Source organism: Cynocephalus volans, chromosome 2, assembly GCF_027409185.1.
Source record: "Cynocephalus volans isolate mCynVol1 chromosome 2, mCynVol1.pri, whole genome shotgun sequence".
Taxonomy (NCBI): Eukaryota; Metazoa; Chordata; class Mammalia; order Dermoptera; family Cynocephalidae; genus Cynocephalus; species Cynocephalus volans.
This window is the reverse complement of record NC_084461.1, coordinates 19,454,382-19,526,470: the sequence shown is the minus strand read 5'-3', so window position 1 is coordinate 19,526,470 and position 72,089 is coordinate 19,454,382.

The following is a 72,089-nucleotide window of genomic DNA, read 5'->3' as shown; positions in this document are numbered from 1 at the left end:
TAAACCTAAAGAAAATTATGTTAAGTGAAATAAGCCAGGCACAGAAAGAGAAATACTGCATGACCTCCCTCATAAGTGGGAGCTAAAACAAAGTAAGAAAGAAAAGAAAAGAAAGAAGGCAGGCAGGCAGGCAGGCAGGCAGGAAGGAAGGAAGGAAAGAAAGAAACAATTGCAATAATACATTTAACAGTCAAAAAGTAAAAAGAGAGAGAACAGAACTGTGGTTATTAGAGGTAGGAAATGGGGAGGGGAAGAAGGGTTGACAAGAAACTAGTTAAGGGTCACAAAGATTGATGACATTTTGTAAACATGAGTACACTAATTATCCTGATTCAATCACAACATATTGTACACATATTTTGGTATTCAATTCAGTACCCCACAAATATATATAATCAACTACCTTTCAACAACAACAAAAAAAACTATAAAAAAAAGAAAAAGTAAATGAAAATAATAGAAATATTTCAAATAAACAAGCTAACACTACATCTCAAAGAACTAGAAAATCAAGGACAAAACAATCCCAAAATTAGTAGACTGTAAGACATAATTAAGATCAGAGGAGAAATATATGAAATAGAGACCCAAAAAATGATACAAGAGAACAATGAAGCAAAAAGTTGTTTTTTTTTTTTGAGAAGATAAACAAAATAGACAAATGGTTAACTAGGCTGAGTAAATAAAGAAGAGAGAAGACACAAATAACAAAATCAGAAATGAAAGAGGCATTACAACCAAAACCACAGAAACACAAAGAACCATTAGACACTATTATAAATAACTATATGGGAACAAATTTGAAAACCTGGAGGAAATGAATAAATTTCTGGAAACATAAAAACTACCAAGACTGAACCAAGAAGACACAGAAAACCTGAACAGACCAATAATAAGCAATAAGATTGAACAGTAATCAGCAGTATCCCAGCAACGAAAAGCCCAGGACCAGATGGCTTTACTATCAAATTTTACCAAACCTTTACAGAGGAATTAATACCAATTGTCTTCAAAATATTCCAAAAAAATTAAAAGAGAGGCCATTGTCACAAACTCATCCTATAATGCCAGCATCACTCTGATACTAACCACCAGAAAAATACACATCAAAACAAGAAAACTACAGATCAATATATTTGATAAACATAGACCAAAAAAAAAAAAAAAAATCCTCAACAAAATATTAGCAAACAGAATACAGCACACATAAAAAAAAAAAAAAATACACAGCATGATCAACTGGGATTAATCCCAGGGATGTAAGGAATGATTTAACATATGCAACTCAATAAATGTGATATGTCACCTCAACAAAATCAAGGACAAAACTATATGATTATGAGTATCTCAATAAATACAGAAAAAGAATTTGACAAAATTCAACATTCCTATGAGATGAAGACTCTCAGCAAATTAGGAAAGTATCTCATCACAATAAAAGCCATACATGACCAAACATCTGCCAATATTATATTGAACAGGGAAAAGCTGAAAGCCTTTCCCTTAAGGACAGGAAAAAGACAAGGTTGCCTACTCTCACCACTCCTGTTTAACATAGTATCAAAAGTACCAGCCAGAATAACTGGGCAAGGGAAAGAAATAAAGGGCATTCAAATTGTAAAAGAATTGTCAAATTGTCCCTGTTTAAACTGATATAACCCTACATACAGAAAAGCCTACAGACTCTACCAATAATCTCTTAGAGCTGGTAAATGATTTCACTAAATTGTAAGATACAAAATCAATATACAAAAATCAGTAGTGTTTTTATACTCCAACAAGGAACTAGCAAAAAAGAAATCAAGAAAGCTAGCCCATGTACAATACTCACCAAAAAAAAAAAAAAAAAAAATTAAAAAAGAAATACTTAGGAGTAAATCTAACTGAGGTAGTGAAAGATCTCTACAATGAAAACTACAAATCACTGCTGAAAGAAATTAAAGAGGACACAAAAAGATGAAAAGGCATTCATGTTCTTGTTTGGAAGAATCAACATTGTGAAAATGGCCAAAGTTATCTACAGATTCAATGAAATTCCCATCAAAATACCAATGACATTCTTCACAGAATAGAAATTTAAAAAATTCTAACATTCATATAGAACAACAAACGACCCTAAATAGCCAATGCAATCTTGAGCAAATAAATAAAGCTGAAAGCATTACATTACTTGACCTCAAATTATACTACAAAGCTATAGTAACCAAAACAGTATGGTACATGGATAAAAATAGACATTCAGACGAGTGGAATAGAATAGAGAAACCTGAAATGAACCCACGTACTTACAGCCAACTTATCTTTGACAACATCTCCAAGAACATAATTTCCATTTTAAATGCTCTAGTGCATTTATTACAGCATAATTTTAAAGAACTTCTAGTGTCATATTTTTGGGGGATTTTTTTGTTTGTTTTTTATCAATTACTAAAACATTGTCTAGAAGCTTTAACAATGTTAATATTATGTTAGGTTTAAGTATCTGTTTTTATTTTGGGAACATTTCATGTTTACATAATTCAATAACTATTTCTGGCTGTCAAAGTGTACACTTTGAGAACTGTGCTCTTTTTGCCTTTAAGCAAATCCTTCCTTTTCTATAATCCCCACTTCAATATACAGATATATATATTTTTGAATATATTATTTTAATCTAAAGGGATAATTAGCATTGTTAATGAAAGAATAATCAAAAAAATATTAAAAAAGAAAAATCCCACTCTCTGATAAATGATATTAGATATCTCAGGAATAATGAACATTAAATCACATAAAGTATAAATTTTCCATGTTCTGAATATGCAAGGACTGAGTTTATGTACTAAAATAAATCCTTGCCAGTAAATTAATAATGCTACAATTATTAAATCTGGAATAGGTAATTTTAATCTAAGCAAAGACTAATGAAAATATACCATTATCTTTCTACTGTTTTTTCTATATCATCTTTTCAAATAATGAGCTTTTCTTTACTTTGAATCAGGTTAAAAAAAAAAGAAACAAATCATTAATAAATGCATGCATACATACATGCAAGTATATAAAGCAAGAGAAACTTTATGAAATTCCTGGAGGAAGTTTAAATAGTGCAACTATTTTGCAAACATCTTTGGTAGTTTCTTAAAAAATTAAATACATCTATGAGGGGAGAGAGGTAGGTGGGAAGAGGAATGGGTAAAGGGTCATGAAAATTGACTACAATGTATATTGAGAAGTTAAAATAAAATAAAACAAAAAATAAATATAAATCTACCATATAACCCAATCATTTTACTCCTAGGTATTTACACAAGAGAAATAAATCCACATGCCAACACAAAGAGGTTTATACAAATATTCACAGAAACTTTATTCAGAATAGTAAAAAGTTGAAAATAGCTTAAGTCCTTTGTTAATCAGCGTTCTTCAGAGAAATAAAACCAATAGGATATATGTAGATATCTATATCTCTCTATATATATCCTATGATACATCCTATTCATATATCCTATAAATAAGTATAACCATGTAATGAAAGAGCAACAATAAATAGGAATATATATATATATATTCAATAAAAATAAAAGGAATACATATATATATATTCCTAGCTACAATGGAGCTAGCTACAATATGTGAAGCCCAATTTGCCTTCATTATTTACCTAACTTATTGTTACTTTTCTAATTATAATAACCCATTACAATTAGGAGGGATTATCAATTTATGTTGAGTAGGTGTTACAAATGCTTTATACACCACACATGTAAGATTCCAAGTGAGCTACTTTCATCCATTAAAATGTAAGCATACTCAACACTTCTCCCTATAATCTTGTTAAATAAGGAACTTGCTGCTCAATGAGATCATCTTCCCATCTTAACCAGACTTCTGAAGCAATAAACTTATAATTTTTGTGGGTCTACATTCACTTCAGGTATATTCCTACTATTCTAATACATTAGCTTGAAACCTAATTTTATCAGCTTCTATTGGAATCAAGTATAGATGATGAAATTATATGAGTGGTGAATATTGTAATTTTTATATTTTACTACTTTCCAAGCTGACTAAACATGAACATATTAATTTTATAATTATGGAAAATAATACATAATGGTTGACAACAGAAATATGAGCTACTTCTGAACTCTTTCAGTGTAAGCAGTGTAGGACCTTTCGCTTTAGCTACAGCTTACTTAGAATGGGTCATTAATGAGACTCTGGTTTCTGAATTTAAGGCTATGACACCATATTAGGCACACTGGATGAGGGCCTTTGGTTATTTGATAATATTGTCTGCATAATGTACATGTTGACTTGGCAGCAGTGGGTGTGTGTTTTCAGGTGGGTTGATTAGTAATCGAAGCTGTAGAGAACTTGGGAAAACATAGTCAGAGATAATAAAGCAGGATTCTATTTTGAGAATCCCAGGATAGCCACAGTAGCCTTTGGTGTTAGATTCAGGTGTATATGTGGTGTGAGTTTTTGCTTTATTACATCATCTTAGACTCAAATACCTACAGGGATCAAGCAGTAAAAGTAAATGTATGAATGAATTGGATATAACATAAAAGAGAGCTATGTGGCCTGTGGCAAACCATAGAATTAATACTTTTTAAAATGACATTCAAATTTATTGTTTCTATCAAGACTGTGTACATTGGATTCAGTCTACAGTATATCAGATTGCCAACCCTGTATCATTGCTGTTATGCCAACCAAAATAATGTAATTCTGTCACAAACATACAATGCATTATGCTAACAGTGCCTTCTCCTACAGTCCCACAAATTATTATAGTAAGCATCTGCTCTCTTTGTGTCCCCAGACTAAACGTCAGCATGATAATTTATTATTATTAAATTAATTTATTTAGTGTTTTCAATTTTTATTTGTCAATCTATCTATCATCTATTTATTTATTACAAAATAACAGTAATCTGGTAGGAAACCAAAGGGAAAAAAAGTGAGAGTGATTTTTATGTTTAGTTCACATTTCCTTACCTCCTGTCTACTTGATAATCGATTGCAATATATGCAACTCTGTGCCCATTGTTCCACTGAAACTACTCTTTCCAAAGGGTGAATAACTTTTTAATTGGAACATAATGCCTCTATGAATGCACTGAATTTCTAGACCTCTCTGATGCAAACGGAAATAATGATCACTTTCACTTTGAAATTCCCAACTTCTTGTCATTTAGATTTTGGTTCAGCCTCCAAATCCCAAAATGTATCCCATGTTCTCTGTTGTGGTTCTTCACCTATATATAAATTTGTAGATTTTGATCTTCTCTCATGCCAGCTACCAGCAATATCTACTGAACATATCCACAGTCATGTCCCTTAGCCACTTGCATCTTAATATGTCAAAAATTGAACTACCCTACTTCCACATTTCTCTTTACTTTTCTCCCTCTTGTTTCTGTATAAAGTGATAAAATACCATATAACATGACTCCTGAGTTATAAATAACAAGCTAAACCATGACCTCACCTAAGTAGACTCATTTTACTTCCTAATTTCATGTATATTTCTGTTGGTTAAATGCTCATATCTATGTTAGCATCTTATCTTGCAAAACAACATCTACATAACTACATTTGATATCTATGATTTAAAAAATAGTCAAAATATTTTATTATCCCATATGAATTTTTAAATCTCACATGTTTTTACTGCTAGCCTTAATGCAATATTTCTCAAATGTACAGAATTTTGTATCTCCAATGTATTGTTAAAAAGGTTTTTTCTTTCATTTAGTTGGTTGACTTACGTATTTTAATGAGAATTTTCTTAATAACTTAAAAGGTACTGATGGCACATTTCACCTTTAATTCTCTAATACATAAGCGCAAAACCAAAGAGTTTAAGGTAAATTTATTTATTTATTTTCTGACTGTGGAATCACTAACTGACATAGGAAAGAAAAAAGTTAAAAACAAAACAAACAAAAAAAACCACACTGGGTTAAAAAAGTACTATATGGCTGCTATCTTAAACCATCTGTGAAATATTCCTTTTCCTTTTTTCCTAAGAAATTGAGTAACCTCTTGGATTTCAAAGTAACCCTGTCAAAAAAGAAAACACTTCCACGGAAAATAAAAACTGCTCCTTACCTACCTTTAACCTCTATTCTCGCTGGTTGAATGTTAGAAATTACCCATCTAAAGATTCGTAAATGCAGATAAATTTGAAATCATACATCTTGCCAATTGCCTATAGTGAATGCCTGACTTGGAAATAAAATAAACTCTTTATGATATTCCCATATGTTATCTATTGTGAAACAATTCCATATAACAGAAAACTGACAACATTTACTGCTTCACTGCTTAGGAGGCATTTCTAAAATGGAAAATGAAAATCTGGAAATGTTTTAAAACCTTGTTGTTATGAATCCTACACTGAAAGGAATGAATATTAGGTATAAGACTCACATAGTTGATGATAAGGGGAATAGACCTTGGGGGATATTTTTTGCCTGAGGTCAGAGATCAGATCAATTGGGGAATGTAGAGCTAAGAAAAATTGTGATTCTGAGAGAAGAACCGTAAACTAGTTATGAAGCTTGAGTAGAAAATTACTCTCATTTCTCTGTGAAGCTGTTATGACACCAGTATACTGAAGATACAAGGGGATCTGCACTTTTGGGAACCTCAAATTTTTTAACATTTGGTAACATGAGATAACAGCCTACTTCAGATATGTTCTGGATTAGCAGAGAGGACTGGTGGAAAACACCGAAAAGCCAGTGAACCTGTCACTGAGAAAATGCCTTGTGCAGACACTAGATAACCAGTGAACATGGGAGGGATGGAGTAATCTCTAGTCGGTAAACTCTGGCCTTATCAGTGATGACCCAGGATAATACCTTTATGTCTGCCAGAAATAAGTAAATATATGATTCTACCAGATCGCTTACTTAGTCAACAAAATAAAGGGAAAGACTAGAAATCTAAAATTGGTTAAGGCCCATGAAATACTATTGCACTGTATAATGTTGAATATACTAATTATCACATGATTTGAGCATCACATATTGCACACAGATAATGATATTCAATGCTGTACCCCACAGAAATGTACAATCAACTATGTTACAATAAATTTTTTTAAAAAATAAAAAAAGATAAAATAAAATAAAAATAAAATTGTCATCAATAAAGGTGTAGTTAGGTTAATGATGAGCTAATGAGGAAAACATTCTCCTATGTAGTTAGTAAATGAATATGTATCCTGATCTAAAATACTCTGTAATATATATTTTCAAGTAAAAAACAATTCACAAAAACTATATATATATATAAAATACTGTTTATAAATATATACACATATATATGAATAAGATTTATAGCATATGTATATATTTTTTTAAGATGAAAACTGAATATTTTACGTGTGTGTAATTTTTAAAGATAAACTATTCAAAGTGAGCAAAAACTTGAACATACACTTTTTAGAAGAATATATCCAGATTGCGAACAAGTACATATAAAGGTAAACAACATCATTTCTTATTTAAATGTGAATTAAAGCCATAATAGAGCAATACTGCATAGCCAACAGCATGACTTGAATGAAAAAGAAAGACAATGTTAAATGTTAGGAAGAATGTGGAAGAAATCCATACTATAACAGATTGTTTGTGGGAGTGGAACTTTGTGCAATAGTTCAACCATTATTTAGAAAATTAAATGTACACCTACCAAATGGCATAGTAACTTCATTCCTAGTTACATAAAAATAAAAAAGCCTATGCCACACACACACACACACAAAAAGTTTACAAAATATTCAAATTAGTCTTAAAAATGTTTCCAAATGCTGGAAACATCACAGATATCCACAAAAGATGGTGATATATTCATAAAACAAAATACTATCAGCAATAAAAAGCCAAAATTTCTAGAGTTCTCATCAAGATGATGGAATAGACAGTCCGCAGTGTCACTCTCTCCCACAAATCAACCAATTTACAACTACAAAAGTGTAACATCAGCCAAGCTGGGGCCATTGGAGCTCGGGAAGAGGAGGAGAGACCTACAGAATTCATGAAGGTGGGAGAAACCATGATGAGAGAAAGAAAAAGCTGCTCTGAGTGTTTAGGTCCATGGCCACTTTCAGGCTCAAGTTGCTCAGGATATGGAGCAGGAGCAGGCAGAAGCCTCAGCTATGCCCTTCAGATGGAGTTATTTGGAGGCACCAGGGGAGAAGAGGGCCTTGGTGGCCCCCAGGACAGCAAGACCACTAATAGGGTTCCCATGGAATCAAGCAGGAGTGAGGAGCCAGAAAAATTGAAAAAGGGGAGCCACTCAAAGGCTGGTGAGTCATCACAGGGTACCAACACAGGGCCTGTCCAATGGGAAGTGTTTGGAGCACAGGAGGTTGGAGAGATGGGCCCACTGGGAGAACACTGGGACACAGCAAGGACAGCTGATCCAACCCTCAATCAGCACAGGACCACTCAGATGAGACTGTTCAGGAATGCAGAATTTCATGGGGTGCAGTTTGATGAAAAAACTCAGGCCCAGATCAGATTTTCTACACAACCCAGGTGCACTGGGTCTCTGGAGAGCTGGAGGTACCTATAAAGTCAACCATTAAACCCTGAGCTGCACCAAAAGCCTTCCCTAGGGAAGCAGCAGCAAAGCAGCAATTTAGCTCAACCACACAGCTCAAGTACTGGTTCCCACATGAAGTTTCCCTGTTTAAGTGTAGGGTCCGCCGCTGGCCGACCCGAACAGCCCTAGCCTCGTTCTTTCGGTGGGCAAGCAAATGGCCCGGGATTCCTCTTTCCCTCCTGCCCCCTTTGGAAGGAGACGGGGGAAGAGAGCCGTGAAGAGAGGTGAGCACAGCCGCCGGCCCCCCAAAATCAGCCTGCTTAAAAGACACTCAGACGCCGCAGCGGGTTCTGTCGAACAGTTCCGTTTATTACCGCACAAGCACTTGCTTTTATAGGCATATGGGAGGGGAGGTTTTAACATAATCCTATCAGCTTAAAGGTCAAGGGCATGCATCCTGTCTCAATGCCTAGCTATTGCAACCACGCAGTGTTCACAAGCACAGAAGCACGTATTTGGCCAATAAGGGCTAAGGCAAGGTTCCCGCAGACACTCCCACCCTACTTTCTCCCAGTACCACCTTAGGCTGCCACCTTAATATGCCCTTGTGGGCCTATAATGGCGTCGCTTGTAATGTCACTTAAGGTGGCATTAGTTTTTAAGGCCCAACATTTAAGAAGTAAGCAAAGGACAAAAATTAAGTTCCAGCCTAGGCACACCACAAGTGCCTTGGGGCCCACCAAGGGACATGAGGTATGGATCTGGGACCAGATCCCTGCCCACAACCATTCACACTGCCAGTGCCTCTGGGCCAGCCCAGGAAAACAAGACTTGGAACCAGGGACCAGAACTGACACACACAACTGACTGCAAGTGGCTCAGAGCTTGCCTGGGGGCATGGGACATGTAGTCAGGGACCGGACCCATGACCCACAAACAGAAACACTGGCAGCACCCCGGGGTGCCACCCAGGGCCCCAGAGCATGGAGCCAGGGACTGGACACCCCTCCCACAATAAGGCACACTGCACCAGTGCCTCAGAGCCCATCTAGGGACCTGAGTCCTGGAGAAGGGGACTGGACCCCCTCCCACAACTAGGCACACCATGCCAGAGCCTCGGGGCCCACCTGGGGACCAAAACAGGCACTGTGCCAGCACCTCAGGGCCCACCCAGGGATCCAAGGCAGGGAGATGGGGACTGGACCCCCTGCCCACAACCAGGCACACCATGCCAGTGCCATGGGGCCTTCCTGGGGACCTGAGGTTTGGAGTAGTGGACCAGACCCCCCCTCCCACAACCAAGCACACCACCCAGAACCTCAAGGCCCACCTGGGTTCCTGAGGCATGGAGAAGGGGACAAGACCCCCCACCCACAAGCAGGCAAACTGCCAGCCCCTTGGGGTCCTGCCTGGGGACCCTAGGTATGGAGCTGGGAACTGGGCCCCCCTCCAACAATCAGGCACACCACCCGGGCTTCAGGGGAACCAGAAGCATGGAGAAATGGACCAGACACCCCTCCCACAACCAGGCACACCACACTAGTGCCTTGGGTCCCACCCAGGGACCTGAGGCATAGATTCAGGGACCAGACAATCCCCACAGCCAGACACACCGTCAGCACAAAGGAGCATGTCTAAAACATCATTTCCATGTGGGTGACCCACCACAGCCACCGCTATAACCATGGCTGCCGCAAAAGCAGCTAGATGCCACAACCACCATGCAGATGGTCTGCCAGCCACTGGAGTGCATTGACATAAGGCGAGTCACTAGCAGAGATAAATAAAAGAAGAGAACATCTCTCTTCACAAAGCCTATTTCAGAATGACAGAAGAAGCATCGGCTCTATGATAATATTAGGGGACCTGACCTCACCTCTCAGCATTGGACAGATTATCTAGGCAACAAATCAACAGAGTAATCATTATTCTTTCAGAAGGAGGGAAGAAATCCAGGGTAATTAGAGGGGGAAGGTGGGAGGAAGTGGGGGATGGGGAGAGATTGGACAAGGAGCATAAAGAATAATTATGATTTGTAACAATATATATGCTAGTAATATTGATTTGATCAACGTATCTCAATGTTGAACCCCCAAAATTTGTATAATAATTTTGATTCAATAAAAATTTTTAAAAGAATAATAAATAAATAAATAAATATTCTGATACACACAACGTGGATAAATCTCAAAAGAATATGTAATAAAAGATGTTGTACATAAAAATGTCTATAGCCCATTTACATAAAGTTTTATTATAAGCATTTTTTTCTTTTTTTCTTTTTTTTTTTTTTGCACAAACAGAAAAGCAATTGACCTGCTGCTGGGAAAATATTCACTAATTAAGTGGGAAAGGAATTAGAGTTTTTTCAGGAGTAATGAAAATAATGAATATTTAATAGTTATGTTGGGTTACAAGGTATGTGCATGTGTCAAAACAGATAAAACTGTACACTTAAGGTCTTGTGTGTCATAACTATAAATCATAGCACAACTATATGTATGTCTCTGTGTGTGTTTGTGTGTGTTTTAAAAAGGTGTAAAGACATGATAGATTCCTTCCAAAAATACAATACGCAAAGGCTACCAAACAGAAAACAGTCCATTTACTATTTTCACATTTTATTATATATTCAAATGCAAATAAACAATTTTGACCCTTCATTAATTATACGCATGCTGCACTATTTGAAGAGATGTGTCCTCCTGTCTCCAACTTCCTTACAAAAATAGAAGATAGATAGATGGAGTGATGTGTGACAAGGTTTATGTCATTGGTAGAATCTATGTGGTGAGTATGCTGGTGCTCGTTGCATACTTTTTGGAACTTTTTTGCATGCTTTAATAATTTCATAATAATATATTTAGGTAACAAATGCTTACATTTAGCAGAACTTGAGGGGTTTGTGTCAGTTTTCCTCCCTTCCCCGTGATAGACTGCCACTTGTTAGTACTCCGGGTAAGACTCTCAGGTACCTGAAGGGCTTCTTTCTGTCCTTCCCCCATCAGAAAGAAGCAGGACTCACCCACGTTTCCTTTATAGGTGTCACTCTCAGCTCCCCTTACCTCTTCCAGCTAATAGCTGCCACAAGGGAGTGGTGTGCATGGGAGATTTCTGTCAGAGTTCAGCAACAAAAAAGCAGAAATGAAAACCATCATTTATATCGTGTGTGAGTCATAGTCAAGGTGAAAATGTATGTAACAAACGAGAATGTGATTATATGCTACTTGAGGCTAAGTGGAAATAATTGAGGTTGGTTCTTGGGTATATCTTTTGTCCATTCCTTTTTTTTCCTCTGTGTAATCTATTAAAGTTTTATCTTTCTCAAACATACGGTTTGTGCACATTGAGAGTACTCGAATGACAAAGGCTTGCTAGGCTGAAACAGACTCTAGATTTCCAATGTTAGAGTAAAACCCAGTCTGAAATACCAACCTAGTCAAATTTCACTTCATACTTTTCTCACTGAATATATAATCCAAAGATATCTTATTTTTTGATAATTCAGATTGAATAAAAGAGCTTGCTGTAGCCTATAGACACCTTTAAATCTGTATGAAGTTCTATTTTTCTTCTTTGAGAATAAATGTTACTTTTGAGAAAAAGGAAATTTGAATTATAATCATCAGTCCCCATTAATATTCAACTCCACCTTCTACAAACAACTAAACTTTCCTTCAGGACCAATAATCTCTACTTCTCAGAAATATGAGGTTATCTCATTTTTAGTTGTGATAAAATGGCTTTGTTTAATTGCCTCAAGCTTTATAAATTTCAAGAAAAATATTGTCATTCATGCTGTGTTCTTTCTTTTAAAATAATTCAAAATTGACAGGGTATTTTGGCAATCTATTCATTATATTGGACAATAAAGCACATGGGTTAACATTTTAAAATGTCAGACACTTTTGTTTAGTTGAACTTGTTTCTTTCAAGATGTTAGTATGCAATACCAATAAATAGAAAATACAATTTTGACCTTCCAAATGGTCAAATTAACATTTAAAATCTGTACATATTAAGACATGTCTTATTTTTTTTTGGAAACATTACATTACTTACCAGTCCATGGAAAATTAATTAATGATTGTGAAAGGATAAAATGAAAATTAAACAGATAATTCATTTCTTACTTTAATATTGAAAGAGCCATTTCTAGACTACTTTTCAACATACAATCATATTCTTCAGATGCAAAATAAGTTTGAGAAATATTTCATTTACAAATGGTCACTAATTTGTTAATAGTAATGTCAGATGACATTTATCATTGCCAGTCACTAAGTATTTAAATATTAAATACAATGATTTCATTTTCTCCTGCACTGCAGGCACCCAAGGATGCAGGCACAACAACGACTTCTTCATCACTTCTAAGAGGCTAGATCTCAAAATTCATATATTCTGACCCCCTTTTCTTTAAGTAAATCCCCAAATGTTTTCCCTTTCACTGGAACTTTTTTTCTTTTCTTTTCTTTTTTTCTTGAAGTTCCTTTAACTTGTTTGTAATAGAGAAGCAGGGGCTAATGCCTAAAGCTTGGTATGATATAGGATCTTCTATCAAAGGAAGAGAGGGAAAATAGGAGGAAAAAAATAATGGGAGGGAGAAGAGAAAATGAGAAAGGTAAGGAATTTAGAGCCCATGATCTTGGCTTTTCCCTTAAGTGGAAACCCCTGAGTTGGAAAACAATAAGTGGCAATTATGTTCTATATTATTTGCACGGATTCTCAATTATTTGGCCTTCTTTCTTCATTTTCTAAGAACAATCTGGAGTTACTATATGCTCTAAGGCAGAGACCTTATCAAAGCTACAAGATGCTTCATGGCTGGTATTAAGAGATGATTAACAAAAGTATATCGTCTAATACTTGACATAAAAGTGATGCAACAATCATAGAGGGTTGTATGAAATTCAAGAAGTTTAAGGGAACCAGAAAAGTATGGTGAGGCACCAGGAACTAATAACAAAAAGAAATTATTACTACCACTGGGTTTAAGGGTCAAGGAAATAAAACTTGTGACAAAAGCCAGGGGATAGCTGGAAGTAGAAAACTGGAGCTTTCCAAGAGGGGCTGTCGCTATAGAAGAATGTGACAATTGGCCAAACTTTGCCTAAGCAGGGAAAGGAGAGGAGAATAAATATACACCCCTTGCCTCTTACATTCTGATTTCTTGCTGGCACTTTTCATTGGGTGATCATTTCTTCAAAATAACAAGAAAGGTAACCTAGAGGATACAATACATAGAGGGCAGACTCTATGGGAACAGATTGCGGGCAAATGAGTAAAGAATCTAGCCTGGGGTTGACAGAAGACGGACTGAAAGTAATGGCCTCACTCACACAGGAGGCATATGAAATAGGTGCCTCAATCTAAGGATGTATAATAGTGAAGCAATCAAGTCCTAGGGTAAGAACAAGGAAATCACAGTTGTCCATTGCATGGAGGTAGGAAGAGAACTCAGATATCATCCTTTGGGTAGAGAAATAAAAAAGGACCGAGTAAAAGAAATCCTATCTCAGTGGGCATAGATCCTGGACATCTAGGGACAAGATCACAGTGTCATCTTAAACCTGAGTGTACTGGAGTGCCACTATGTAGTTATGTACCCAGATGCTTTCTTAGGGAGATAAATGAGTAGGATTTACTTCAACAGGCAATTTTTTTTTTTTTTTTTAAAGATGACCAGTAAGGGGATCTTAACCCTTGACTTGGTGTTGTCAGCACCACGCTCAGCCAGTGAGCGAACCGGCCATCCGTATATGGGATCCGAACCCGGGGCCTTGGTGTTATCAGCACCGCACTCTCCCGAGTGAGCCACGGGCCGGCCCTTCAACAGGCATTTTGAGTTGTGACTCACTAAATGTTTACTTATGCAAAATTAAATTAAATGGAGATTATTTTAAACCAAAATACATTTTAAATCCATTTCTTCTGTTTTCAGAGGGAATAAGGCCTCTGCACAAGAGGAAATCAGATACAAACAATTTAAGTACGCTTTGTGGCACCTGAGTTTCTCCATTTCAATGACTTAATGCTTAAATTTTCTCTATCATACACTGCTGTCGGTCTATTTACTCTTCAAGAAACTTCCATTTTTATCAGCTGAATTTCCTTCTTTCAACTAATTAGTCATACCTGTTTTCATTTGGACTTGTTACCAAGTCCTGCATCACCTACTGCATTCACTGCCTCCAGTGTCTTCTCTTTTTTCTCTTCCTTCCTTTCTTCCACCCTTCCTTGCTTCCACCCTTCCTTGCTTCCTGTTTTTACTATTTGTCTATGCTCTTCCGTGCTTTTAACTTTCTGAGTTCTAACAGTTGGTGACAATACTAATCCAAAGTGTTGTCTTCCCCAGATGGTTCCTGGCATTCAGTGGGCCCATATACCTTGCCTTTTGATGATATCATTTTTTTAAACTTTAAATCTCTCAAATATTTTCTGTTAAATATAAGTCTGTGAATCATCTGACTGGATGTTTTCATAGTGGGAGTCGAGTCACATAGAGGTTCCAGCCTGGGTGAATTGTTCAAACTGATAACCTAGTTAGTGGCAGAGCAAGAAATGCCATCTGGCAACATGGGAAAACCATCCCAGTGTTTTCCATTAGGCAACCCTATGTGTGTAAGCATTATGCATAACACATACATATTTAATTCAATTACTTTCTTAACTAATTTTCAACTTTTTAAAATAAGTATGAAAGCTTCTACTATATTCCACAATTTTCAGTGTTGCACTTGAATATACAAAGATTAAAAACATAATTTTGATACGTGAATCTATCACAAAATTATTTTATTGTCATCAATATCTCAAGTTCCCTTTTATTTTAGAGAAAAAAATGATTTTGATGTTGTTTTCAATATATCTAAGAATATGATATGGGTGGGTCTACATCACTATATGTAACCATTGTATTAGTGAGGTGGACGAAATAACACTTTGTTTCTGTGAAATTCATTTTTTGATATAGGTTGAATTTCTCTCCATAATAAAAATTTTATTCATTTACTCTTTTATTTGAAATTGTACAGAAGTGGTTCTCACAACATATTCGGTATCTGAGTCACCAGGTTGCTTGACTCAGAGTTTCTCATTCAGTACGTTTGGGATGTATTTCTAATTAGTTCCAAGGCATAGCTAATGCTGCTGGTTCAGGCACCACACTCTGTTCCATGAACCACTACTCCAGGTATACCATAAATCACTTTATCACTCCCCTAAATAAAAAATGCAGTTGTGCTAATTCTTTGTATTGATTGTGCTAAATAACAACTTCCTGTATTGATTCATGTAATGTAGAAATATTTAGAATTTCTCAAATTTTATTCTTGAATCAATCTTTCTTTTAGATGGATTTATAACTAAAGCTATAAATACTAGGGTACTTCAAAAAGTTCATGGAAGATTAGACTATAAAGAAATAAAAAAATCTGTAACTAGTGAGGGAATTGAATCAGCAATACAACATTTTCAATTAAAGAAAAGTCCAGGATCTGATAGCTTCACTACTGAATTATACCAAACAACAACAAATAAAGAAGCAATACTAGTCCTGTTTAGATTATTTCAAAGAACTGAGGAGGAGGGAATATTTTCCAACTAATTTTATAAGGCTGGCATTACTCTGATTCCAAAACCAGATAAGGATGCAACAACAACAAAATTACGGACCAATATCCCTGATGAACATAGATGCAAAAATTCTCAACAGGATACTAGCAAACAGAATCCGACAGCACATTAAAAGGATCATTCATTATTGTCAAGTGGTATCTATCTCAGGGATGTAAAGATGGTTTCAAACATGCAAATCAATAGATATGATATACCACATTAACAGAAAGACAAAAAAAAATGATCATTTCAATTGACAAAGAAAAAGCATTTGACAAAATTCAACATTCCTTCATGATAAAAACTCTTATCAAAATATGTAAGGAAGATATATACCTCAATACAACATAGGCCATATATGACAAACCCATAGCTAACATCATATTGAATGCAGAAAAGCTGAATGTTTTTCCTTTTAGATCAGGAACAAGACAAGGATGCCCATTTTCGCCACTTCTATTCTAGACGTCCTAGCCAGAGAAATTAGACAAGAGAAAGAAATAAAAGACATACAAATTGAAAATGAGGAAGTCAAACTGTGCTTGTTTGCTGACATGATCTTATGTATAAAAAAAACCCCACAGACTCCACCAAAAAACTGATAGAAATTAATAAACAAATTCAGTAAATTGCAGGATACAAAACCAACATACAAAATTCAGTAGCATTTCTATATACTAAAAGCAAACTATCAACTGTCTGAAAAAGAGATCAAGAAAATTTATTTTACAAGAAGTACAAAATAAAAAAAAGCTATCTAAGAATAAACTAATCAAGGAGGTGAAAGACTTCTACAATGAAAACTATAAAACTCTGAAGAAAGAAACTGAAGAGGATATAAATAAATGGAAAGATATCCCATGTTCATGGATTAGAAGGATTAATATTGTTAAAACAGTTATTACAACTTTTTCAATCTACAGATTTAACATAATCCCCACCAAAATACCAATGAAATTCTTCACTGAAATAGAAAAAGCAATCCTAAAATTCATATGGAACCAAAAAAAGATCCTGAATAGCTAAAGCAATGCTGGGAAAAGTGAATAAAGCTGGAGGCATCACACTGCTTGACTTCATATTATACTGCAAAGCTATAGTAATCAATCCTGTATGGTGCTGGCATAAAACAAACACATAGACCAGTGCGACAGAATAGAGAGCCCATAAATAAATTCACACACCTACACCCAACTGATATTTGACAAAGGTGCCAAGAATACGTATTGGGGAAAAGACAGTCATTTCAGTAAATTGTGCTGGGAAAACTTGATATCCACATGCAGAAAAATGAGATCCTTACCTCTCACCATATACAAAAATCAACTAAAAATGGATTAAAGATGTAAATGTAAACCTCCGAACTATGAAACTAGTACACAAAAACATAGGGGAAATGATACATGACATGGGGCTGCACAAGAAGTTTTTTAAATGAGACTTTAAAAGCACACATAATAAAAGCAATAATCGACAAGGGGGATTAAGTCGAACTGAAAAGCCTTTGCACATCAAAAGAAACTGTTAACAGAGTGAAGAGACAACTCACAGAATGGGAGAAAATATTTACAAACTATACCTCTGACAAGGGGTTGAAATCAAAAATATGTATACAATATATTATTATCATATATTATACATAATATATATTCTATATATAGAATATAGCAATAATACATATCAAGACTATATTAATAGAATATATACTATAAAAATATATATTTTATATATATCATAAAAAACAGTATGAAGATCCTTCAAAAAATTAAAATTAGAACTACTGTATGATCTAGCAATCCCATTACTGGATATATACCCAGAAGAAATAAAGTCAGTATGCTGAAGAAATACATGCACTCCCATGTTTATCGCAGCACAATTTACAATAGCCAAAACATGAAATCAGTGTAAGTGTCCAAAAATAGATGAATAAAAAAAAAATGGTGTGTGTGTGTGTGTGTGTGTGTGTGTGTGTGCATATGCAATGTAATAGTATTCACTCATAAAAAGAATATAATACTGTCATTTATGGCAACTTGGATGGACTTGGAGGTCATTATGTTAAGTGAAGTAAGCTAGGCACAGAAAGACAAATACTACATGACCTTATTCACTTATGGAATCTTTAAAAAAGTAAATAAGTCAATATTATAGATACAGAGAGTAGAAGAGTGGTTACTAGAAACTGGGGAGGGAAGGGGAAAGGAAAACAGGGAAAGGAAACCTGGGAAAGGCTGGCCAACGTGTACAAAATTACAGTTAGAAAGGGGGAATTAGTTCTGTTCTATTGCACAGGAGGGTGACTATGGTTAACAGTTAAGTTTTGTATATTCCATAGTAACTAGAGACTTTTGAATGTTTTTGCCACAAAGAAATGATGAATGCATGAGGTTATGGATACATTAACTACCCTGACCCAATCATTATACAACATATATATGTATCATAATATCATATTGTATCCCCAAAATATGTACAATTACAATGTGTTAATTAAAATAAATATATCATTTTTTTAAAAGTTCATGGAAAGATTAACATTGACTTTTATTTTTATTTTTCCATGAACTTTTTGAAGTACCCTCAAATGTCTATATGTATATGCATATATGTATGTGTGTGTGTATATATATATATATATAAATACACATACATAAACTCCCATATACACAAACACAACCATATATGTGTGTGTGCATGCGTGTGTATACCTACAACTATTTTTCTCTCTCTCTTACACATACTATACACACACACACACACACACACACACACACACATACACATGAGTGTACTTCAAAAAGTTCATGGAAAGTTTAATGTTATCTTTTATTCTATTTTTCTGTGAACTTTTTGAAGTACTAAGCACTCTCATACTTATATATTTTTAAAAAACTGAAAGTGTTATTGATGCTTTCAAGGAATACTTTTCAATACAGTGATATAATCTTAAGCAATACATATGGATTAAAGACAGATGCATTGGATATTGCACAAAATATCAGCTTGATGGTGAGGTCTTTGACGTCAGGGACATTGTATCTTTTTCTCATATCAAGGACACAATTCTGCCATTTTTAGTGGAAAAAGTTAAGTTCACTATTCTAATGGGACCAGTATATTTTATTTCCCTGTGAAACAAAATTATTCCTTACTATATACACACATTTTAGAACAATTAATTAAATTTCTATACTTCTCAGGCCACATGGGGGAGAAAAGAATTTTGTCTTGATTATTTTTTATTCTGGTAGAATGTACAAAACAAGAAATTTGCCATTTTAACCATTTTACATGTGCAAGTCAGGAGCATTAAGTACATTCACATTGTTGTGTATCCACCACCACTGTGTATCTCCAAAATTTTTCATCACCCCAAACTGAAACTCTATGTCCATTAAACAGTAACTCTCCATTTCTCACTTTTGCAATATCTGTGACCACTGCTCTACTTTCTTTCTCTATAATTTTAACTATTCTAGGTACCACATATAAGTGAAATCATACAATGTTTGTCCTTTTTTGTCTGGGTTATTTCACTTAGCACAATGTCTTCAAGCTTCATCCATGTTGTAGCATGTATCTGAATTACATTCCTTTTTAAAGACTGAATAGTATTCCAGAGCATGTAACAACCACATTGTTTATCTACTCATCAAATGATGAACATTTGCATTGCTTCCACTTTTTGGCTATTCTGACTAATACTGCTATGAACAATGTTGTACAAATATCTGTTTGAGTCTCTTTTTTCCATTCCTAAGTGGATAATGAGAACAAAATAATATGAATTATCTTTTCCTTTTCCTTTGTTGTAGTTGATCTGTGTGTGTATTTTAGAAATTCTAAAATAATATTTCTGAAGCATATGTTGCCCCACTAGGTTTATAGTGCTTCCAAAAATATATAGAGCCATTATATATTTTTTTCTCCTTGAACATCATGGAAAATTCAAGACAAAGCAAGTTTAAAGTTCTTATTTTTTCAGGACATTGTTGCTTACAGATTTTCTTTATAAAAATGTCATAACATATTTATTAAAACTAAATGTATAGTATTTGTTCATGTAAAATAATGTGACAAAAATTTTTAAAACACTGGCCATGCATAATATTTCAATTTGCATTTGTTCATGCAATGTATATGTTGAATACAAAACATTATATTGGCCATCGTGCAGGAAATTATAATTAATATAAAAACAATGAACTGTGGCCACTCTTGAGAAACCACAAGTAAAATAGAATCTCAGTAAGTGTCCATGTCAAGTTATTTATATCAAAATTTGCCAAAAATCTTTGGGCCATCTTCTTAGAAAATAAAACATATTCTGAGATCTTAGCATAGCATTTAGAACCATTTTTCTTCAATGTGTATTTGCCTCTTGTGAGGGAGACAACGGAGAACATAAGATGTGCTTCTGAGAGCCTCCTGGGATTATGGGAACACAATTTAGAGACCAGACATGCCCATGAAGAGAGCCCTGCTAAGCAGCCTCCAATCCTGTTATTTTGTGACCCGAGTCAGCACTTAACCAAAAAGTAGGTTTTTATTATTCTAAGTGTTGAAGTTAAATATCATAACCTTGGTTTGTTAATATCCTGAGATGTCTAGAACAAGCAAAGAAAATGTATCAGAAGGAAAACAGAATCATCTCAGAACTTGATATTTTAAAACATGTTTTAAATATACTTTTGACACCCGATCAAAAGTGACTGGACCTATGAGGAGAAAAGACAATATGAATCACAGGCATCAAGATCAAAAGACACTAGAAGCACATGCGTAGAGATTTCAAATACTGGAGCTACCAAGGACATAAAATATGAGATGATTTTGTTAAATGACTGAAACATATGCAAAAGAGCATAGCAATATTTTAAAAGAAACATTCTTCATTTTAATAATAAAATATTCTTATCTTGAAATATAGACATCATACAGAAACAAAAACTATACAAAAGGTTGAGAGTAAACCAGCACCAGCAGAAATACTAAAGGCAGAAGGAATATAAGCAAAGATAGAAGGTGCTAGAGAAGGGGGAATAAAAACATAATGAAATAAGAGTAATAAAGATTGCAACTATGTCAGTAATTTAAATTATGACTATCTAATGAACACTTAATTAATTACGACTTCTGTACTAATCTGTTTCTATTGCTTATAACAAAATACCAGAAACTGGGTAATTTATAAAGAAAGAAATAAAATTTATCCCATGCAGTTCTGGAAGCTGGGAAGTCCAGAGTCCAGTGAACACATCTGGTGAGGGTTTTTGCCTAGTGGTGACTCTATAACAACACAGGGTTTCACATGGCAGATGGCTGAGCAAGAGGAACTAAGCTTCTTAACTGCTGTCTTTTAAAAGCCATCAGAACCGTGCCTATTACTCCATAAATGGATCAATCCATTCATGAGGACACAGTCCTTACAAGCTAATCACCTCTTTAAGGCTCCATTTTTCAATTACTTTAATAGGATCACCCTCTTATCACTGTCACAATAGAGATTAAGTTTCAGTGAGTTTGGGAGGACTTTGAATCCACATCAACTTTCTATAAAAATTAAATAAAATATTTAGTATTGAAATATAGAATGAAATAAAACATAATTTATATTTTATTATTAGCATAGTTAGTATTACAAATCATAATTTTTCCTTATGTCCTTTACACAATCTATCACTCCCCAACCCCTGCTTTGCTCCATCACTAGTATCCTTAGATTTGTTAGATTTGTTCTCTCCTTCTGAAAGTTCAATATATTATTGTCTCTCTCCCCCGCCCCGACACACACTTTCTTCCTACCTTCCTTCCTTCTTAGCATCCAGATATAAATGAAGAAATGTGCTATTTCTCTTCCTGTGTCTGGCTTATTTCACTTAATGTACTTTTCTATAGCCTCATCCATGTTGCTGCAAATGGCAGAATTTCATTCTTTTTTTATGGCTGAGTAGTATTCCATTGTGTATATATACCACATTTTCCTTATCTGGTGTACATTGATGGACACTTACATTGGTTCCATATTTTGGCTATTGTAAATAGAGCTGCAATGAACATGGGAATGCAGGTATCCCTTCAACATGATGATTTCCATTCATTTGGATATATACCCAGTACTGGAATTACCAGATCATATGTTTGTCCTATCTGTAGTTGTTTGAGAAGCCTCCATACTCTTTTCCACAATGGCTTTGCTAATTTACAGTCCCACTAACAGTGTAGAAGAGTTCCCATTTCCCTGTATCATCGTCAGCATTTGTTATCCTCAGTCTTTTTAATAATGGCCAGGCTAACTGGGGTGATATGATAACTCAATGTGGTTTTGGTTTGCATTTCTATGATGATTAGTGATGCTGGGCATTTTTTTTGTGTGTACCTGTTGTCTATTTGTATGCCTTCTTTTGAAAATGTCTGTTCAGCTCCTTCACCAATTTTTTAATTGGATTATTTGATTTTTTACTATATAGCTGTTTGAGTTCTTTATATATTATAGATATTAATCCCTTGTTAGATGTATAATTTTCATATATTTTCTCCAATTCCATAGGTTTCCACTCTGTTGATTGTTTCCTTTGTTGTGCAGAAGCTTTTTAGTTTGATAGAATCCTATTTATTTTCTTTTGTTCTTATGCTTTTGAGGTCTTATTCATAAAGTCTTTGCCTAGTCCTACTTTCTGGAATGTTTCCTCTGTGTTTTCTTAAAGTAATGTTATGGTTCTGGGCCTTATATTTAAATCCTTAATCCATTTGGAGTTGATTTTGGTCTATAGTGAGAGGTATAAGTCTGGTTTCATTCTTCTGCAGATGGATGTCCAATTTTCTCAGCACCATTTATTGAAGAGTCAGTCTTTTCCTCAACATATCTTCTTTGTGCCTTTATCAAAGATCGGTTGACTGTAATTATGTTGGATGATTCTAGGGTTTTCTATTCTGTTCCATTGATCTGAGTGTCTGCTTTTATGCTAGTACCATGCTGTTTTGGTTACAATAGCTTTGTAATATAATTTGAAGTTGGGAAGTGTTATGCCTCCAGCTTTATTTATTTTGTTCAAGACTGCATTGTTTATTGGGGGTCTTTTTTTGGTTTATATGAACATTAGGATTGCTTTTTCTATTTCTGTGAAGAATGTCACTGGTATTTTGATGGGCATTGCATTGAATCTGTAGATTGCTTTGTGTAGAATGGACATTTTCACAATGTTAATTCTTCCAATGCAAGAGCATGGTATGTCTTTCCACCCTTTTGTGTCCTTTTTAATTTCTCTCGATAGTGTTTTGTTGTTCTCATTGTAGATATCTTTCCCCTCTTCAGTTTAATTGATTCCTAGATATTTTATTTTATTGGTGACTATTACAAATAGGCTTTCTTTCTTGATTTTTTTTTTTCTGCTAGTTCATTATTGGAGTATAAAAATGACACTGAATTTTGAGTGTTGACTTTGGATCCTGCAACATTACTGAAATTATTAATCAGCTCTAAGAGTTTTTTGGTGAGTCTTTAGGTTTTTCTATATATTAGATCATGTTATCTGCAAATAGGGACAGTTTGACTTCATCCTTTCCAATCCAGGTGTCCTTCATTTCTTTCTCTTTCCTAATTGCTTTGGCTAGTATGATTTCCAATTCTACCATAATAGGAGTGGTGAGAGTGGACATCCTTGTCTTGTTCCCGTTTTTAAGGGAAAGTCTTTCAGCTTTTCCCCATTTAGGATGATACTGGTGATTAGTTTGTCATATACAGTTTTTGTTGTGTTGAGATAATTTCCTTCTGTACCTAATAGGCTGAGAGTCTTCATCATGAAGGGATGTTGAATTTGGTTGAATGCTTATCAATTGAGACAGTCGTATGGTTTTTTTGTCCTTGATTTTGTGGATGTGGTGTATCACATTTATTGACTTGAGTATGTTGAATCATCCTTGCATCCCTGGGATGAATCCCACTTGATTGTGGTGAATAATTTTTTGGATGTGTTGCTGTATTCTGGTTGTAATATTTTGTTGAGGATTTTTGTGTATGTTCATCAAGGTTATTGGCCTGTAATTTTCTTTTTTTGTTGTTTCTCTTTCTGATTTTGGTTTCAGGGTGATGCTGGCCTCATAGAATGAGTTTGGTGGAATGGCTTCTGTTTTTCTTTTTAAAGGTTTGATATAATTCAGCTGTAAAGCCATCCATTCCTGGGCTTTTCTTTGTTGGAAGATTGCTGACTTCTTGGTTGTCTTAGTTGTTTGTATGTGCCTAGAAATTTATTGATTTCCTCCATGTTTTCATATTTGTTGGTGTACAGTTGTTTATAATAGTCTCTAATGATTCTTTATAATTCTGTGGTATCAGTTGTAATGTCTCCCTATTCATTTTTAATTTTTATAGCTTGGGACTTCTCTCTTCTTTTTTTATTATTATTTTTTGTTAACCTAGATAATGGTTTGGCTATTTTGTTTATCTTCTCATAAAGCCAACTTTTTGTTTCACTGATCTTTTGTATCATTTTGGGGGCCTCTATTTCATTTAATTCTTCTCTGACCATAATAATTTCTTTCCATCTACTACTTTCAGAATTGGATTGTTGTTGTTTTTTTTAGTTCATTGAGGTATAGTGTTAGTTTATTTGAAGCATTTCTATTCTCTTGATGTAAGCATTTACCATAAGAAACTTCCCTCTTAGTACTGCTTTTGCAGTATCCCACAGGTTTTGGTATGATGTATCTTTATTTGTATTTGTTCCAAGAAATTTTTGGATTTCCTGTTTAATTTCTTCTTCACCCATAGGTCATTCACAAGCCATTTGCTTAGTTTCCATGCACTTGTATGGTTTCCTTGTTATTGATTTCCAGTTTTAATGCATTGTGGTCTGAAAAGATACTTGGAATGATTTTGCTTTTTCTAAATTTGCTGAGACTTGATTTGTGACCTGACATGTGGTCTATCCTGAAGAAGGTTCCATGTGCTGATGAGAAGAATATATATTCTGTAGTTGTTGGATTAAATGTTCTGTCTGTATCTCCCAGGTTCAATTGATCTAAGGTGTAGTTTAAACCCTGTGCTTCTTTGCTGATTTGTTGCCTGGAAGAGTTGTCCAATGCTGAGAGAGGGGTGTCAGGTCACTCACTATTATTGTATTAGTATCTCTTTTTTTTAGGTCTAAGAGTGTTTGCTTTATATACCTGTGTGCTCCAGTGCTGGGTGCACACATAATTGTGATTGTTACATCTTCTAATTTGAGAGATCCCTTTATCATTTATAGTAGCCATCTTTGTCTCTTTTTATGGTTTTGGTTAAAAGTCTATTTTATCCCATATAAGAATAGCTACTCTGGCCTTGTTTTGGTTTCCATTTGAATGGTTTATCTTTTGCAATTCCTTCAATTTTAGTCTCTGTGTATCTTTACAGGTGAGGTGAGTCTCTTGTAGACAGCATATAGTTGGTTCTAGCTTTCTAATGAAATCAGCCAGCCTGTGTATTTGGAATGGGCAGTTTAATCTGTTAATATTTAGGGTTGTTACTGACAAGTATTGCTTTACTCCTGTCATTTTATTGCTTTTTTTCTAGATGTTTTAAATACCTTTTGTTCCTTTTTTTCCCTTTTATATTCCATCTTCAATGTTGGATTTTTAAGGTGGCATGATTTAGCTTCTTTCTCTTTCTCATTTGCATTTTGCTTTTAATGGTAGCAATTTCTTGTGTATCCATGGTAGCAATTATCATTTTTCAGATCTGGATGCAGGACTCCTTTGAGAATTTCTTGCAGGGCTGGTCATGCAGTGGTAAATTCCCACAATTTTTGATTGTCTGAGAAATACACTATTTTTCCCTCATTTCTGAAGGATAGCCTTGCTGGGTATAGAATTCTTGGCTGGCAATTTTTTCATTTTAGTATTTTGAATATATCATCCCATTTTCTGCTGGTCTGTAAGGTTTCAGTTGAGAAGTTTGCTGTTAGTCTTATGGGGGGGTTCACTTATTGGTGACTCGACACTTTTCTGTTGCTTCTTTTAGAATTATCTCTTTGTCTTTGAGTTTTACCAGCTTTACTATAATGTGTCTTTGAGAGGATCTTTTTGGATTGAATCTGTTTGGGGATATTTGGGCTTCCTGGATATGAAGATCTATGTCTCTCCCTTTACCTGGAAAGTTTTCTGTTATTATTTCCTTGAATTGGTTTTCAATGCTTTCCTTTCTTCTCCCCTTCTAAAATACCCATAATTCAGATGTTTGTGCAGTTGAGGTCATCTGCTAGCTCTCTTAGATTTGCTTAATTTTTTAAAATACTTTTTCCTTTTTTATTTCTGTCTGTTTTCTTTGAGATCTGATATTTTTTTCTTCTGCTTGCTCTAGCCTGCTGCTCAAGCTTTTGGTTGTGTGCTTTATTTCACTGACTGAATCTTTCAGTTCTAAGAGTTCTGCTACATTATTTTAAGGTATTGATCTCAGTAAATTTTCTCCTTCATATTCTGGATATTTTTTCTTGGTTTACTGTGTTCTCTAATTGAATCATATTTCTTGGCGTTTTCTTTAAGATCATGACATTTCATGGGGTTCCTTCTCAAAGGGGTCTGGTACTTGATAATTACTCCTTTTCTTCAGTGGTGTCATATCATCTTGTTTATTTGTAGTTCTAGTGCTTTTTCATTGATGTTTGGCCATCTGATATGGCATTTGTTTCTTCTATTACTCTGGAGTGCACTATGAGGAGAAAAACTTCCTCTTCTATTTGTATGCTTCCCTGGTGACTCTTCTTGTATCAGTGCAGTCAAGTGTGTGGTAGGCAGCCTGTAGGATGGCCCTTGCTGATACTATGGTGGTGAGCCTTCCCTGAGGTGGCAGTAGGCATGGCGGTGGCTGTGGCAGAACCCCTTGGTTCCTGCTTGGGCAGTGGGAGGGGCTTTCTGGGGCTATGGTCTGGAACCCTGGCAGTGTATGGAATGGCACTCACCTTGGTTCCTGCTCGGGCTGTGTGCAGGCCTTTATGGTGCTTGGGTCTGGTCCCCCGTCTGTGCCTGGGATGGAATTTAACTTGGCCCCCTGCTCAGGTGGTGGATGGTCCTTTCTGCAGGTTGGGTCTAGGCCTGCAGCATTGGTGCATGGGACAGCACTCACCTCAGCTCCTGCCTGGGCAGTAGGTGGGCCTTTCCAGGTTTTGGGTCCAATTACATTTAATTTAATACAGTGGAGTAGATATAGATTATTTTAAAGTCCTTGTATTGTCCTGGAAAAAAGTGAATGTACAAACTAATGTTAGACTTGGCAAACTATTAATACATATTTAATAACATGATAATAAGAATAAAATTATTATAAATGTTATTTAGCTTCCAAGCCAATTAAGGGGACACAATACAATGGAAAGTATTCATAATATCAACATGAACTATAAAAACAGGAGGATATTTATTGTATTGATATTTATATAACCTTATGCATTACAAAATGAAAATGAAAATCTGGGGTTGTAACTGCTTTTCCAGAACAAGTAATCAAATAATAAGCCAACTCAAAAACTTTTTATTAATCCCAATTTTAACTGCTTTAGGAAAAACATAGTTATAATCTTTACTAGTTAGAAATTACTTAATCAAGTCTAAGTGATTGTATTTTATATTTTCTTCACATAAGGTACATAGTTTACATAATATCTAATATATTATACTCGTTACATATAAAATAAATGTGTAATAACAGATATTTTCAGGTCATATATTAAAGATAATTTATATAATTAATATATTAATCTAATCATACATATTGTACAGCATATCTATTCATAATATTTTTTCCTTGAGAAAACCTGGTTCACAAAATAACTTTGGGACCTCCAGAAATACAAAAAAAATTTTTTTGTTTCTTTTAATTTTACTAGAAATAAGAATAAAAAGTATCAAGGAATCAATACAATGTTTAACATAATAAAACTTGAAAATGCTTTCTCAGTCTTGTACAAAATAAATGTTTACTCATTGATTAATAGCATAGAGTTCTTTGTCAATTCTTATGTAAAAGAGATGAACCTGAAGCACTAGATTAATAAAACCGTTGCTTAAAAGTAATTTTCAGGGAATACTGGGAAATTTTTCTCTTCTAGTACACTTTGTCCCAAACTGGGGCTAGTGTCAATTTAATCTAACATTTTAGAGACCAGCATCTTTGATCATTACACTGTGTAGATGGCTGTATATTGCATTGAATTTCCATGACAAAATTCAGTAGGTTTACTTCCTGTATCCACATATCAAATCCAACTGAAGAAAACAACAGGATGCTATAACCATGTCTCACTCCAACGCTAATACCTCTGTTTCCTTGACTAAGTAAATATTTTAATTTTCAATGGTGCAATTTACCAAAGCAAACTATGAATTATAGCTGTCAGTATAAAACCTTCACCCATCGACAATCTAGTCTCTGCCTTTATCTCTTATGCATATTGCAGTAGCCAAGATCAACAGTTACATCTATAGCAAAACTCAGTGGTGCTCTGGGGTTTCTATATTACCTGAACTTTCAGCACCAGTCAACAGTATTGACAACTTCCTTCATCTCAAAACATCCTTTTTCTTGTTTCTTTGACAAATTATTAAATATTAGTTTTTCTCTCTGGGTGGCAGTGATGTTTCTCTCTAGAGCAATTATCTCTCTAACTCCAGGGCTTAACACTGTGACCAAACATACCACACTCACACACACAAAAAGTTTTTGAACGAATGAATGAATAAATGAATATGAGTAACTATTGAGTATCTACGTTGGTATAAATAGTAAATATCCTCAATGCATATTCAAAAATATCCATTGATTATTTTTTGTAAACCAAGACTTGCCTTTTGTAGAATCACATCACTTATTGCCACAATACACCAAACTTCTTAATGAAGGTATGAAGGAGTCATCTTTTATTTTTCTCTGTTCTTCATGCCTCCATACTTTTCTGCTATATAAAATAGTGTACATATAATTTATTGTACATTATTTTATTTTTTTTAATTTTAGTATATTTCTTTAACTAACATTACTTAACATGTTTTTAAAATTTATTTGTTTGGCTTTTGTGTTTGAACTACATACTGTATTTTCAATATCTATATTATTTAGATTAAAACATTTTGTCTTCTGTTTTGTGGTAAAGGGAAAAATCCTTTCTAGATAATTTTATAGTGAGTGAAAGCTAAATCAAAACAGATATATGAATATTAGTGCTTAGAATATGTTCTACATTATTTACCCAGGCACATCAACTCTAATTTTTTTAAATAGAGAATGCTATGTTAATTTAGTAATTCATTCAATAATAGTTATCATGCATCAGATTCTCCTGTTAAACACAAGGGACACTGCAGTGAACTAAAATGATATGGTCTCTGCCATCTAAGTCCTTGTTTTCTGGACATGTTGAGCAATAAAATATATAATTAATGCTGCTGTCCAATTTTCACCAGAAACTCCCACTGGATAACTTTAGTTGTCATCTAGCCTTAAAACAAACTTGAAATGATGTGGCACAGTAGTGACAGCTCAGATATGGTTCCAATTCAAAAATTCATTATGTGATACAGAACTATCATTGCTGCCACAGGGCTTTATGTGCAACATCAGAGTCACTTTGTGAAGAACTAAATTACCTCTGCATGTTGTGGTCCCAAATAATTAATGTGCCCTCTAACCAGAGATTCTTGATTATTTTCCATGAAGAAAATTAGATGTTGTTTTTCAGGGTATGCTGCCTGTACTTTCTATTTTTCTTAGTTTATGGCTAATTTCCATTTTGCCAGGCTAGACATCTAGCCAATACTTTCAAGTGAAAAATTCCCTAACAGACTTCATGTGGTGTAGCCAAAATATTTTACAACTTTTCTAGCATAATAATGTTTGTTCCACAAAAACAACCCTATCTAGGAAAACTGTGAATATTGATGATATGTGAATAGCTTAACTACATCAGACAGTATTACTCCTGACCATTGCCCCAAACACCCAGTTTGAGACCAAGTACTCATGTCTATTACCTTTATTGAGTCACAGAGTTTATAACTCTGAAAAATGGATGAGATAACTTTTTAAAATAATTTTTAGTGTATTGGCACCAATACAAAAATATATGTTTTTGAACTCTTAACAAAAAAGCTAACACTGTCAAAAATGTGTCATTTCATTAACATGACATCTGGATGTTGGCTACGTTGTTGGTTCAGCCACTTCACAATGACAACACACAATCACATCCCTCTGATTCTTTTCGCCCTTTTCTCGGGATATACTGGCTTTAAACCTTCACTTTAGTGTATATTATAGTAAGCTAGGGCAGAGCATAAAGAAGGGTACCTTCAAAGCCCTGCCTTGCAAAGTATTTTTGCAGTACGTGATAAAGATTTTTCAAGAGATTTCTCCTCGTGACTAGCATGAAATTATAAGAACACCCTTAAATCAAGCACTGATGAAATGGATTATTATTACTTATTTAAATGAATCATAATTCATCCCCTGGGATTCTGGTGGGGTTTTATCTCTTCTAAGATCTAAGTTTCTCTTGTCTTTCTTGAATAAAATGAAATTCCATTGTCTTGGATCAAAGGGAGGGCAAGTTAGACTAATAGACACTGAATAGTATTTTCCACAAACATAAAATATAGAACTTAATCACAACTTTGAACATTTCTCCTCCAGATTTAGGAAACGTAAGGGTGATCATAATAAAAACAAAATAAAACTAAATTGCAGGACTGCTTAGGATATTATGTAATTAAGAGTATAACTTTTTCTCTGTAATGAAGTTTGAAATGAATATAGATATTAAAGCTAAAAGATAAAGACAGCTATGGAAATTTCTAATTTTTAAGATTAGTAAATAATACAATTTCTCAATTCTGAAAAGTTTTGTTTTATAGACTGCATATTTAAAAAGTAGTAAAGAATTGGCTTCTATTGACAACTCTCCATTTGTGTACTATAACAGCTAATCATAGCTGTTATAATATTATTTTTAATATATATTATGTATAACATTATTTTTAAGATAAAGTCATGTGTTTATCTTGATCTACTTAAGGTTTTTGAGATTTACTTTCTCTAACTGTCCAAAAGTGATCTGGTTTTATGTTTTTAAATATAGTTACTACTGAGCTTTACATTTCTATAATTGTTTTGCTTACACAAACTATATAATTTTTCATATACTCAAAAAATACACACAAAAAAGGTAAGTATGGTTACAATCTCTATCACCTGTTTATTGATGAGTGTAGAGCTAGGGCTAGGTCTCTGGTGCTCACAGACCCCTCGAGCCTGTTCACAAACCCTTCACACACAGGTCTGTGAGCTAGGTAACTGGACAAAATGGTCCTTGGAGCCTTGGCTGAAGTAGGAATGGTCTTTATTCAGCACACACAACACTACGAGCCAAGCGGTCCACATAGAAACTCAGAAACTCAACTGCTACTGGCAAAGTCCAAGAAAAACTGAACAGCTGCCAGCAGAGTAAACATGCTCTACTTCTAGAGGGAGCTCTGCTGGCCAGCTCTGCTTCACAAACTGAAGAACACGCAATAGCAGTTAACTAGAAAGACACATTGGTGCGCATGCCCACTAACTCCACCCACACATAACTTGTTTACAAGAAATGTCGAGGGAGCCTGACTAAATTTTCCTATTTTCCCCACAATGAGTTTCCTCTCAAATTATTTTCCCCAGTAAATAATAAAGATGATGAGTTTAGTTTTGGAGCAATGCTAAATGAGAAATTAGTTATTCAGTGAAATCTTGACACAATTGCTTGTTTTAAAATAAATATGCATTCTTCTGATTGAACATGTCCTTGCCTTATGACTTAGCTTTCTGCATCCCATATTTTAGCACGCAAAATTAAATGGGAAGATTATTAGAAATGAAATATCTAGACCTCCATTACCAGAGATTATGAGTTGGTAGACCCAGGATGTGGCTGTGAAATGTTCACATACTTTATATTATTCTGATGCACGCCCTCCATGGATAGTTTCAGAAAAAAAAAAAAAATAGCACTTAACTTGTTATTTTGAATTCTTGGTCAACTTCTGAATCAAAGCTATAGAGATTTCCTGAGGTTTTCAAGTTTATTTGTCGCCTCTCCCCCAGGGTGACAGAGACACAAAGGATTACTTAAAGCCCATTTCTTCTGAGCAGTGAGAGGCCTGATAGGGTTAATTCCAGATGAATCCTTCAAGGGAGAAGAATTCTTGGAAACTAATCCTGAGTCTGGTCTTCTCTCAGTATTTATTGAGTATTTGAGTATTTATTTATTGGGAAGAAAGTTGCAGAAAAAGAACATAGGTGGTTACAAAAAGAACAGTTCTATAGTTCAACACTCAGTTCCCTAAAGAAACTTAAAGAAACAAATGAAGACTTTGCCATCATTAGGTTTAGCTGCACCAAGGACATCTTCCCTTCGAGCCAGCATTTTTGCTGTGTTAAAATTCTTTATCTACAACAGAGTCTTTAGCCTGGGAAAAGTTTTCTATCTTTCCCAAGCTTAATATTTCTATGTGTTAGGACCTGTGAAATACATTTGCTTTATTAATGTTAGTGCCCTCCACATTTATTTTCTATTCTTTCTATTTATAGTATATCATTGAAATAAAACAATGTCATTGAAAGAGAAAAAATATTTTCACAATTACTGTACACTGAAGATTTCCTATCTAGTATTAACAGCCTTTTGCTCAGCCACACGTATCTACTACCCACCAACAGGACCTATGTAAGGTAGGGGAAGTTTTTTACTGTGCGTTATATCATCCCCTTTGCCAACCAGATAATCAAATCTGCATGTAACTTTCATAGGCAGCAAAACTGGTTAAAGGAAAGGGTCTGGAACCTCATTTGTTTTTTTCTAAACGAGGAAAATTTCAAAGGGTTTTGGAAAATGTCTTAATCTATTAAAAGAAAACCATAGAAAATAATAGCTGGGCCATCTCCTTTTCAGCCTGAGTATGCAGTAGGTACTCAAAGGATGGCAGAGAGGATGATCACAAAGAAGCAGAGCTAGATCCCAAAGTGAAGTAAGGCTGATCACCATCATAACTCTGCAGGTTTTCAATTACATAGACCAATAGATTGCCTTGTTGTTCAAATTCAGTAAATATCCTTATTGTCCCACTTTTTGTTACATGCAGTTGAAAGCATCTTGACTACCTGAACATCTGGAGGATTCTATGCAGTGTCCTCTGTGATAGTCCTTCAGAAGTCCAATCTTAGATATCTAACTTGATGCATAATACATATACATACACATATACATGTACATATACGTGTGTGTGTGTGTATGCTGCATGGCTCATCGGTATCTCAAAAACAATATGTCCAGAATTATTCTTACCTCCCACGCCTGCTCTTCCTTTGATATCTCTAAGATAGCAAATGCCACATGAATACTCTTAGGATAGGAGCTGTAAACCTGCAAGTCATCTTTGGCACTTCTTTGCTTTTTATTCCCTATGTGCCATGATGTTCTAGTAAATGTTTAACAACCAGTTATGCAGAAAAAAAAGAAAGTCCTTATTTGAATCTTTTCCCAATTTTCATGATATAAATACCCCCACAGTGGCTGATTTTAAGCAACCAACATTGTGAAATTTCTCTTCTGCCAAGTGTAACAAAAACACTTGTAGACTTAGGGTAGGGGTTCTCAAAGTTTAGTCTCTGGTCCTGCAATATCAGCATCATCAATGAACTTGTTAAAAATGAAAATTGTGCAACCTCAACCCAATCTACTAAAAATAAAAACAATAAGCACAAAGTGCTCTGTGACTGGGGCCTGATAATCTGTGCTTTAAGAGGCCCTCCTGATAACTCTGCCTTGTGAACTACTTTAGGGTATAATATTTCCACGCAATAAAAAAAGCCCGGGTACTGAAATGACACAGACAAGAAAACCACACTTGAGTCAAGAACACCTGCATTGGGTGATTACATAAGGAACAAATTTTTTGTTGTTGTTTATCTACCAGTAGTTTTAATTGTTACACACTGTATCGGTCAGAGTTCTTCAGAAAATTAGAACCAATAGGAGGTGTGTTTGTGTGTGTGTATGTGTGTGTATGTGAGATTTATTTCAAGGAATTGGCTGACATGATTGTGGGAATCAGCAAGACCAAAATCTATAGGGTAGGCCAGCAGGCTGGAAACTCAAACTTCAGGCTAAATTTCTTGTCCTCTGGGAAACCTCACCTGTTGCACTTAAGTCCTTTACTTGACCGAATGAGAGTTATATCCTCTACTTAAAGTCAACTGATTGCACATGTTAACCACATCTACAAAATACCTTTTCAGCAACATGTAAATTTGTTCTTTTTTATTAAATAAGTGGGTACTATAGCCTAGCCAAGTTGGCACATGAAATTAGCCATGAAAATAAACTGGTATTATCTTAACTAATAGAATCACTGTACTCTTGTGTTACTCAACTAATTGCATTTCCCCACGTAATTGCCAGAGTGCTACATGACCAAAAGTTTCTTCTCCCTTCTTAAAGATCTTCAGTGGAATTGCTCGTATTAAAGGAGTTTTAAATTATAAATTCAAGCTGAATTTCAAGGCCCAGTATTATCTGGTCTTTGTCTATTTCTCCAACATTATCCCAAGGTATTCTTCTCTCTTCTTTACCAGCATCTTTAAATGTAGTGTGTGTGTGTGTGTGTGTGTGTGTGTGTGTTTGTGTCCGGGTGTGTTTATGATCAGTTTCTAGAAGGTAATAAACATTTTCTGCAATAAGATTGTCTTACATATGGTTCACTTGACGTGTAATTGTTTCCTTCTTAACTCTTTACCTAATTCCCATTCAACTCCTATTTCATCTTAAGTGTTATTTGCTTAAAGCAGTTTCCCTAACTCTCCATTTAATTAGACACTTCATTTTACTTTTATTAAGAATACTTTAATTATGTAGTTGTATATATGTTTATGTGTTTAAAGTTTAATTTTACAATTACTCTAAAGGCTGAATGAGAGGAGAAAACACGTCTCTTTATATGGCTTATGTTCATTATCACTTTTAATTCTTATTAACAGAAATATATCATTTTTTCTCAGTGAGAGAATTGGCTTGTCTAGTGTTATTTTGCACAAGCTGAGGTACTTGCTGAGAGCAAAGGAACATAGAATGGAAAAGCGCATACAATAGTGGAAGAAAGTAGTTATAAATACCAGCTACAACTACATGAGCAGTTCCAGAAATGAGGACCATGATTATCATGAGTAATTTTTCCTTTGTTATAGATTTTGTGTGTACATATTAAGTAAATATCATTGTTTTCTTTCCTCTCTTATTCCCTTATCATGTAACACAAGATGTACTGATTTAAATGAAAGTATTTAAGTGTTGTTAGTACATTTTCAGTTATACCCAGGATAGCTGTATTATGTTAGGTGGAAGACTGACCTTGTCATTGCCTTAATCTCTTTCTATATTTAAACATATTGGTTCTGTTTCTCTGGAGAACTCTGACTAACATAATTTTTTAATGCAGAGTTTGTAAAACACCTGAAATAATATACATGCTCAGATGTATGAATGAATGCATTTAATAAGAAAAAGGGTCAATAGTCTACTCAGAAACTCAAAGTAGTCTGTGATCTAAATCAAGTGTAAGGACCTTGGCTAGAATACCTCTCCATTTAGCAACCTATTAATTATATCAGTAAACCCTGAAGGCAAGTTGTTAAGTGCTGAAATGATCTAGAAAGTACAATCTCCCATGTATGATTTATGTAACTGAAACTGCAGCTATGTCCAGGTAGTACTTTTCCAAGATGAATATAACTTTATTTTTGTCATGATTTTAAGAGAACTTTTAGCCACATCCTTTAGCCACAAGAAACCTTCACATCCTTTAACCACAGTCCACTATCGAATCTCAATTTCCTGGTGAGAAATGCTTAGGAAAGAACTAATCTACATACTCCTGCAGCTCCATTCACTTCTTAAGTATGAAAAATAATTTTCATGTATAGGGTGTTTGAAAGCTATGATTATTTTAAAAAATTCCAAATCTGCACAATTAGTGTGTGGGTGAATAGAATACAGGTTACAGGCAAATTATAGTATTTATCCATGCAAGATATGCATGCTGGTGAAATCACCATTTTTTTAATGTTTCCAAAAATTAAAAAAAAAAAAAAAAACTCTATAGGTACATAATTAAAGGTATGAGGAAAGGGAGAAATAAAAGAAGAAAATGGATAAATTTTACTATATACAACTATTTTACATACCTACTACCTAAAAGAGCTACAGAAGAGTAGCTACCAAATCCAGAAAGACTCAAGTTCTAGCAATCTGAAAACTGAAAAATCATTCTCCTAACACGTCCACACAGCTCTTTCAGAATATTTCCCAAAGCACTGCCTCAAGTGGGATACAGACTAAGCCCTGTGGTTTAGGTTCTTTCAGCCCAACCTCAGCATGCCCCATCTTGTACTGAACCACTTCATCCCTGTGAAGGTTAATTCTAGGTGTCAATTTGATTAGATTACAGAATGCCAAGAAACCTGGTAAAGCTATCTTTTTAGGTGTGTCCACAAGGGTGTTTCCAGAGGAGATTAGTATCAGCATCTGAGTGGACTGGGTGGGAAAGACCCATCCTCAATGTGGGCGGGAACCATACAATCTGCTGGGGGCCCAGAGAGAACAAAAGACAGAGAAAAAAGGTGAATCTCTCTCTCTATTCGCTGGAGCTGGGGTACGCTCTTCTCTTCTGTCTGTGGACATCAGAGTTTGAGACGCTTCAGTTTTGGGTTCCAAGGCTTACACCAAGGACACCATCGGCTTCCCTAGTTTTGTGGTCTCCGGACGTGGACTGAGCCACGCTACCGGCATCCAGTTTGCAGATGGCCTGTTGTGGGATTTTTCTTCAAAATCTCATGAGCTAATTCTCCTAATAAATCCCCTCTCGTATATTTATAAGATATCCTATTGATTCTGTCTCTCTGGAGAAACCTGACTAATACAATCCCCATTATATGCTGAAAAAAATTGTAACCTGTGATTTAGTAGAAACAAGTATGTGCGATTTATCTGTACCTTGGAGATAATTTAGAGTTGCCAGACAAATGCTGTTACCCTTTCTCACAATCATGTTTGTATAAATTCTGCACTCAAATTTTATCTCTTTGAAGAATTTCTAAGTTACGAAGGTGTTTTTGTTCTTCTCATATAGAAAGTAATGCATAAATGCAGGTAATAATGTATTCTACTTGCCTACATAAAGCACAAGTTAAAGAAGTTGCAGGATATTTCATTCCATGTCTTAAAAATAAACCATTTGTAAGAAATTCATCTTTCCTTTTTTCATATGCACAATTTAAATGAAAATTCAACTTTACAGGTATCTTCATTTCACTTGTTCACATAGACACTTCCACTAGTAATTTTTTTCTTTTATCTGTCACAAAATAATTAAGAAAAAATGTGACTATAGTATTATATTGCTCAGTGTTTCCTTGAATAGTGTTTTATAATATCAATCAAACTAAGGTTTCTATTTCTCCCAAAGTCAAAAGTCAAAATTTGTATTGAATTAAAAGACCAGAAGAGAAAAAAAGCTAACTATGGAATTACAAAAAGGAGTCTGATAATTTTTAAAAATGTTTTGAGTTTTTGCATCCGTGGACTTTCCTCTTGCCCAATATAAACACCACTTCAATTAAAACTTATTCTGTGAATAAAAGTAATAGTCTTGAATCAACTCAAAAGGTCTATTATTCATTTTTTGATGGGTCATTTTTTTAGTTATATATTTAGTTAAGTGGTTAGTAGTCCCCCAAAATTTGTTCCCTTACTATTCATAAAAAATATGACATTAAGGATAAAAATGTCTGTCTGTCCTTCAGTTTGTTTTTATTTCTGAACATTTCCCAAATATTCAAAATGTGAATCCTATCTATCAGAATAAAGTTTACAATTCTTGTTTATGAAGCAATTCTTACACATCTCTAATTTTTTGGATGGCAAAGTGATTATGATGTAAATGTTAATTATAGAAAACATTCAGAAGGGAGGACTTTTTCAATAATTTACATTTAAAATTCTGTAGTGTAACTTTAATAGAAATAAATTTCTATAGTAACCATCAGCTACAAAAAAAAAAGACTTTAATTAATGGACGTAGTATATAAATGTAATTAAAAAACAAGAATGAATGATCAGCTTTTAATCAAAGCAAGTGAATACAAGACAATATGGAAAAAAGCAAAAGCTTAATGATTTCCTGGTTCAACAGTCGGAATATCCTTCAAAATGGTAATAGTGAATTTAATAATATCTATAATAAACTACATGTATATACATTTCTATTTATTTCATTTTATCTTAAATTTTCTATCAAATTTTAATCTGACTACAAATTAAATAAAAACTTTAATTAGATACTTAAATATGCTCAAAGAATATACTCCATATAAAAGTTGTCTCATCAAATTTGAATTGTATACAGGAAAATAATTTTTAAAATGCTTTTTGTTTCTTATCTTACTCACTTTATTCTTTATTTCAGGTAAGTATTAAATTGAATAAAATATATATTTTCTAGTATAATTTTCATGAATACATATTTAGTCTTTTAACACTAGTGTTTCTTTTGTTGTTTTGTTGCTGCCTTTGTTGTCACTGCTATTGTTTAGTAAACATAATTCTTGAGCTCAATGATGTATTGTGATTCTATCCACCCAGAAAATCACCAGGCTCCTCAAAACACACACCCTTCCCATGACCCAAGGGCATGTGTTTTCACCATAGATTCATTTGCTTGTCTTTGAATTTCATATAAATTGTATCATGCAGTGTGTATTCTTTTGTGCCTTATTTCTTTTACTCAACATATTTAAATATCAGTAGCTTATCCATACTTTTTCTCTGAGTGGGATTCCTTCATATTAATGTACAGCACAATTTGTTTATCTATTCACTTGCTGATGAACATTTAATGCAATTTAGGGCAATTATGAGTAAAGTTGCTAGAACCATGCCTGTACGTGTCTTCTGGTGGACATAGGCGATCGTATCTCTTGAGTACACACTTCTTGTTTGAGCTGATGGGCCATAAGAATCCATAATTTAGGAGATACTGGAAAAGAGTTTTTCAAAATGGTTGTACAAGTTTTTACTGTCGTTAGAAATGTATAAGAGTTTCTGTTGGCCTACATCTTTTATAACACCAGGATTGACTGCCGAGAAAATTTAGACATTTCAATGGGAAGGTACAGTAGGATGATACTGTCATTGTTATTTGATTATTCTGGATAATTAATGATGCCAAGTATATTTCACCTATTTGGCATTTATTTACATGTTGGGTTGTTTTTATTTTTTATATATTTTTTAACAAATGCCCCTTAAAATAAATTATTTATTAGGTTAGCTATCTTTTTTTTTTTTTTTTACTGCTGTTATGGATGGCTTACCTATTCTTGATACATATGTTTGAATATGTGTTTCAGAGAAACTGAGCCAACAGGATACGTATGTGTGTGTGCGCATATATATGTATACACATATACACGCGCACACACACATACATGTATATATATATGTATGTATGTATAGAAAGAGATTATTGTAAAGGAATTGGTTCACGTGACTGCAGGGACTGGAAAGTTCAGCTCTGCAGTGTGGGCCAGCAGGCTTGAGACTTAGGAGAACTCATGGTACAGATGAAGTCCAAAGACATTCTGCTGAAAAATTCCTTCCTGCTCGAGGGGGCCCGTCTTTCTGTCCTATTTAGGCCTTCAGCTGACTGGATCCACATTGTGGAGGGTAAACTACTTCAAAGTTCACTGATTTAAATGTTAGTCTCATTAGAATCATCCTCAAATTAACACATGAAGTCAAACATCACAGCGTTCTGATACATGAAATCTATTTTATCAAGGATTTATCTCCTCCATGGGAAGAGCAGAATGTTCCAGCAGCAAACTAGAAAATCATTAAAGTTCACCAATCCCATTTTTTTTTCTGATGAAAAGTAAGGTTGTTAATACATTTAAGATACAAAATACTTTTGACCTGTAAGTCAAGTTACCAAACTGATTTTTGTAGTAAAACTAATAGTCATTCCAGTAGAGTGTTGAGTTTCTGGAAATTGAAAAGAAGTCATGTAATTATATCCTATATACATATATATATTTTATATTTATATAATATGTATGTATAATACGGGTGCTTTAGGAAATAACATGTATGAGGTTACTTCAAAAATTTCAAGGAAAAGTAGAATTGAAAGATGATCTGATTTTTTGTGAACTTTCTGAAGTACCCTCATATCAACCACGTATATGATGCATTTATTAGTTTAGATCAACCATTTATATATACATCCTAATTGCATAGCGCTTTTTTTTTTTGATGGAATAGATAGCAAAGGAATAAAATATTAATCATAAAAGAGAATATGGTTTCAGAGTCTGTGACTTTCCCTCTGGAACAGAAAGAATGATATTATTGAGACTCAATTGTAAAATAAAGAATGAGAACGTTTGAAGGTAGGCCCAAGGGATATAGCAGAGAAAGGTCTCATTTGCATAAACAGAGTTGTATTAGGAAATAGATATCAGAATGAGTGGCAATAAACAGTACTCATAAGCACTGTGACAAAATGACTAATCAAACCAGTGTACTAAAATGAAGCAATAAAAGGGATCGCATATAGTCTAGTTATAGAAAAAAATATTCAAAATTTATAGCCGTCATAATTTTTTATTTATACTTTTCCAACTTCCAAAAACGGTTTGGCATATTCTAAAGCTAGACATACATTATGTAAAATTTAAAATCCTTTTGTCCCATCTCTCTTTCTTGCTGTGTATGTATGTGTTTAAACACACACACACACACACACACACAGGTGTATATATACACACACAGAGCACACATATGTATGCCATATATATGCATATGTGCATCTAATAATTTTAGAGCTTAAACAAATATATAAAAAAGATAGAGAATTTACCAATATCTAATTATTTTATAGGTATCTATTTCTTAGTCATCTATTGCCAGATTCTTTTTGTCTACCTACAATTGACAGAGTAATTAAAAACAACATTGCAGTCAGCAAAAGTAGCAGTTTCATTAGACACTGTGCCAAAGAAATTATTTTTAAATCAACCATACAATGTTTTTTTACTAATTAATGAAGGAAGCATTATTCAAGAAAAAATGGATATATTAAGAAAGGCATCTATGAACAATGACAGTAAAGTAATAAATTATTTTAAGTTTAAGTAAGATTTTGAGAACTTAAAAAAGATTAAACATACAGTTGGAAATAAAATCAAACAGACATGTCACAAAGCTGAGACAGTAAAGAAGGGCACAAATCTCCCATCTGTAATATTGAATGATGGAAGAGTGTTTCAAATTGTAAAGGAAATGGATTTTAAAATAAACACCTGCACCCAACCAAACCACCAATCAAATATGAAGGTAGAGTAAAGACATTTTCAGACATCCAAACATTAGAAACTTATCTGTGTGATCTTGTTTTTGGCAGGTTAATTGAGATGAGTAGCAGGAAAATGAAATTAGTGAACCAACAAGTAGGAACATATGAGGCCCAGGAAGAAAACATTCAAACTACCCTGATAATTTTGGACTGGGGAGTCTAAATCATCAATATGTGAGGAAGAGTTCAAGAGAAGTCTTGAATGCCAGAACAGAAGGCTTGGATTTACCAGTTAGAATGCAGAGAAACTGAAAGAGTACATCAGACAAGACATTACAGAGTCATGATGCTAATCTTAGTGCTACCACAAACGGCCTGATTAAACTTTTAAAGTTATACCTATACTTAATCATCACAGTCAGAAGGGCTGGACCATGGAGCCCCAACAACCCTCAGAGGATAAAGGCAAGGCAGCCGACAGCATGTCTGTGCATGCTCGGGACAAGTAGAAGAGTTCAAACTCCAGGAAGATGTTTTCAAATATGCACAGCACATGGTCTGCTTTCAGTGTCCTGAGGAAACTCACAACAAAAGAGATAAATACCATGTAAAAATTATATTGTAACGTAGATTGCATTAAACATATATAAAGGAGTCTTTAGCTTATCATAATTAGTGTTATTCTTTGTATTATTATTATTATTATTTTAAGTTTAGGACAATTACATCATAGGTATGATAGTTAAATATACCGGTGCATTGAAATCAGTCAGTGAGCGGGAAAAGGCTGTGCCATAACATCAGCCTAGTTTGAGGGTATAGTCTTTTGGCTACTTTTGTTGACATGTCACCTCCTCCAGATAGTTCAGTCATCGGAGTATATCTCTGTATTAATCTGTTTTCTAAGGCTTATAATGAAATACCTGAAACTGTGTAATGTGTAAAGAAATGAAATTTATTTCTTACAGTTTGGAGGCTGGGCAGTCTATGATCTACAGGGCACATCTGCTGAGGGCCTTCTTCTGCATGGGAACTCTCTACAGGGTCTTGTGGCAATGCAGGATATCACATGGCAAGGATGGCATTAGCAAGAAAGCTAACCTTCTAGCTACCCTCCTTATAAAGCCATCAGAAACACACCATGATGACCCTTTAAACCATATTCCTCCAGGAATGGATCGATCTACTCATGATGGCACAGTTCTCATGATACAATCACCTCTTAAAGGTCCCACCATCCACCACCATATTGAGGGGTAAGTTCCATCATGAGCTTGTAGGGATATTCAAAGCACAGCATTCTGCTTCTGGCCCCCTAAAGCTCATGTCCTCCTCACATACAAATATATTCATTTAATCCTCATAGCCCAAAGTCTTATCTCATCTTAACACCAATTCAAAAAGGCCCAAAGATCCATCTGTGAATTTAAAACAAATCATTTACTTCCAAGATACAATGGGGAGCAAGAATATGGTACTTACTGCCCATTACTTCATGAATGGATCAATGTATTCATGAAAGCACAGTCCTTGAAATCCAATTACCTCTGACAGGCCTCACCTTCACCATACTGGGACATTCAAACCATAGCATTCTCTTTCTTTCTTTGGGTCCCCTGATGCTTGTCATATTGTCACAAATTGATTGTTTTTTAAACTTCATATATAAATTCAGAGTCAAAACTCCAATTATTTCTCCCTGATGTTCTTTTCTATCTTCTGTCACCAGATCTACCAAATATTATTGGTGATATTTGTGAAAACATGATTTGTTCACATATTCTAACCTCAGATAGACCTGCCTTGCTGCTTAGCAACACTTTATTAATTCATATTGTATCTTCCAGAGCAGTGCTATTACTTGAACTAAGGAGTAAACTAATTATTTTTTTCTCTTTTCTGCCATATTTGAGGATAACAGAAAAGAAAGGCCTTCACTTCTCTGCTTTCCTCTTTTCTAATTTTCATTTTCTACTCTCTAATAGAAAAAGAGAGAGAGGGAGAGAGAGGAAGAGAGAGAAAAGAGAATCTCCTCTTGTCTAATTTAAATATGTACATTCTGAGACAATCCGTAACTACCTTCTCTAAGAGCCTGGTCTATATATTATTCTCTACTTCCTAGAATACCTTTCATGGTTTTTGCATCACAGATGTACACAATTGCCATTAAACAAAAACCAAACTACGATTTTTTTTTTTTGTCATAATAACTTCTGTCTTTTTCCTCATATTTAATGAATGGCCGATGGGCCAATTTGCCCAACTTCTCCAGTCTTCCTTCACTAAACTCTTAAAAACTGTATTTGTTTCATGTCATGCCTTCACTACAACATGGATTCTTCCTTATTAATGATTACTTATGCTATTATTTTTTCAAAAGCAAGGACCTGTTCTAAACTTTTTATTCTTTTACAACTCTTTAGAATATTTAATTGCAAATCTCTCCTGCTTGAAAAGTGTTTTCAAAATTTCATTCTTTGTTGATTCTTCTCTTTCTTTCCAAATTCAGATTTTTTAAATTTTGTCTTAAATTTCCAGTTTTCTCTATATTGATTATCTCCTTCCCATAATCCAGATTTAATGTTGTCAACTACCCATTGGACTTCTACTTTCATTCACCCATTCATTGAGCAATTACTGTGCTTTAGACACAGGACTCTGCAAAATAATGAAAGGAGTAGACAAAATAGAATAATCCCTACCATAATAGTGTTTTCATTTTACTCTTCACAGATCCAGATGATAGCCACTGACCATACTGTTCAAATTAAAAATTAAAATAAGTTAAATGGAATTAAAAATTCATTTCCCAATCACTCAAACCATATTGTATGTGATCAATATCCACATATGATAGCAGCTACCAAATTGAAAAGTCCAGAGATAGGCCATTTTCATCATGTAGAGAATCCCATTGAAATTATACTGTTTTAATCAGAGGGAATAGATAAATAAATAGCATACAATACATTGCATTGTTTACTACCATGAAGGAAAAAATAAAGCTTTGAAAAGTTGTAGAAATGTGAGAATGAGGCATAATTTTTTTATAATGGTATTCTAGGAGAACTTTGTTTAAAATGTGGTATTTGTGTAGAGACTTAAAGAGCAAGCTATTAAGATCTGATGAAAAAAAGGGTATTTAGCAGGTGCAAAGGTTCTGTGGTAGGAACATGTTCAGAATATAACACGAAGAGCATGAAGGCCTGCATGTCTGAAGAGCAGCAAGAGTGAGAGAAGGAAGAAGGGGATTTTGTAGCAATAGCAGCAGTGAGAAATGTTCAGATATAGCATATACTCTGAAGGAAGAGCCAACAACATATGCTGATGGAAAGGAGGTGAGGTGTGATAGAAAAAGAAAGAGTGACTGATGACCTCAAGATCATTACCTGGAGAAAAAGAATGGTGAGGTACTCATTAGTTTAAGAATGAAAGACTACAAGATCAGCAGGTTCTTACTGTGTAATACCAATTAGGAGCTAGGTTTGGATCACTTTAATTCTAAAAAAACTATATGATATCCAACCAAAGAAGTCAAAAAGTGTTAAAGATACATATACATATATGTATATATGTATATATGTATATATGTATATATGTATATGTATGTAAATATATATATGTACATATATATATATATATATTTTTTTTTTGAGTTTAGGATTGAGATAAAAATGTAGGACTTTCTAGTCTGTAGATACTATCTCAAGCTGTAGAACAGAAAATATCACCCAGGAAATCACCAAAATGGTGATGTTCGGGACCTGAGCCCTGAATCGCTCCAACTTTTTGTCAAGAAATCAGTAAACAATTCCAATATTTTTGGACAAAATCAGGAGGGTGTGCTTTTCTAAAACCAGGTTGAGAAATGGTTTCAAGAAAGGCCTTATCACTTGTACCAAACTCTGCCAACAGGTCTAGCAAAAAGAAGTTGGCAAACTTATCAGTGGACTCAGAAATGCGGAGATCATTCATGAACTTCATAAGAACAGATTTCCTGAAGTGAGGGTGAGGATAAAATCCTAATTGCAGTTATTCAACAAATCTCTAAAGAAATAACTCACCTGCCCTACAAGTCATTTTATCTTCTACATTCAGACACTAATGATTATATACTTGACATTTGCCTTTGCTTTATATAAGCCTCTCCAATTTCCAGGTGAAATAATTTACCAGTTTCAATAGATTCTTCTTCCTGTGTATAGCTATCACATCAGTTTTCTCATTTTCCTATTTCCATCTCTCTACCATCAATGCACATAAGTTCCAAAAGTCCCCATATACAAGGGCATTTCAAAAAGTTCATGAAAATATTTGTATTATCTTTTAATTTTATTTTTGCAGGAACTTTTTGAAGTACCCTCGTACACATGATTGCATCAGCCTCTGTATTTTTTTTTTTTTTTTTGCTTGTTTCAATAAGGGCTTAGCTCCAAGCCCACCTTAGCTGTATTAATTTTCAAAGTTTCCTATTTTGTCATTTTTGTTTAGAAAAGTTAATTGCTTATGCGATGTCCCAGTTTTATTCAACTGTACTGTTCCATTATACTCAACAGTCCAGATTTTAAAACTTTTCCATTTAGATTATATGCTTCTCAATTGTAGCCATCTCCTCCTCTCCAAACCACTTCTTGAAATAGTTACCTATAAATTCTAGCTCCATTTCCTTGCCTCTCTCTCTCTCTAACTCCGAACAATCTGTTTTCTACACCATCACTTCTCTGAAATAGCATTTCTAACATCCTCATTGATTTCTCCATCTCAAAAGTCAGTGGTCAATATCCTCGTACTTGACATCTCAGCACTTACTGACCTCGTTGACTCTTTCTTGAAACAGTTGTATGACATCACAATCTTGGCTTTCGCTTTACATTCTGATTTATTCTTTCTTTATCTCCTTATAGCCTTATCCTATATTCTTAGTCAAAATTTGAGGGTTTCTTTTCACTTTTTCAGTGCTCCCTAGCACAACTCCTTTACTGCTCCAACTCCAATAACTACTGGTGCACAGATCATGCACAGACTTCTACATTCAGTCCAGACTCACTCTTTTAAATTTGCAAATCCACATCTTTGCTTGGATGTCTATCTTAAAAGAACCTTATAGGTACATAAGCTGGATTTATGGTCCTCTCCCTTAAAGGATTTATTTTTCAGTCTTGCCTTAGTTCTCTACCACAGTTAACAGAACCATCATTCTCCTAAATATCACAACCAGAGACCAAAGAGTAATCTCAGATAACTCTGCCTCTATAATTTTAAATATCCAATATGTAATTTTGATTTTAAGTCTTAATTATTTCTTAAATTTGTACACAACTATCTATCTCCAAACCACTTTTTGGAGCAACCATTAGTTCTCAACTGGTCCACTATAGCAGCATTATAATCTGCTTTCCTCTAACCCTTTTGTCCCAACAAACACTTCTTCACTCCACAGCAAAATGCTTTATTTTAAAACTGTAGTTCTGATGCTAATATATTTTCTCTTATTATTGATTTAATTAATACCATTACATTAAGGTAAAGAACAAAATAATTGAAAACATTCTACAGTATCAGAGACTGGCTTATTTTTCCTGTCTCCCCTTACAACAGGGTAATACTTTATCTGTGAGCCAGATACAGTGTCTTTCCATTCCACATGTACTCTCTTATCTACATCTAGTACTCTTTTGTCCTCTTCTCACTTCTATCCTTCTGAACTAAAATTTATTTTCTTCAGGGAATTCTTCTTTGACCCAACTGATGTAGTCAGATTTCCTATTGTCTGTTCTCTAGCATTGTGTCTCCTGAGAATTGTCTAATTGTAGTTTTAGAAATATCCATGTAAATATGTCATCCATGCAAATATGAAACAATAAATCTATCTTGTTTCTAGACTATACATTCCCAAGGGATGGTGTTTCTTGTAAGGTGAAGTATGGATTACTAGTATATGATGTGGTTACTAGAATCATAGTATAAAATAAATTACATGTTGAGTTGACTGATGAACTTCTAACAATTAAATTTCTCTACATGATTCTAAACTACTTTTCTGACTTTATGTACTATTATTCCTCTGTAGATCCTCACCATAGCATATATCTTTATGACTTGCTGTTTCTGACCATGTTTCTTGTTTTATGCATTTTCCCAGACATTCCATTCTTTTTTCCTCCCAACAATTCTTCATTTTTATATTTTGTTATACCTTTTGAAATCCTACTTAGGTTTGAAAGTCCACCTTGAACACTTTCTCATCATTACAATATTTATTCATTTCAGTTTACTTATTTTTAAATTCTCTTCAAAGACCCTTACAGTCTATCCTGTATTACGGCAACTTGTATGCTTTTCTCATTTTCTTGTATACCCAGGTTAATTCTAAACTTCTTGAATGCAAGAACTGTGTTTCCTTTTGCTTTCTATTCTTGCGACATCTGGCTCAGTTCTTTGATGGCAAATATCAATGATTTTGTTGTTGTTGTTGTTGTTGTTGTTGTTGTTGAGTTGAAGTGGTCAAGGTCACACAGGAAAGAAAAGCATCAGAACCCTGCTCACCTCTCACCATTATATGAAGTAGTTAAGCACTGCATGAAAATTGTGGCCAATATAATGAGCAGATTATTACTTAAAACCCAATTTCAAGTAGACATGAAAATTATTGGTGTCCTATGGTCTGAATGGTTGAGTCCTTGCAAACTTCATATGTTGAAATTCAACCCCTAAGGTAATGGTATTGGGACATGGAGGACTTTGGTAGGTGATTAGGTCATGAAGACAAAGGCCTCATGATTGGGATTAGCTTTATTACAAAATAGACCCCAGGGAGCTAGCTAGCTTCTTCTATAATATGAGCACACAGCAAAAAGTATGAACCAAGAAGTGGGCCCTGACAAGACACTGAATCTGTGGCATGTTGATCTGGACTTTACAGCCTCCAGAACTGTGAAAAATAAGTTTCTTTTGTTTATAAACTACCCAGTTTATGGTATTTTATTATAGCAGGCCAAACACACTGAGACAGGATACATGAAAATTATAATTTGTTAGCTGTTAAAATTTGCTTTTCGATTAAGTGAAAAAAAATTAATCTAAGCGCATTATCACCTATTAGGCTTTGGTTTGTCCGGTTGCCTATTAATGTTCAACACTGCTGTAATCTTGGGAGATTACATAAGACACAAGTCAGGCTAAATAATTTTTAGTGATGCTATGCTCTGAAATCAGACTCAAAGTATATGTTTAAGATATCAAAGCAATTTATAAAACTGCAGCATTAACGATTCTCACATTTTGCTTACAGTTCCTAACAATACAGAATGATGCATTTATGGATTTTAATTTTCTATGAATATCAATATTAATTATTTCTCAAGTTGCTTGGATAAAGATATACAGTGTAGTCAGTAAATTTTGATATCTATTTTGGAAAGTCAATATCTACTTATAAATTATGTAATTTTCATATTTATGGCTGAGAAAGTAATTCCTCCCTTCAACTGAAAGTATAATTTTAAAAATCATTGTCCTGGAAAAAGATAGCTTAGAAAAGATAACTGTAAGTTTCTAAAATGAATATAAACTGATTTAAAAAAATATTATTGATGTTTAACCCTAATACTCCCATTTGAATCTGCTAAATTGTTATTATTGGAGAAACACATAGTTATGGGTAGAAATGATTCAGATGTTTATACAGATTAACCAAATTAAACATCTAGTAGCTCACATGTATAAGGCAACATGTCATCAGCACATTCAAAGGGTGAGGAAGAAGCTGCAAGAAGACAATACACACTACATGAAAGTTGTGTTCTTTTTATAACACTTAACTTCCCAGTAGACAGAGAGACACGCACATTCATTCATCAGACGTATTTCCCAGGAAGGGTAGGAAGATTCTCTGAGGTGAAAAAAAAATTGAATGTGCATGAAATGTGAACATAAAATGATAGGACAACTACTGCTATGGTCTGACTTGTATCCCACCCACCTCCATATTTATATGTTCATGTTCTAGCCCCCAGTGTGATTGTATTTGTAAATGGGGCCTTTGGGAAGGTAATTAGGCTTAGATGAGGTCACGAGGATGGCGTCCTCATGATGGGATAAATGCCCTTAAGAGAGAAACCAGAGATCTTGCTCTCTCTCTCCACCATGAGGGTGAAGCCAGAAGGAGGCTATTTGCAAGGCCAGAAGAGGGCCCTCGCCAGAAAGTGGACCTGCCGGAATATTGATTTAAACTTCTAGTGTCCAGAACTGTAAGAAAATACTTTTCTATTGTTTAAGCCAATCAATCTATAGTATTTTCTTAAGACAGCATGAACTGACTAATGAAACTACCAAGAGTCACAAAAAAAGAAAAAAGAAAAAAGAAAAAAGAAAAAAAAAAAGACATTATACCACCAAAGTAGGTTTAGAAACTGGGTACTGCTGGAATTTGATAGTAAAAGATGCTTACCGATAGATAAATAATTTAAACTGCATTATCGATATTATTAGTAAATTTATTGTCTTCAGATAAAGGATGAGAAATACAAAAGCTAATGTGAATAATGCACATAAAAGGGTATTAAGCAGACAGGAAAAAATGTCAGAGGAATTATAAAAACAATGATACTAATAATGACATTGGTAATGATGTGCTATGATGACGATGAGTTATGAAACAGTTATTTTAAAAGACCATCAATGACTTTAGAATGAAAATACTTAATTTAAACTTTTTAAAAAAGACTAATGGACTGACCAGCTGATTAAATATACCTCCACAGGGAATTACTGAGCTGGAAGGACACATTAAGGTATAATTTTAAAGAACATAGCACAAGCAAATATTTTAAAAATATAAAATAACTAGTTTAAAAATCAATATGTAAAGTTGAGCTCCTTTAGAAGTAGGAGTAGAAACATAATTAATATGAATTAAATAAAAGCTCATTTATTTTTAATTACTGTTAAAACTTAATTTTAACAGAATGACTTATTTGTTTATTCATTTAAAAATATTGTTAAATTAATGTATAAATCAATTCTTAGGTAAAGAATAATTTTAAAAATTAGGAAAACAGAAAAGAACACATTTGTTATATTTTCTCAGACATTTTTTAAGAAAATAACATCGCTATAGAATTTTTAAAAGTAGTGTTTAAAATTAAATGGCAAATTTAAAAAGTAAACACATGCACAAACACACACACACATACTTCTCTTTTCTTTCAGGTGGTATTTGGAAGCAGAAGGAAACATGCAACATAGGAAAAAATCCCAATGTTGTCCTCGGGGTTAGAGACTTTTCAGGTCTCTCTTGTTGTTTGGAAATTAGAAGACCATTCTAGATGTTGGTATGCTCTCTTGGCTCCTGAGAAATAGCCTTTGCCTTCTCTGCAGTGTATAAGGCTCTGGAAAGCTACGGGCATATCCGTCTAATTGCCACATCAGCCATAGCCAATTTACTTCCTAGGCACTGGGTTCTCCAGGACCTTGATAAATATGAAAGTTCTCTAAAAAGGATGGTATTCCTGGATTATATCTTAACAATCATAGAGCAAGGCCCATGCTCTGAATTCCAGTGCATTACTGAGGATTCTAGATAAATCTCTATTTACTTCTCCAACACATCTCTTGATGTCTATCTTCTGCCTCCTCCCCAGTGGGCCTGAACATGTTTATCATGAAAGTTTCCTGAGAAAATTTACTTATGTTTATCCTATAACCTCTTTACTTAAGGGAAATGTGTTTACTTTTTATTAACAAAAGCTCTTTTGGAATTAATAAGAACGCCAAACATCATTTTTTAGAATTGTTCTATTATAAACTAAAATTATTTTTTCTATGCCTGTTATTTAGCTATGAGCTCTCATCCACAAGTTCACTCTTTAATACTGCACTTTTTAATTTTTTTTTTTGGTTTTGGATATTAATGGGGTATAAAGCTGTCTGTCACCACTTGTACCCAAGATGTAATAGCCAGATCAATAATATCAGCATGCACATTACCAAAATTGCAATTATTCTCTGTGTCTCCCACCCAATTAATCCCCAACCTCCACCCCCCCCCACCTTCCCCACCCCACTCTGAAATCCTAGGTCTGGCTCTCTCCCTCTGAAAGTCCAACACACCACTGTGGTCTTTCTTTCCTTCCTTCTTTCTCTCTTAGCTCCCACGTATGAGTGAGCACATGTGGTATTTATCTCTCTGTGCTTTACTTATTTCAATCAACATAATTTTCTCCAATCTCATCCATGTTGCTGTGAATGGCAGAATTTCATTATTTTTTATGGCAGAGTGGTATTCCATGTTGTATATATACCACAGTTTCCTTATCCACTCATCTATTAATGGACTTTTAGGTTGGTTCCATATCTTGGCTATTGTAAATAGAGCTGTGATAAACATGGGAGTGCAAGTATTCCTTCAACATGATGATTTCCAGTCCTTTGTGTTTATATCCAGCAGTGGGATTGCTAGATCTTATGGCAGTTCTATCTGTAGTTGTTTGAGAAATCTCCATATTGTTTTCCATAATGGTTGCACTAACTTAGAATACCACCAACAGTTTAGGAGGGTCTCATTTTTCCTGCATCCTTGCCAGCATTTGTCATTCTCTATCTTTTTTATAATAACCAGTCTAACAGGGTGAGGTGATATCTCAGTGTGGTTTTAATTTGTGTTTCCTTGATGATTAGTGATGATGAGCACTCTTTAAGTGCCCGTTGGTCATTTGTATGTCTTCCTTAGAAAACTGACTATTAAGCTCCTTTACCCATTTTTTACTTAGGTTATTTGGTGTTTTACTGTGCAATTGCTTGAGTTCCTTGTATATTCTGGATATTAATCCCCTGTCAGATATATCAGAGCACCAGATTTTTGTGGAAGACTCCTAAATCTCCTTAGTTGTTGTAACACCATTTTTACAATGTTGCACTGGATAATTCAAAGGCAGTTCAAAGTGGGGAAAGAGAATCTTTTCAGAAATGCCCCTGTTATAAACTGAAATTCATTACATTGGGAGATTACTGTACCTTCTGTTCAATTTTGCTGTAAATGGAAATCTGCCCTAAAATAATCACATCTATTGAGCTTTTGTGAAAAAAGAGAATATATGCTTCCCATCATACATAGAAATTAATTAAATATAGATGATAGACCTAAATTTGAGTTATAGAACTCAAATTAAAACTTAAAGTAAACTTCTAAAAATGAACATTAGTGGAAAATATTTATGAATATTGGTTAGACAAAGATCTTTTAGGTATTACATGAAAGCACGGATCTTATAGAAAAAAATTGAAAATTTGACTCTTTGTAAGAAAAAAATAAAATTTTTGATCACCATAAGACACTTCAAAATTTTAAAAAGTGAAACAAGTTTTACATGCCAAAAATACTTAAAAATTATATATCTAGTAAAGGTCTTTAATCCAACAAATTATTTATCTGATAAAGGTCTTTAATCCAAAATATATAAAGAATGCTTACAGATCAAAAATAAGCACACAATCTGATAAAATTAATAAACACAGCTGTAAACAATTACTTCACCAAAGAAAATATACACATTACAAAGAATTACATGAAAAGATGTTCAACATAATTTTCACAGGGAAATGGAAATTAAAACCATAGTGAGAAATTGCTATAAATTCAACAAAATGACTCCACTTAAAAAGACTGAAAGTAGCAAGATTTGGAGAATATATGGAACAACTGGAACTCCCATTATTACTGGTGGAAATATAAGATAATAGATATTTTGGAAAAATTAGTTGGTAGTTTCTTCTTACATAGTTAAAAATTCACTTATCATGTTATTCACCAGTTCCACTCCTAGGTGTTTACCCAAAACAAATGAAAGTTTGTGTTCCCATAAAGTCTTATCCACAGATTTAGTCATAATAATTTCTGTTTTCAAAAATACAATCCATATCTCCATCAACAGGAGAATTCATAAAACCACTTACAGTGCATTCCTCAAGTAGAATATTACTTAGCAATAAAAATGGCTACTCATGAATTCAACAAATCTTAAACCTCAAAATCACCATAAAAACAAGAAGAACCAGTCATAAAAGACTATACGCTTTATAATTATACTTATGTGAAACTCTAGAAGTGGAAAAGAATGGAGACAGAATTCAGATTAATGGTTTCTAGGGGCAGGAATTGGGGAGAAAATTGACTGCAACGTGGCACTTGTGACTTTGAAAGTTGGTGGAAATGTTGTGTACCATGAATTTGGTTGCGGTTAAATGACTGTGCATTTGTCAAAACTTGTCAAAGTGTATAACTAAAACTGGTGGAGTTTATTTTATGTTAATTATACTGCAATAAATCTGATTTTAAAAAATGCATATGGAACATAGGATCTGTGTAATTATATATTGACTATGGTAAAATAGTCTATTATGAAGTTTAATACTGTACATGTACACTTTCTCTGTTTGCATTTTTGCAGTATTTTCAATTCCAGAAGGAAAACAAGAAACATTTTAAATTTTCATGGAGTAAGAATATCATTAGCTATTCACAAAAATATTTATAAATAACTGCCATAGCTATGTAAGTATAATATGAATTAATAAACTTATGGAAATACCACACCTACATCTTTCTGAAGAAAAGGGAAAAAATCATTTTTTTTTTAACCTGAGGCAATAGTACACATGTAATCCTAAATTCAGGTAAAAAACTCAAATAGTTACAAAAGTAAATATAAGATAAAAATGCACTAAGTTACACTGTGGAAAAGACAAATATTATTAATAAATAATAGGGGAATGGGGAATTTCATGTAGTTGCAGAAGCCATAGAACTTTAAACATTTAGAGAGACATTTTCCAAAATAGAAAAGAAGCATAAGATTGCAATAGAAAATAAAGGGATGAATGAGATTATAAAATAAGAAAAAAATGGAAAGAAAAGTAAAAGAAATCCTGAGTGAAAAATATTAAGAATTCAGGGGATTAAAACAAGGCCAATGGCAGGTTGAGTATTGAGAATAAGGTAGACATATGAAAGATTTTGGTATTTGGTATAAGATAAAAATATATACATGAATTTTGTGTGTTTGTGTATATCTTTATGTATGTGATGAATTTTTAATCTGAAGTGTTCTGTAATAAACCAAATATTGCTTATTTTGTAAGGCAGTTTGTTGATGATATAACATAAAGAACTATATTTTCATTTTCCTTCCAGTGTTTATCAGAGTGACCAGCATAGCTCGAATACAGATTTATGTCTTGTTTCAGGCACTTTAATCATTTAGTCCAATGGAAACTTCTGCCTTTTCCCACATGTAAATGCATCCTCAAAGCTGAGTCCTCACAACTACAGTCTTACATAGACATCAGGTCCCAAAACTGAACTAAAAAAACCCTTACTTTTACTTACATTAAATTGTTTTATTCTCATTAAATTTTAACATAACATATGTGCATATCTTTGCTTTGTTTTATATTGGGTTTTTAACCTGAAGTCCCTAAATAAGTTGATAATTTCTTTTGTGGCATTTATAAAGCTTATTTGAAATATATGTAATCCACTGAATAGATCTTGAAAGTAAATAAATTTAATTAAATATGAATTTAAATGTAAATTTGAATATAAAATTATATAATATTTAATTGTCAGTTCCTTAGAGTCAGTAAACAATTACAGCAGCATTCTATGGAAGAATATATACATACCCAAAATGTGCTAAGAATAATTATTAACATACTGAATTGTGCATGCTTCAATTGGGTGACTTCAGTAATGTTGACCTTGCTGCACATTCCACTAAACACTCAGGTCCAACTTACTATGGCAGTTTATTAATGCACAGGCTGTAAAATTAACTAATTGCAAATCATGGTATATATTATTTCAAGATTTTTATTCTCAAAAATCTAACATATCTTTGAAATGTTAATTGAGTTCTGTACCTAAAAAGGGATATTATACACTGTTGTGAGTTCAATTGCGCCTTCTCAAAATATTAAATGTGCCTCCCTAAAATGACAAACTCAAGGACTATCTCCTGGAACTTGTGAGTACCTTATTTGGAAATAGGGATTTTGCAGATGTAATCAAATCAGATAAGGTCATACTGCATTAGTGTGGGCCCTATCCAATGACTGGTGTCCTTAAACAAGGTAATTTGGACACAGACACACACAGGGTGAAGACGTGGTGATGGAGACAAAGATTGGAGTGATACAGCTGCAAGCCAAGGGATGCCAGTGATTGTTGGCCACCGCCAGAAGCTATGAGAAACACATACAACAAATTATCTTTGACAGCCTGAAGGAAAAAAAACAACCATGCTTTGAATTTAGACTTTTAGCCTCCTGAACTGGGAGAAAATAAATTTGTTATTTTAAGCCACCCAGTTGATGGTAATTTATGTTAGCTCTAGAAACTATTACATACAATTATTACAATACTGTTGCCATTATTCAAAACAATTTTGGTACTTCTCATAGAAATTGCTTTAGGCAGCATTGGGTTCTCAGTAATGTTCTCTATATTAGGAAAGTCTTTGTGTTTTCATGTGGATTTGACATATTAAATAGCCAAAACTTACTATAATAACTTATACTATTTAAGATTATTCTTTTATTAAAAATATATTTTTTAAATTTAAAAAATATGTTTAATTAAAAATAAGGAAAGCTGACACTTATTTGGAAGTTTATAATTGCTGAGTACTCTATATCACTTTATGTTCAATATTTCATTTAATCTTAATAACAATCCTGTGTACTACATACTTTATTATTGATATTTTACAGGTAAGGGCCAAGGAAATGAAAAGTTAGATATTGTTTTCAATGGTATATAGCTATTCACAGTGTACCTGGTAATCCAATCAAAACAATATTTGTTAATTACCTGGTCTATGCCGGGTAATCATTTTACAACTAAAATAGTGAATAGTATGAACAAAAATGGTATATAAAAATAAATATGGTATGTACAATGTTCTATACAATTAAAAGTGACTTGAAGTAGACTTTGATTCACATGAAGAACTTTATTACAGAGGCAAAAACATCCTGAAATTTTCTTAGCTGAAATTTACTATAAAAATATTTTCCTTTGAAATAGAATAACTATCTTTCCTTTAGATCTGAGTTTTATAAATGAAATGAAACCATTTCAATTTCCACACTAGATAACACAAGATAAATCAAAGAGAAATAAGTCCAAGATTTTCTTGAATTTCCTAGGGTCTTACCATACTAATATTTACCTGACTTAAGCAGGATTTTTCTCTACCACCATAGGGATATTATATAATTCATGTCCCAACTCTCTCAACCTATCAAGGCACAAGTGAATAAAAGTCGCAGTTAGATTTTGTAAGGCTCTGTTTGCATGCTTATTCATGACTATCAAAGAATTCTAAGTGGGTTAACATGAAGAGATTTGTCTTTTTTAAAAACTCTGTTAGCCTTGTACAGGATGATTTAAAACGGAGATAGACTAAAGCCATGTGGATCATTAGTTGGAAGGTGTCTAAAATTGTGCAGGTGTGAGGGGATGAATGAAGTAAGAGAGCAAAGGTGAAAGGGGAAATAGGTAGCTTATGGTGCTATATCAGAGGTTAAGTTTGATGCTATTGTTTGGTGTTATACTAGGCAATAGAAAAAATAATAAAACACACAATTTCTATTAAGATATTTCTATTAAGATCCCAGAAGGCTGGAAGACAAATGAAACACTGGGGAGAGAAGACAATCATGAAGAGAATAAAACCTGAGTTTTAGAACATTTAATGAAAAAGACATAGACTTTAATGAGACAGATGTAAAAAATAGATTTGAGTGACTTTTGAAAATTAAAAGTTGAAATATAACGTAAGGAAAATAAGAGTGGAAGTTGTGTGTGTGTGTGTGTGTGTGTGTGTGTTAAAATGTTTCTCAACATGATAATTTGCGTGAATAACTTCAAATTAAGGTTGTATCTTCATGTCATAAGACAGATTTCAGAGAAATAGCCTCATGATGACCTACTAATTTGCAATAACTTTCTGTTTCTTCTATCATCCTTAGCATTTCTCTAGATTGACAGAAATGCATAACTAGTAGAGGAGTCACATTCTGGGCTACTTAATGAAGTGCATATAGAAAATATTTGCATATATATGCATACACACACACACACACACACACATACACACACACACACAGAAAGAGAGAGGAACATAGAGAGAGGGAGAGTCGTGTGTCCAGAATATATACAGAATGTTTACATATCGATAAAAAACCTGGCACTGTAATAAAAAAAATGGCAAATGATTCAAATAAGCTCTTCACAAAAGGTAATATCCGAATGAGCACAAAATATATATAAAAAGTATTTTGTTTCATTAGTCTAAAGTAGTAAATAAAATTGAAATAGGAATGTAATCTTACCAGAAAGAGCAAATAAAAATTACCAAGAATTTCACATGTGTAGAGGACATGGGACAATTGGAACTCTCCTAAACTATTGTTGGGAATGTGAACTGGTCACATCACTTTAGAAAGGTGGTTGGTAGTATCTGCTAAAGCTAATCTACTGACACTTGTGACCAAATAACTTCACTTCTTTGTATATCCTCACCATATATGTTCAACAAAAAACATTAATGAGACCATTTACAGCAGAATATTTGTAACAGTTAAAATCTGGAAACAAGCCAAATAACCACCTGCAGCAGAACCAATTAATAAATTATAATACATTTTTTTGCAATGGAACCCTATTCAGCATTGAGAATGATCAAACTCCAATGAAATGCAGCAACATAGACAAATGTCATATGCAAAATATTGAGCAAAAATGAGCCAAAAATAGTACCTCTTAGATGATGCCAGTTTAAAACTAGGCAAAAACAATATATGATTTTAGAAGTCAGGATTGTGATTACTCATTTTTTAGAGGTGGTGGATGTGCAGTTGTGGTTACCACCAGCAAGATTATATGAAGGAGGCTTTGGGAGATCTGAGAAATTCTGCTTCTTTCTGTGGGTGCCAGTCACATGGGTGTGTTTACTTTATGAAAATGCATCACCAGTGCAATTACGATTATGCACGGTTCTTGTTTTAGATTATGAATTTAACAAAAATTTTGGTATTGAAAATAACTTGATAAATACCCCGAAAAGTCCTGAGAAGCAATTTAGCATATAGTGGTAAGTCTGGAACTCTTAAGCATGGATTGAAAATATCCATGTCCCATTAAAATCCATGAGTAACTTGCTATTACTTCAGCATATCTAAGAAATGAAACTATAATTATTAGTTCTTCTTGAAAGAGCACTTACAAATCGCTATTATTTGAAATAAGCCTGTAGCTGAAGAGATTGTCATTTTCATTATTATGGGTAGCATGACTACTTTAGGGATTAGGCAAAAGTTATAAATATTCAGAGTCATCTTTTTATTATCCATTTAGTCAAGCATTTTGCCTCTGCAAAGTCAAAAAAGACACTTTCTTCTTCAGTGCCCTAGTACTCTTTCTTCCTTAATATCTAAGTTATTTTTTGGTCTTTAGTTTGAATGCAAAGTTTAATGATCCACACATTCTAGACATCTAATTCAATAAATTAAAGAAAGAAGACACAACAATCACAATTCCTTGAACTTGTTAAGACAAGTGAACAAATATGATGTTGATGGTTGGGGGGGGAATCAGTAAAGGGACACAAAAATCAACTACATTGTATATTGATAGAATAAAAAAAGTGCATTTGCTATGATAAAATACAGTGACCACTTGAAGTCTACAAACTTATATGGGGTCTGGATAAATCTAAGCAGCCTTCTTCTTTGTGCTCCAGGAACCTACAGCACTATATATTAAATAAAGCAAAAATATTTACACATAAAAAAATAAATAAAATCTTATATTTAAATATAGCACTTATTTTATTAGGAAACCCTGTACCATGATTGGTAATAAAATTAAGAATTTTAAGATTTTATTAATCAATTGCCTAATCCCACCTCTCTCAGGAAAATTTATATGTAAGTGTTCTATTTCCATTTCATTGATTTTCTTGCCATTCATTTATTCAACAGATTTTTGGAGCATCTTCTAAATATGATGCTTTTAATTGACGGCCTCAGTACATAGCATTAGTGTCAGATACTTGTAGATGGCTTCAGGATTGATCATGATTAAAATCTGTTTTCAAAAGGTCAATGAATTTTGGGAGGAGTTATAATAATGTAGCATAGCTTCAAGGTACAATAATATGAATATATAAGATCATGTCAATTCTGCTCAGAAATTCTACTCTAATGACTAAAATCTAATCAACCCACCATCCTAAATTAAAAATTAGTTTACTTTGGTAGTAGTCTGTGATATATTTAATATATTTCAATGGATCAGAAAGAAATAATGTTTATTAATAATTCCCACTGCAGGACAGTTTTACAGGTGACCTTGGAGTGACCCAGTTTCTCTCCCTTTTCTTGTTTGTGGTTCTCAAGAATAACTGTAGAATGTGCTGGGAATTCCACATCTTGAGATATGGAGGATCTGGCTGGAATTCTAATCCCCCGGCTCTATTCTAATCCCCCCCTAGAAACAAGATGCTCCTCAATGTCTTATTCCAGCACGTCCTGTAATCTCAGGGAATAAAACCCAGGACAAGCTTCTTTGCAGGGTCTCTCAACTGTGGTACAATTGGAGAACATGCAGACAAGAATGCTTTCATCCTCAGCAACTTCCCTGAGCCCTGGAGGAACGGCTCACAATGAATCTTAGACTTCTGTTGTTCCTTGCTCCTTCTCTGTAAGTAATAAAATGGCTTCATGTAACTTGTGCGTGGGAGGGTTCTGTCCCACTGAACTCCAACCAGTGCACAGTAAACCTGACCACTCCCAATTGGTCACAATGCTTTTAAAAAGGATTAATATATTAGAGTATTTTAATACAGCAGAAATATTACTCTCATATGAATATACTACTACTGCTATGTATACAGACACAAACAATAGCGACTATGTTCCAGTAAAATTCTATTTACAAAAACAGATCAGAAGCAGGCCACATTTGGCTGGTAGGCTGTAATTGGCAGGCCATTGATCTAGAGGATCTGATTTTCTTCACTCAGTTCTTTACAGATAGATATTTTATTGTTGGGTCCACCGCTGGCCAACCTGAACAGCCCTAGCCTCGTCTCCCTTGGTGGGCGAGCGGATTGCCCAGATTCCTCTTTCCCTCCTGTCCCCGTTAGGAGGAGATGGGAGAAGAGAGCCATGAAGAGAGGTGAGCACAGCCACCGGCCCCAACCAGCCCCTGAAAGGACACTCAGATGCTGCCGGGGTCTGTCGAGCAGTTCCGTTTATTATCACACAAGCACTTGCTTTTAAAGGCAAATGGGAAGGGGGGGTTTTTACATCCTCCAATCAGCTTAAAGGTTAAGAGAGCATGCATCCTGTCTCAATGCCTAGCAACTGCAATCATGCAGTGTTCCCGAGCACGGTAGTGTGTATTTGGCCAATAAGGGCTAAGGCAAGGTTCCCGCAGACACTCCCACCCTACTTCCTCCCTGCTCCCTCTTAGGCTGCCACGTTAATGGCGCTGCTTGTAATGTCACTTAAGGTGGTGTTAGTTTTTAAGGCCCAACATTTTATGTAACACAATTAAAGTGGATTACTGGGAAAATGGAATTAAAAATACCAATTACAAGAACAAATTTGCATTTTTAGGGTCATCAGAAAATAAATTACTTCTTCAAGTGATATTAACATGTGTAAATGCTCATTCTCTGTCTCTGTGTTATCAAAGCACAGAGCAGTGACAGTTCTTTCACCAACAATGGTCTGTAGACCCAATTTGAGAAATTATGCTCAAAACAAAAGGCAATGTTTTGCCTCTCTCTAGCAGAAGTTCATCATCTCTAGATAACATTGAATGAGCACTCATCACTCTTGGTTGTTAGTCTTCTGTCTCTCCAAATTTATTTTTATACAATATGCTCATAAACTTAGTACAGTAGCTCATTTTAAGGTATTGAGTATTCCATGATGCACTGATATGCATAGTTATTAAAACACAGCTTTGTCCAAAAATTGCAGTTTATCTCTATCATTCTTATATTAAGCACAAGCTATTGTGTTTTTTTTGCTTGCTTACTTAAAAGCTTAGACTGTTATTATCATTTATCTTGGTTCCCTCTGAAAATGGTATATGTACTTTGTGCTCATAGTTCAGCCTTTTTCCAGCCAGATTAGAAACACACAGAGAAACACATACACACAACTATTGTACACAACTGTTAAGCAATTGATCATTGCATTCTTTTTTGCTCCAATAGATACACTAATCTTACAGTGAATATACTTTTAAAAATATATTAAAGTATAAAATCAAACATTAAAATTCCACTTGGTAACCCATTTTATAAAATTTTATAAAATTATATTTGACCTTTGTCATTACCATTACTGAACTGACTGATTGGCTACCTTCTCTTCTATTACTTTCTTCCTTTTGACCTTCAAAAACTAGATAGCCTGATTAGAGATAGCTGGAAAAAAGCTTTCTCTGCAATTATTTTTTTTGTTAATCAAATCTTGAGCAATAAGCCATTTCTTCTTATGCTAATGTCTGGTTCCTTGTTGGAACTGAGTAATTATGTTATGAAATATGTTATTTTCTAGGCAAAATAAATGCAAATAATTTGTGTTGTGATGACATAAGAATGAGAAAAGGACATTAAAAGAAAAATGAACTCATAAAATTAAATTATCTGAAAAAATGAAGACTTTTTATTTAACTTTGACATCATTTGCTGTTTTTTTATGTAAATCTTTAGTTAGATTATAAGAAATAAGAAATTCATAACACTTTACAAACTGTTTTAAACAATAACTAGACTAAACAATAGTTTTACTGAAAACCTTTGAGGTCAATAAAATGGCTAAAAAATGGTAGCCAGTGAGTTGTATAAAGCTTATAAAAAAAGAAGAGGATAAAATTGCAGGAGACTGAGAATAGAAAGCTTTTCATAAACATATTGCAGAAAAAAACACTAAGCAATTTACATTAGAATAAAATTAAAGTAAAAGACTTTATATAATTAAATGTAAGAAGGAATTGCTGATGTGAACTCATTCTATTAACAGTGATATATTTTTGGCTTTGTAAGTAACTACAGTGTCTTAAACATTGGGCCAATTTACCTACTAACAGTATAGTGGAATGATATAAACACATTCTATGCCAACATTTTGATCAATAATACTAATTTCCTTTAAAAGTATCTAGATCTCCTTTGATAGTGCTGCTTCTATGAATTCGGATGCAAAATAATCACAGTATCTCTTACACCTTGCCCTACAGAAATAATTATATGTATACTTTTTTTATTAGACCATAGTTGGTTGCACATATCTGTGGGGTAACACATTGAATATCAGTACTAGTGTGCAATATGTGATGTTCAAATCAGAATAATTAGTATATTCCTCATTATACAATGTAATCGATTTTTGTGGCCCTTTACCAATTCCTCTCTTTCTCTCCAGCTTATTCACCTTTCCCACCCCCACCAACCTCAGTTAATATCTTTTAAACACATAGAACTCCTGCTAAGAAGATGTGATAATGTGACTATCAAAAAGAGACTAATTATAGTAAGCTTTGAAAATTGAGTCTATGAAAAGCCTTGAGAACATATTCACAAGAATGTTAATATTAACCTAAAACTTGCAAAAATTATATATAGATAATTTCAGTAGTAAAGAAGGTTGTCAAAACTAATATAGCTTACAAGTTTATTAAGTGTAATAAATCAGAAAGTGTTGAAATATGTGGGTCTTCAAATTCATCTGCTACCTAAACATCTGTTTATGAAACAAAGGATGTGATTTTCATTATCAGAGTAGAGACAGATGGATCGAGAGAACTTCAAGTAAGCCAAGCTGTTAATAAGTTGCACTAGGCACTTATCTTTTGTTTCCAAACCAGAAACTGAGTACAGCACTAGAAAGAATTGAATTGTTTATCCAAAATTATCATAAAAGAAAATTAATTAGCTGTATATTTTCCAACTTCTTGTAAAACCACACAGTTCTAACATTTTTACCATTGAATTAAGGTTGGTACCTGGAGTCAAGCTTTGCAATATTTCTTTGGAGTCTCTGAAAGGTAGTTTGAAAATAGCAATTTTAGAATATTAGCAAACTAGTCTTGTGGCCCCAAGGTTTTTGTCAGGGCAGAGTGCTTGATCATTATCAATACTTATTTTTATCCTCCAGACTTACATTGTCCATGGTTTTTGGATGGTTCCTTAGGAGTTTGAAGCATTAGCACTCAAAAATATCTTTGATGTCACCTACTCTAAATAAAGAAAACAAATCATAGAAGTGAACTAGTGGGAAAGTAATTCTCTGAGCTGTAATCTTCAAATAGCAATATTACTTCAAAGAGCATGTAGCATGTAAAATTATATTCAGAGACAGCTACAGGGCCATGGAGGAAAGTCTTCAACTTTGACCAGAACTCTCAATAACAAGAACAAAGATAATGTCTTATAAGGTCTATCAGCTCTTCAGTTACAACTAGATATTGAATATTTATAAAAATGATACCCCCATTCAAGTACCACATAGAGTTAGGAAAGTTCTAATAAACAATTATAATATTCATATATTTACAGTTCTTTTCTACCTATTTTTTTGGTATTCTGTGATACTTGTAACTACATCTTATTGTGATCAGATTTGTTCTCTTTAATTTAATACATTTCTATATTTCCCTAGAATCTGTTGTTTTGAAACTAAGTTTGTTTATATATCTCTGTGGATAAGATAATTCCTGGCACTGTTTCAAGCCAGACATTTATATGACTATCCTCAGTATTTATAAGGGGAATATCATTCAAAAATAATGTATTGATAATCCAATTAACTAGTCAATAGACATAAGATTTTTTTTTTAATTTTATTGAATCAAAATTGATTACATATTTTTGGGGTTCATCATTAATATATGTTGATCAAATCAATATTACTAGCATATACATTGCTATAATTCAAAATTATTCTTTAACCCCTTCTCCAGTCTCTCTCCCTCCCCCTCATCCTCCCCCTCCCTCCTCTAATTACCCTAGATCTTCTCTCCTTCTGAAAGAATAATGGTTACTCTGTTGATTTGTTGCCTAGATGAACTGTCCAATGCTAAGATGTGTGATCAGGTCCCCCAATATTATCATAGAGCAGGTGCTTCTTCTGTCACTCTGAAATGGGTTTTGTGGAAAGACACATTTTCTTCTTTTCTTTATCTCTGCTGATGACTCTTTTTGTGTGAATGCACTCCAGTGGCTGGGGGACCATCTGCGTGGTGGTTGTGGCATCTAGCCACTTTTGGAACAGCCATGGTTATTGCGGTGGCTGTGGTAGGCCACCTACATGGAGTTGATTTTTTTGGCATGCTCCTTGGTGCTGTTGGTGTGCCTGGTTGTGGGGAGTGCCTGGTCCCCAGCTTCATGCCTCAGGTCCCCAGGCAGGCCCCAAGGTGCTGGTGTGTTGTACCTCATTGTGGGATGGGGGTCCAGTCCCCTTCTCCAAGCCTTGTGTCCCTGGGCGGGCACCAAGGCACTGGTATGGTGTGCCTGGTTGTGGGAGGGGGTCCAGTCCCCAGCTTTATACCCTGGGACCCTGGGCAGGGCCCTGAAGCACTGGCAGTGTGTCTGGTTGTGGGGGGGTGTCCTCTTCTCCATACCTCAGGTCCCTGGGCAGGCCCCGAGGTGCTTGTGTGGTGTGCCTGGTTGTGGGAAGGGGGTCTGGTCCCCTTCTTCATGCCTCAGGTCCCTAGGTGGGCCCCAAGGTGCTGGCATGGTGTACCTGATTGTGGGAGGGGGTTCCTGTCCCCTTCTCCATGCCTTGGGTCCTTAGTTGGGCCCTGAGGTGCTGGCACAGTGTACCTGGTTGTGGGAGGGGGGTCCAGTCCCCTTTTCCATGCTTTGGGTCCCTGGGCAGGCCCCGAGGTGCTGGCCTGTGAGTGGTTGTGGGTGGGGTTCCTGTCCCTGGCTCCATGCATCCGGTCTCCTGTTTGGCCCCAAGGTGCTGGTGGTGCACCTGGGTCAGAACTAATTTTTTGTCCTTTGGTTACTCTAACATGGGGGATCTTCCTGTGGAAACCAGTACTTGAGCTGTGTGGTTGAGCTAAATTGCTGCTTTGCTGCTGCTTCCCTAGGGAAGGCTTTTGGTGCAGCTCAGGGTTTAATGGTTGACCTTATAAGTACCTAGGCTCTCCAGAGATTTGGTGAACCTGGATTATATAGAAACTCTGATCTGGGCCTGAGTTTTTTCATCAAACCGCACCCCATGCAATTCTGCATTCCTGACCAGTCTCCTCTGAGTGGTCCTGTGCTGATTGGGGGGCAGATTGGCTGTCCTTGCTGTGTCCTAGTGTTCTCCCAGTGGGCCTGTCTCCCCCACCACCCATGCTCCAAACATTTCCCATGGGATGGGCCCTGTGCTTGTCCCTTGCGATGACCCACTGGCCTCTGAATGGCTCCCCTTTTACAGCTGTTCTGGCTCCTCACTCCTGCGTGGGTCCATGGGAACCCTATTAGTGTTCTTCCTGTCCTGGGGGCCGCCAAGGCCCTCTTCTCCCCTGCCACCTCCAAGTAACTGCATCTGAAGGGCACAGCTGCAGCTTCTGCCAGTTCCTGCTCCATGCGCCCAGCAGCTCCAGCCTTAAAGCAGCAGAGGCCTGAAATGCGCAGAGCAGGTTTTTCTTTCTCTCATTGTGGCTTCTTCCACCTCCATGGACTCTGTGGGTCTCTCCTCCTCATCCCCTGAGCTCTAGTGGCCCCAGCTTGTCTGATGTTACATTTTTGTGCTGGTGTATAGTTCTAAATTGGTTCATTTGTGGGAGAGAGTAACTCTGGAGATCGTCTTTTCCACCATCTTGACCAGAACTCTCCCCAAGAAGAAATTAAATTAAGTAAAAAGTAGCTCATAACTTAAATAAGTTAAATGTGTATTCTGAAATTAACTTTTGAAATTTTGTCTTGTATGTAATATTCTGAGTCTCTTCAATTCATGTTTGTTAGTGTGTGCAGATAGTTAAATAAGCATATATTCTAAAATAGTCAACTGTATAATTCACTGAGTTGTAGAAAAACACAATATTAAGATTTTTTTAATAAGTACATGCTCTTTTATAATTAATAAAGCAAACAAAAATATTATTAGAAGATAATCATGTAATTAATCAAGATTTCAGATATTAGCTTTGAATACAAGTCATGGAAACATTATTCATTCACACTTCAGTAAAAATTGCTTTAATAATTTACTCGAATTTTATATTCATATTTCATACCTATTAAGCATGTGACACTCTGCTAGGAGATATGGAGAAATTTAATGCTTAAAATACTATTTTTTGTTGGCAGGAGACTGACAATAAAACAAAGGAGAGAATATATTTATAATGCCAATTTTTTTCTAAAATATTTTTTTTTCTACATAGAAAGACTTTATTTGAAGAGGGGCACCCAAACTGGTCCTTAAAGAAAAAGAGGAATCAGGGATGAGAAAATAAATCAGAAAGGAAAAAGAAAAGAGGAAAGAGCAGGAGCAAAGATAACGCTGGTTAGAAAGTTATCTGTGAAATTAACACAGATTTCCCTGGCAGAGGCATGCAAGAGAGACTGGAACACTGCACATGAAAACAAGGTCATATAATATTCTAGTAATTTGGTGCTAGTATGGACTAAAGGACAATAAGCCTGAAAGCAATAATAATAAAAAATTAAATTAAAAAGTAATTTCTGTGTTCTGTGTGTGAGTTACCTTCAGTGTTCAAGAATCTTTTTTTATTTTTTATTATTTTTAAGCAAGATACAGTAAATAAAAGACAAAGTTTAGAAGTGGATTCTCCAATTGGAAAAGGGTGTCCAGTGTGTGGAACACGGTGTTCCATCTTTCTGTTTTTGCTTTTGTTAACAAGGACACCATATACCATATAATACCATTGTATTATAAAACTATATTTCCACTTATAAAGCCAATTATTTATACATTAATTAAAATAAACATAAATGCATATATTAATAAAACTAATATTTTTAAAAAAATAGAAAAGAATTTCCAAGGTAGAAGAATCCAAAAGTCAATTTCTTCCCACTCTTAACTACTCCTCCTAGAAAGAGGTACATACAACTCTTTTTGCTGTGTTTATCATATACACATTCATAGTTTTAAATTATATGAATAGACTGCAATAATAACTTATTACTTTGAGACTTCTATTGATTTCCTTTTGTGGGGGATGAGAATTTGTTTATCTCATCACCTCTTTACATCTTCAATTATTATTAAAGCACTATTGAGTTAAATAACATATTATTTTGATTTTAGAAATACATCCTTATACTTGAGCTGCTCAATGTACTATTGTTAAACTGCTTTTCATGTACAACTATTTTGTTTTTTGTATCTCCTTACTGATAGTTTTACTGTATTTCCAAATTAATTCTCTCCACACCCTCCTCACCTTCTCAGTCAGATTTCCACACAGTGAAATCTATTACACAACCTGTGATCTCAGTTTGCTGGAGACCACGTCTTCATGCTGCAACCTCTCCTGCTTGCTTTGAGGGCTTGAGACTGAGTTGTCAGGGTGAAAGCCTGTCATCAGCACCCTGGAATCACTCCTACTCTCCCTGCTAGGGTGAATGCCAGAATACTCTATCTTCTTTTCCTTCCTTTATTACTTCTACTGAATTAACTTGGCTTCCTAAGACAGGGTATATGAGAGTCTGTGTGTGTGTGTATGTGTATACATTGTTTGTTTGTTTGTTTGTTGTAATATCCAAGCCTGAAAATGTCATCTTGTTCTCTAAATTTCTTAATCATTTGCCTGAGTACTGGATTCTAAACTGAGACTTATTATCCTGGGGACATTAAAATAATATGCCACCCTTCCAAATGAGAATCAACTTCTTTCTCCACTAGAATGTTTTCCTTTTCCTATTTTCCTTTCTTTTCCATCCAAATGTGCACCAATCAATGAATACATAAATAAAATATGGTACAGCCAATAAATAGAATGTTATTTGCCAATTATAATTATTGTTATTTACTCTTTCCCTGCCTGTTTTACTCTTTTTTCTTTCCGTGATATCTCTGTTAATTATTTAAATCAGTTGTTGCAGACTGGCGATTGTGATATCAGCACGCATGAAGGGCTCGGCCAGCACAATTAAAGTGATTATTGGTACTAACTTGTTGGCATCTGTTACTAATTGAGATATTATTAAGAGACAATTATGACAAAATGTGATCTCACTTCACACCTACTGGGATAGCTATAATCAAAAGGATAGGTAAGTGTTGGTGAAGATGTAAAAGACTGGAAGCTTCATACTCTGCCGGTAGGAATGTAAAATGGTACATTGTAAAAGGATGGCAGGTCCTCAAAAGGTTAAACGCAGAATTACCGTAGAATCCCACACTCCCACTCCTGTATGTATGGGTGTGTGTGTGTGTGTGTGTGTGTGTGTGTGTGTGTGTGTGTGTGTGTGTGTGTGTGTGTGTGTGTATTTATTTATTTATTTATTTATTTATTCATTCATTTATTCATTTATTTATTTGCCTATATATGTATATATGTACCCAAGACATAAAAACATATGTACACAAAATTAATAGCACCATTATTCATAATAGCCAAAAAATGGAAGAAAAGTAAATGTCCATCAACATGAGCATTGGATGATTGGATACATAAAACATGGTATCTTTATACAGTGAAATATCATTTGTCAATAAGAAAGAATGAAGTACTGGTACTTACTACAATATGAATGAAACTTGAAAACATTAAGTAAAAGAAATATCACAAAAGACCACACATTGCAAAATTTTATTTATATGAAATGTCCAAATTGGCAAATCTATAGAGACAGAAAGTAGATTAGTGGTTGCTTAGGACTGAGGGTGAGGGTGGGGGTATATGGGAGTGATTGTTAATTGGTGTGGAGTTTCTTTTTGGGATAATAAAAAAATTTCCAAAGTTGACATATGTGATGGTTGCACAACGTTGTAAATATACTAAAATCTATTAAATCGTAAACTTTAAATTGTATGACATGTGAATTATATTTTAAACACATGCACACACACACACACACATATATATGTGTATATATATATAAACCATATCCCAATATATATATAAGTAGAGGGCCTTTGGCAATTTCATAAATTATTTAAATGTAAAATTTGCTTTATGATGGCTCATGTGAGTTACTTTGATCATAGACAATGTTTGCAGTATGAAGATATAGTGACAAATCGTTTCTAGTCAGAATCAAGATAAGTATTGCCCAATTACTGCAAGGAATTCCAGTAAAAAAAAAATTTTTTTAAAGAAACATACATGATATTTGGAATATGGTTCACTTCTGGAAATATATCTGAAAAGCACTATTCATTTTAGATACACGTAAACTCACTTAAAAAGAACAGCTTCATGTAATCTTGTGTCACTTTTCTAAATTTAATAAATTATTTTACCTTGAATAAAAATCAGTACATGTATAAGAAATGACCTATTTGCTATATTTGTGTATAATAAACCAAATTAATGAGTTCACTTTTATACTCAAACATATGCCAGACCTGACCTTTTCTTCTGAGTTGCCAATTTAAGGAGAAAAAAGTATTTTATTACTGGAATTCCTTGCAGTAATTGGACCACACTTCTCATTTTGATTCTTCCTAGAAATAAGCTGTCACTGTATCTTCATACTGTGAACACTGTGATAAAAGTAATTCATGTGAACCACCATACAGCAATTTTGACATTAAATAATTTATGAAAATGCCAGCGGCCTTCTGGTTCACAGTGTAGTTAGCAGCACCACAAAATAATTACAACTCACTAAAAGATAATGAGCAATGAAAGTATTTAAGAAACTTTTAGATGAACGTAGTCAAAACAATTTTATTCAAAATCTAGTTAGAATTTAAGAACATGGTTCTACTAACTTGATTGTGCTATGATTGCAGTGTTTTCAACATTCAATGCAGATTAACATAATTCTGATATTTCACCTTAATAAGTGAGCTTCCATGAATCAAAGAAGCACTATTTCCTCTTTATTTCTATAAAGGAAACAAATTAACTAATTTAAATCAAATGAAAAATGTTTATTTCTGTTTCTCATATCCTTAGAAAATGGATTTTTCTCTCAGAGTGTAATTAAGCCTTGAGAATTGTTATGATCACGATAAATTTTCATGGATCAGCCATTCTTCAATGTAAGAGGGCTTCCTCACTTCCAAGTGTCTTTAATGTCATGTGTGCATAACTGAGCCCAGATATATTGTAAATTTGGGCAAAAAATGTGCATACATATGTATACACATATATGTGTTTGTATATGTATATGTAAGGGTACTTGAAAAAGTTCGTGGACAGATTCCTATTATCTTTTAATTCTATTTTTCTGTAAACATTTTGAAGTATCCTCATATAATTCAATTTTTGAGAGTAAAATTTACCAATAAAGTACATGAGATGGTGTTTATATAACTTTTAATGATTATGGGAATTCAAATGGTCTAATTCCATGAGATCTACTTGTGAAATTTTAAAAACAAATGTGGGAGGGGAGTGTTACGTGCTGAATTGTGTTCCCCCAAAACTCGTTTTGAAGCCTAATCCCCTAGTAACTCAGAATGTGAGGTATTTGGAGAAATGTTCTTTAGAGAGATGATTAAGATAACATGAGACTGTAAAGGTAAGCCCTAATCCTATCTGACTAGTGTCATAAGAAAAGAAGATTAGGACTCACACAATAACACAAGAGATGCACATAGAGAGAGGGCCATGTTAGGACACAGTGAGAAGACAGCCAAATGCAAGCCAAAGAGAGAGGAAGGACAGCAAAGAAAACAACCCCGCTGACACCTTGTTTTGGGGCATGCAGCCTCCAGAACTGTGAGACAATAAATTGCTGGTATTTAAGGCCCCCAGTCTGTGGTCTTCTGCTGTGGCAGTCCTAGCAATTTAACACAGGGATGTCTGCCAAACATTTGCAGCATGGTTTTGCCAAATTTAAATGCCTAATGATTAGTGCATTTGCCTGTGCATGAGAGGAGAGAGAATGTTTGAATGTCACATTTAAGATGGCATCTGTGTTGCTTCATTTTACTTACACTCATCACAGGTCCTGTTTGTTTCAGTTACTGTCAGTTGGCACTCAGCAACTATTCTCACCCCTTTCTAAGGTCCCTCATGCATGAGTAGAATGCAAGATTAAAATCTACCTTTTAGAGACTTTTACGTAGCCAGAGGACTGGGCACAATTCACATTCTGTCTTCCTGTTGTAGTTAGGTGAAATTCAAAAGGCAGGAGGACAGAGCAGGTGCAATGTCACTAGCAGTGCTAACTTCCAGGTGATCTTTAGTAGAGGGAGAGTGCAGTAGGCAGAGCCTATGCTTCCTTGTCTAGTCACAACTTTTTTTAGCATGGGTGGCTCTGTGTTGACAGCAAGAGTATTCGTGACAACAG